Raw genomic sequence first — 71,288 nt, 5'->3', positions numbered from 1 at the left:
GAATAAAACATAGGCAGTAAGCTCCTTAACATCAATCTTGTCAATGATTTTTGTTTTTTCTTTTTGGGATTTGACACCAAAAGCAAAGGCAACTAAAGCAAAAATAAACAAGTGGAAGTACATCAAACTAAATAGCTTCTGCACAGCAAAGGAAACCATCAATAGAGTGAAAAGGCAACCTAGTGAATAGGAGAAAATATTTGCAAATCATCTATCCAATAAGGGGTTAATATCCAAAGCATGTAAAGAATTCATACAGCTCAAAAACAAACAAAAAAATTCCAATTAAAAAATAAGCAGAGGATCTGAAAAGACATTGTCCAGAGACGATATACAATTGGTTAACAGGTACACAAAAAGATGCTCAACATCATTAGTCATCAAGAAATTGCAAATCAAAAGCACAATGAGGTATCACCTTATACCTGTTAGAATGGCTATTATCAAAAGCGAAGAAATAATAAGTATTAGCAAGGATAGGGAGAAAAGGGAAACTTTGTGCACTGCTTGTGGGAATGTAAATTTGTGTAGCCATTATGGAAAACAGCATGGAGTTTCCTCAAAAATTAAAAATAGAACTACCATATAATTCAGCAATTCCACTTCTGGATATTTAGCCAAAGAAAATAAAAACGCTAACTTGAAAAGATATATGCAACCCTATGTTCATTGCAGCATTATTTACAATAGTCAAACTATGGAAACAACCAAAATGTCCAGTGATGAATAAATGGATAAAGAAAATGTGAGATATATATATATGTGTGTGTGTGTGTGTATATATATATATATATATATATGTGTGTGTGTGTGTGTATATATATATATATATATATATATATATATATATAATGGAATATTATTCAGTCATAAAGGAGAATAAAATCTGACACTTGTGACAGCATGGATAGACCTTGAGGGTGTTATGCTAAGCAAAATAAGTCACACACAGAAAAACAAATACTGTATGATCTCACATATATGGAATAATGAAAAACAAACAAAACAGACTCACAGATACAGGGAATAGTTTGGTGGTTGCTGGAAGTGGGGCGTGAGGAAGGTGGGCAAAAAGGCTGAAGGTAGTCAAAACATACAAACTTCCAGTTATAAAATAAATACTATAAATCATGTGGATGTAATGTAAAACACGGCAACTCTAGTTAAAAATACTGTACTGCATATTTGAAAGTTTCTAAGAGAATAGATCTTAAAAGTTCTTATCACAAGAAAAAAATTGTAACAATATATGATGGTGGATGTTAACTAGACTTATTGTGGTCGTAATTTTGCAACATATAGAAATATTGAATCATTATGTTGTCCACTTAAAACTAATATAATGTTGTATGTCAGTTATACCTCAGCTTAAGAAAAATAAAAAGTGCTACAAATAAATATAAATAAATAAATGTATACAATAACTGCCTTCAAAATGAGATGTTTAATATAAATGTTTAAAAAATGTAGATCTGTATAATGAAACCTACAAAACTCTGATGAAAACAATTAAACAAGTGGTAAAAAGAAAAGTACAGAGGCATATTATTTTCATGGATTGGAAGACTCAATATGGTAAAATATTAATTCTTCCCAATTGATCTGTAGGTTTAAATGCAATTCCTATCAACTCCCAACAGGTTTTTTTTTGTCACAATAGACAAGCTTATTCTAAAACTTATATCAAAAGTTAAAGGAAGAAAGATGGCAGCAAAATGATGATCTAGGAAGTTTCAAACTCTCGTTTCCCTACAGAAACATTCAAAACAAAAACCGATCAGAAGCTTCTAAACCAACTCTGTAAGAGCTCTGGAAAATCATCAAAGGTTTCCACAACCAAGCAAATGCCCAATTGGAGAAAATCATCGCCAAAGAGATAGGAAAGTTTTGTGGCCATTTACCTACTCTTGTTCCACTCCTCCCAACATAACAGTGGTCTTAGTCTTGAGCCAGCAGCAGCCTGGTTTCCAGTTCTCCAATTCCAACTGGTTGGAGCAGAGTAGACCTTTTTTACAAATTATTGTGTACCACTATTCCAACCTGTCAGGGGGAAAACTGAAAGCCTGAAAGCCTGAAGCAAAATGCTCTTGTCTGTTTTGCATAACACAGAACACAGAAAAATGGCAGGTGCTACTTGTAAAGCTACAAGGCAACTGTAATTGAACAGATGCCTGGGTCAAGAGATTCTGGGTGGAGAAATATAATAGACCATTTAAAGCCCAAGGTAGAAGCTGGAAGTGAGACTATTTGGGAAATTAGGACTTTCAAAGCAGCCTATATGCAGGGGAATTCAGAAAGCCACACGCAGGGCCAGGCATGACATGCTCAGAAAAGTCCTGAGAAGACCTCAAGCTCTCACCTCAGGCTCATCCCTAGGCTCAGAGCAAGCCTAGCTAAGTGGTGAACAAGGACCCCAGCACAGAGCCAATCTGCCGTAATTGGTGGTGGCTGTTCCCTCTTTTTACATGTTTTTATTTATTATTTCAGCTCCTAGACTTCAAGGAAATCTCCATCAGAAAAAAAGCTGGGGGGCTGGAGTCAAGGTGGCAGAGTAGGAGGATGCAGAGTTGGCGTCTCCTCACAACTAGGACACCTACCAGGTGTTGGTGGGGGACCTCGGACACCTAAGCGGACTGGAGGAACCCCTGAGTGACCCAGTAGGACATGGGGGAGGGAAGGGGAAGGAGAAGTGGAGGCCAGATGGGACTGGAGCCCCTGAGGGGCAGCTGGAGGAGGGGAGGGATTCCCATGCACAGAGGGGCCCATTCACAACGAGGGGAACAACAGGGACAGGGAGAGACCCTCAGGGGATTGGAGGACCAGAAGGAAATGCGGCCTGCATTTCCCCCGACCCAGTGGGCCTCGGGGAGCCTGCAGATCCCAGGCCTGATGCTCCACACGACAAGGCCCCTTCTGGTCGCACTGAGCCTAGGCCCAGCACACCCCCCCCCCCCACCCAGGGCCTTTTCCTTTCCCATGTTAGGGAAGTTTTCAACTATAATCTCTGCAATATTTTCTCAGACCCTTTCCTTTTCTCTTCTTCTGGGACCAGTTTAATTAGAATGTTGGTTCGTTTCGTGTTGTCCCAGATGTCTCTGAGATTGTCTTCAATTCTGTTCATCCTTTTTTCTTTATTCTGCTCCTCAGGAGTTATTTCGACCATTTTGTCTTCCAGATCACTTATTCGTTCTTCCGCCTCAGTTATTCTGTTACTGATTCCTTCTAGTGTATTTTTCATTTCAGTTATTGTGTTGTTCATCTCTGTTTGTTTGTTCTTTAGTTCTTCTAGATCTTTGTTAAACATTTCTTGTATCTTCTCAATCCATACCTCTAGTCTATTTCCACGATTCTGGATCATCTTTACTATCATTACTCTGAATTCTTTTTCAGGTAGATTGCCTATTTCCTCTTCATTTATTTGGTCTTGTAAGCTTTTACCTTGCTCCTTCTTCTGTGACATATTTTGTTGCTGTCACTTTTTTTTTTTTTTTAATGAGTGGGATTTTGTTCCTCTGTTATTGATTGTTTGGCCTGAGGCTTCCAACACTGGAGTTTGTAAGCTGTTGGGTAGAGCTGGGTCTTGGTGCTGAGATGAGGACCTCTGTGAGATCGCACTCTGATGAATATTCCACGGGGTCTGAGCTTCTCTGTTAGTCCACTGGTTTGGACTCAGAGCTCCCACTGCAGGAGCTTTGGCCTGAACCCCGGCTCGTGAACAAAGATCCCACCTTTGTGGTTCTTTTGTGAATAAGGACACTCCAAACCTAAAAGGTCATTATTTTCTGCTGGGTTCTGCCTCCACTGGGTTCCACCTCTGCTGGGTTCTGCTGGAGCAAACTATCTTTTAATAGTTTTGGTGAATTTAGCATATGACTTCAATTTTGGTGAATTTAGCATATGACTTCAATTCCTCTCCATTCCCCAAACACAGACTCACTCCCTCTGCTCATCTCTAGAGAAGTCTGCAGACCTTTTGTGCTGCCTATCAGGTCTGGCCCCACCCCCTGTCCCTTTGGACTCACCACACCACACATGGGCCCATGCTCCAGGAACCTAGGGTGGCCTGCTCTCTGCTCCTTTTGTTTTAATTTGCATCAGATGTCAGAGGATGGTGCTTTTGGTTGCCCTACAACTCTCTTGGGGGGTGCTTCCTTGTCTAATTTCATTTAATCTTTACAATAAGCCCACAAGTTTAGAAATCACTTGATTGCAAGTGACCACAATCTCATGCACACTATCTGAAGCCAAAAGCAGAGGGGTTTCCTAGGAGACAAAGTGACAGAGATAGCCTCCCCATGCTTGGAGTAGCAGAATGATGTCTCAGACCTAAAGGTACCCTCTCTGTACCTTCAGAGCTGCCTGAAGCACCATCTCTACTTCTCAGAGCAGCTGTCACTTCCTCCTGGTTCCACGTGTTCCCTTTACTTGCTCATGACCCCAGCAGGACAGTCCCTAAAATGGAGCCTTCACTCCAGGAGTTCCCTAACCTTCTGGTTCTGACCATCTCGGTCCTGGTATCTCTGGTTCTTGATTTTGGTGTCTCTAATGTGTTCAGCCTAAATAAGGTCACACTTCCTCTGAATACATGTGCCCTGATCAAGTCATCTGTGTCTGGAGTAGAGGGAGAAGTGTTTCATGTTAAGAATAGGGAATGTGTTAGTGACAGCTGAATTTTCTAAGGAATGAGAAGCACCAAGAGGTAAGTGTGTAGGAGGAAAATATAAGTTCTGTTCAGCCAGTGAGGTAGATAGTGCATTTATTCTTAGTTTATAGGTACAGAAACAGACTTAGAAGGTTCAGTAGCCAACCCAAAGCCACTACACAATGGCTTAGCCTTCATAGAGACCAAGAATGTATGTGTATACATGTGATTTAGGGAAATGGAGATTTAGGTGTGTTTAGTGTACAATACGTATATATGATATATATGTATATATGTATTCTAGCTCTAAGGCTTTCTTTGGTCTACCTGGATATGCAGATAGGCAGAAGGGCTCAGGGGCTGCAGAGAACTGAGTGCTGCATGCAAGTACAGGGAGAGAATTTCATGGATATGTTTCTTCTTGAAGGGAAAGTATGTTCAATGCATTTGACATTGGCCGATTGCATGTGGTTCTAGAAAGGAAAACAGGCTGGACAGCATAGTGACTATGAGCCTGGGTTTGAAGCCTGATACTGCCCTGGGCCAGCTCTGTGACTTCAGAAAAAAATACCTAATGTCTGTGTACATCTATTTCCTCAAGTGAGCAAGAGTAACATAATGCCTAGACCACAAAGATTGTTAATGCAGACTAAACAAAGTAATATTTGCAAAGTACTTAGAACCTTGCCCAGCACATAGTAAGCACCATAAGTGTATGCTGAAGAAAACCAGAGCAAAAGATATCTTTCCTTCTCTCTTTGTCTCAGGAGAGATTCATCTTCTCTTTCTGTCTCATTTAATGTTTGAAGTTCATCCTACAATCTTACAAATAACTTTTTAACCTGACTCCCTCTTCCTAGTCACAATAACCCTTTGATTTAACATTCTTACTGGGAACTATAATAGAAAACGTTTTTGCATTGGGATAGGTATATTATTTTTCGTGTACTACCTCTTTATTACATTTTGTTTCTATTATTCAGAAGTCAACATGAGTAGACTGAGAAAGAAAGTTCTTGTCTACTATCCAAAAGTAGCTTAGAACTGAATTGTGTTCCATGTCTAGTTAACATCTCAATAACTCAATAACCTTATTAAGCCAATCTTTTGTTTTTTTTGTTTTGTTTTGTTTTTAAACATCTTTATTGGAGTATAATTGTTTTCATTGTTGTGTTAGTTGCTGTTGTATAACAAAACGAATCAGCTATACTTATACATATATCCCCATATATCCTCCCTCTTGTGTCTCCTTCCCACCCTTCCTATCCCACCCCTCTATGTGGTCACAAAGCACGGAGCTGATCTCCCTGTGCTATGCAGCTGCTTCCCACTAGCTATCTATTTTACGTTTCGTAGTGTATATAAGTCCATGCCACTCTCTCATTTCGTCTCAGCTTACCCTTCCCACTCCCCGTGTCCTCAAGTCCATTCTCTACATCTGCGTCTTTATTCCTGTCCTGCTCCTAGGTTGTTCAGAACCATTTTTTTAAAATTAGATTCCATATATATGTGTTAGCATACGGTATTTGTTTTTCTCCTTCTGACTTACTTCACTCTGTATGACAGACTCTAGGTCCATACACCTCACTATAAATAACTCAATTTCATTTCTTTTTATGGTTGAGTAATATTCCATTGTATATATGTGCCACATCTTCTTTATCCATTCATCTGTCGATGGACACTTAGGATGCTTCCATGTCCTGGCTATTGTACATAGAGCTGCAGTGAACACTGTGGTACATGAATCTTTTTGAATTATGGTTTTCTCAGGGTATATGCCCAGCAGTGGGATTGCTGAGTCGTATGGTAGTTCTATTTTTAGTTTAGTTTTTTTTTTAACATCTTTATCAGCGTATAATTGCTTTACAATGGTGTGTTAGTTTCTGCTTTATAACAAAGTGAATCAGTTATACATAAACATATGTTCCCATATCTCTTCCCTCTTGCATCTCCCTCCCTCCCACCCTCCCTATCCCACCCCTCTAGATGGTCACAAACCACCTAGCTGATCTCCCTGTGCTATGCGGCTACTTCCCACTAGCTATCTATTTTACGTTTGGTAGTGTATATATGTCCATGCCACTCTCTCACTTTGTCACAGCTTACCCTTCCCCCTCCCCATATCCTCATGTCCATGCTCTAGTAGGTCTGTGTCTTTATTCCCGTCTTACCCCTAGGTTCTTCAAGACCTTTTTTTTTTTCTCTTAGAATCCATATATATATGTTAGCATACGGTATTTGTTTTTCTCTTTCTGACTTACTTCACTCTGTATGACAGACTCTCGGTCCATCCACCTCACCACAAATAACTCAATTTCGTTTCTTATTATGGCTGAGTAATATTCCATTGTGTATATGTACCACATCTTCTTTATCCATTCATCTGTTGATGGACACTTAGGTTGCTTCCATGTCCTGGCTATTGTAAATAGAGCTGCAATGAACATTTTGGTACATGACCCTTTTTGAATTGTGGTTTTCTCAGGGTATATGCCCAGTAGTGGGATTGCTGGGTCGTATGGTAGTTCTATTTGTAGTTTTTTAAGGAACCTCCATACTGTTCTCCATAGTGGCTGTATCAATTTATATTCCCACCAACAGTGCAAGAGGGTTCCCTTTTCTCCACACCCCCTCCAGCATTTATTGTTTCTAGATTTTTTGATGATGGCCATTCTGACTGGTGCGAAATGATATCTCATTGTAGTTTTGATATGCATTTCTCTAATGATTAATGATGTTGAGCATTCTTTCATGTGTCTGTTGGCAATCTGTATATCTTCTTTGGAGAAATGTCTATTTAGGTCTTCTGCCCATTTTTGGATTGGGTTGTTTGTTTTTTTGTTATTGAGCTGCATGAGCTGCTTGTAAATTTTGGAGATGAATCCTTTGTCAGTTGCTTCATTTGCAAATATTTTCTCCCATTCTGAGGGTTGTCTTTTGGTCTTGTTTATGGTTTCCTTTGCTGTGCAAAAGCTTTTAACTTTCATTAGGTCCCATTTGTTTATTTGTGTTTTTATTTCCATTTCGCTAGGGGCTGGGTCAAAAAGGATCTTGTTGTGATTTATGTCATAGAGTGTTCTGCCTATGTTTTCCTCTAAGAGTTTGATAGTGTCTGGCCTTACATTTAGGTCTTTAATCCATTTTGAGTTTATTTTTGTGTATGGTGCTAGGGAGTGTTGGAATTTCATAGTTTTACATGTACCTGTCCAGTTTTCCCAGCACCACTTATTGAAGAGGCTGTCTTTTCTCCACTGTATATGCTTGCCTCCTTTATCAAAGATAAGGTGACCATATGTGCGTGGGTTTATCTCTGGGCTTTCTATCCTGTTCCATTGATCTATGTTTCTGTTTTTGTGCCAGTACCATACTGTCTTGATTACTGTAGCTTTGTAGTATAGTCTGAAGTCAGGGAGCCTGATTCCTCCAGCTCCGTTTTTCGTTCTCAAGATTGCTTTGGCTATTCGGGGTCTTTTGTGTTTCCATACAAATTTTGAAATTTTTTGTTCTAGTTCTGTGAAAAATGCCAGTGGTAGTTTGATAGGGATTGCATTGAATCTGTAGATTGCTTTGGGTAGTAGAGTCATTTTCACAATGTTGATTCTTCCAATCCAAGAACATGGTATATCTCTCCATCTATTTGTATCCTCTTTAATTTCTTTCATCAGTGTCTTATAATTTTCTGCATACAGGTCTTTTGTCTCCTTAGGTAGGTTTATTCCTAGATACTTTATTCTTTTTGTTGCAATGGTAAATGGGAGTGATTTCTTAATTTCACTTTCAGATTTTTCATCACTAGTGTATAAGAATGCCAGAGATTTCTGTGCATTAATTTTGTATCCTGCTACTTTACCAAATTCATTGGTTAGCTCTAGTAGTTTTCTGGTAACATCTTTAGGATTCTCTCTGTATATTATCATGTCATCTGCAAACAGTGACATCTTTACTTCTTCTTTTCTGATTTGGATTTCTTTTTCTTCTCGGATTGCTGTGGCTAAAACTTCCAAAGCTATGTTGAATAATAGTGGTGAGAGTGGGCAAACTTGTCTTGTTCCTGATCTTAGTGGAAATGGTTTCAGTTTTTCACCATTGAGGACGATGTTGGCTGTGGGTTTGTCATATATGGCCTTTATTATGTTGAGAAAAGTTCCCTCTATGGCTACTTTCTGCAGGGTTTTTATCATAAATGGGTGTTGAATTTTGTCAAAAGCTTTCTCTGCATCTATTGAGAAGATCATATGGTTTTTCTCCTTCAATTTGTTAGTATGGTGTATCACATCGATTGATTTGTGTATATTGAGGAATCCTTGCATTCCTGAAATAAACCCCACTTGATCATGGTGTATGATCCTTTTACTGTGCTGTTGGATTCTGTTCGCTAGTATTTTGCTGAGGATTTTGCATCTATGTTCATCACTGATATTGGCCTGTAGTTTTCTTTCTTTGTGACATCTTTGTCTGGTTTTGGTATTAGGGTGATGGTGGCCTCGTAGAATGAGTTTGGGAGTGTTCCTCCCTATGCTATATTTTGGAAGAATTTGAGAAGGATAGGTGTGAACTCTTCTCTAAATGTTTGATAGAATTTGCCTGTGAAGCCATCTGGTCCTGGGCTTTTGTTTGTTGGAAGATTTTTAATCACAGTTTCAATTTCAGTGCCTGTGATTGGTCTGTTCATATTTTCTATTTCTTCCTGGTTCAGTCTCGGTAGGTTGTGCATTTCTAAGAATTTGTCCATTTCTTCCAGGTTGTCCATTTTGTTGGCATAGAGTTGCTTGTAGTAATCTCTCATGATCCTTTGTATTTCTGCAGTGTCAGTTGTTACTTCTCCTTTTTCATTTCTAATTCTATTGATTTGAGTCTTCTCCCTTTTTCTCTTGATGCGCCTGGCTAATGGTTTATCAATTTTGTTTATCTTCTCAAAGAACCAGCTTTTTGTTTTATTGATCTTTGCTATCATTTCCTTCATTTCTTTTTCATTTATTTCTGATCTGATCTTTATGATTTCTTTCCTTCTGCTAAATTGGGTTTTTTTTTTTTTTGTTCTTCTTTCTCTAATTGCTTTAGGTGCAAGGTTAGGTTGTTCATTTGAGATGTTTCCTGTTTCTTAAGGTAGGATTGTATTGCTGTAAACTTCCCATTAGAACTGCTTTTGCTGCATCCCATAGATTTTGGGTCGTCGTGTCTCCATTGTCATTTGTTTCTAGGTATTTTTTGATTTCCTCTTTGATTTCTTCAGTGATCACTTCGTTATTAAGTAGTGTATTGTTTATCCTCCATTTGTTTGTATTTTTTACATATCTTTTCCTGTAATTGATATCTCGTCTCATAGCGTTGTGGTCAGAAAAGATACTTGATACGATTTCAATTTTCTTAAATTTACCAAGGCTTGATTTGTGACCCAAGATATGATCTATCCTGGAGAATGTTCCATGAGCACTTGAGAAAAATGTGTATTTTGTTGTTTTTGGATGGAATGTCCTATAAATATCAATGAATTCCATCTTGTTTAATGTATGATTTAAAGCTTGTGTTTCCTTATTTATTTTCATTTTGGATGACCTTTCCATTGGTGAAAGTGGGGTGTTAAAGTCCCCTACTATGATTTTGTTACTGTCGATTTCCCCTTTTATGGCTGTTAGTATTTGCCTATGTATTGAGGTGCTCCTATGTTGGGTGCATAAATATTTACAATTATTATATCTTCTTCTTGGATCAATCCCTTGATCATTATGTAGTGTCCTTCTTTGTCTCTTGTAATAATCTTTATTTTAAAGTCTATTTTGTCTGATATGAGTATTGCTACTCCAGCTTTCTTCTGATTTCTATTTGCATGGAATATCTTTTTGCATCCCCTGACTTTCAGTCCGTATGTGTCCCTAGGTCTGAAGTGGGTCTCTTGTAGACAGCATATATACGGGTTTTGTTTTTGTATCCATTCAGCCAGTCTGTGTCTTTTGGTGGGAGCATTTAATCCATTTACATTTAAGGTAATTATCGATATGTATGTTCCTATTCCCATTTTCTTAATTGTTTTGGGTTTGTTATTGTAGGTGTTTTCCTTCTCTTGTGTTTCTTGCCTAGAGAAGTTCCTTTAGCATTTGTTGTAAAGCTGGTTTGGTGGTGCTGAACTCTCTCAGCTTTTGCTTGTCTGTAAAGGTTTTAATTTCTCCATCAAATCTGAAGGAGATACTTGCTGGGTAATCTTGGTTGTAGGTTTTTCTCCTTCATCACTTTAAATATGTCCTGCCACTCCCTTCTGACTTGCAGAGTTTCTGCTGAAAAATCAGCTGTTAACCTTATGGGGATTCCCTTGTGTGTTATTTGTTGTTTTTCCCTTGCTGCTTTTAATATGTTTTCTTTGTATTTAATTTTTGATAGTTTGATTAATATGTGTCTTGGCGTGTTTCTCCTTGGATTTATCCTGTTTGGGACTCTCTGTGCCTCCTGGATGTGATTAACTATTTCCTTTCCCATATTAGGGAAGTTTTCAAATATAATCTCTTCAAATATTTTCTCAGTGCCTTTCATTTTCTCTTCTTCTTCTGGGACCCCTGTAATTCAAATGTTGGTGCGTTTAATGTTGTCCCAGAGGTCTCTGAGACTGTCCTCAGTTCTTTTCATTCTTTTTTCTTTATTCTGCTCTGCAGTAGTTATTTCCACTATTTTATCTTCCAGGTCACTTATTTCTTCTTCTGCCTCAGCTATTCTGCTATTGATCCCTTCTAGAGTATTTTAAATTTCATTTATTGTGTTGTTCATCATTGCTTGTTTCCTCTTTAGTCCTTCTAGGTCCTTGTTAAATGTTTCTTACATTTTCTGCATTCTATTTCCAAGATTTTGGATCATCTTTACTATCATTATTCTGAATTCTTTTTCAGGTAGCCTGCCTATGTCCTCTTCATTTGTTAGGTCTGGTGTGTTTTTACCTTGCTCCTCCATCTGCTGTGTGTTTTTCTGTCTTTTCATTTTGCTGATCTTACTGTGTTTGGGGTCTCCTTTTCACAGGTTGCAGGTTCCTAGTTCCCATTGTTTTTGGTGTCTGTCCCCAGTGGCTAAGGTTGATTCAGTGGGTTGTGTAGGTTTCCTGGTGGAGGGGAGTAGTGCCTGTGTTCTGGTGGATGAGACTGGATCTTGTCTTTCTGGTGGGCAGGTCCACATCTGGTGGTGTTTTGGGGTGTCTGTGGCCTTATTATGGTTTTAGACAGCCTCTCTGCTAATGGATGGGGCTGTGTTCCTGTCTTGCTAGTATTTTGGCATAGGGTGTCCAGCACTGTAGCTTGCTGGTCGTTGAGTGAAGCTGGGTCTTGGTGTTGAGATGGAGATCTCTGGGAGATTTTCGTCGTTTGTTATTACGTGGAGCTCTAAGGTCTCTTGTGGATCAGTGTCCTGAAGTTGGCTTTCCCACCTCAGTGGCACAGCCCTGACGCCTGGCTGGAGCACCAAGAGCCTGTCCTCCACATGGCTCAGAATAAAAGGGAGAAAAAATAGAAAGAAAGAAAGAAAGACGGGGGTAAAATAAAATAAAGATAAAATAAAATAAAGTTATTAAAATAAAAAAATATTATTAAAAAAATTTTTTTAAAGTAAAAAAAAAAAAAAAAACTAAAACGGATGGACAGAACCCTAGGACAAATGGTTAAAGCAAAGCTATACAGACAAAATCTAACACGGAAGCATACACATACACACTCACAAAAAGAGGAAAAGGGGAGAAAATAATCTATCTTGCTCCCAAAGTCCACCACTTCAATTTGGGATGATTCGTTGTCTATTCAGGTATTCCACAGATGCAGGGTACATCAAGTTGACTGTGGAGATTTCATCCGCTTCTCCTGAGGCTGCTGGGAGAAATTTCCCTTTCTCTTCTTTGTTCGCACAGCTCCTGGGATTCAGCTTTGGATTTGAACCTGCCTCTGTGTGTAGGTCGCCTGAGGATATCTGTTCTTCGCTCAGACCGGACAGGGTTAAAGGGGCAGCTGATTTGGTGGCTCTGGCTCACTCAGGCCCGGGGGGAGGGAGGGGTACAGATGCGGGCGAACCTGCGGCGGCAGAGGCTGGCGTGACGTTGCTCCAGCCTGAGGCGTGCCGTGCGTTCTCCCGGGGAAGTTGTTGCTGGATCACGGGACCCTGGCAGTGGCGGGCTGCACAGGCTCCCGGGAGGAGAGGTGGGGATAGTGACCTGTGCTCACACACAGGCTTCTTGGTGGCGGCAGCAGCAGCCTTGGCGTCTCATGCCCGTCTCTGGGGTCTGCGCTGATAGCCGCAGCTCGCGCCCGTCTCTGGAGCTCCTTTAAGCAGCGCTCTTAATCCCCGCTCCTCGCGCACCACGAAACAAAGGGGCAAGTAAAAGTCTCTTGTCTCTTCGGCAGCTCCAGACTTCTCCCGGACTCCCTCCCGGCTAGCTGTGGTGCGCTAACCCCTTCAGGCTGTGTTCATGCTGCCAACCCCAGTCCTCTCCCTGGGATCCGACTGAAGCCCGAGCCTCAGCTCCCAGCCCCCCGCCCGCCCCGGCGGGTGAGCAGACAAGCCTCTCGGGCTGGTGAGTGCTGGTCGGCACCGATCCTCTGTGCGGGAATCTCTCCACTTTGCCCTCCGCACCCCTGTTGCTGTGCTCTCCTCCGTGGCTCTGAAGCTTCCCCCCTCTGCCACCCGCAGTCTCCGCCCACGAAGGGGCTTCTAGTGTGTGGAAACCTTTCCTCCTTCACAGCTCCTTCCCACTGGTGCAGGTCCCATCCCTATTCTTTTGTCTCTGTTTTTTCTTTTTTTCTTTGGCCCTACCCAGGTACGTGGGGAGTTTCTTGCCTTTGGGGAGGTCTGAGGTCTTCTGCCAGTGTTCAGTGGGTGTTCTATAGGAGCAGTTCCACGTGTGGATGTATTTCTGATGTATCTGTGGGGAGGAAGGTGATCTCCGCATCTTACTCTTCCGCCATCTTCTCAAAAATCTCCAATCTTTTGTTGGTGGGCACTTGAGTTGCTTCTATGTCTTGGTTATTGTAAATAGTGCTGCTATGAACATTGGGGTGCATGTGTCTTTTTGAATTAGAATTTTCATTTTTTCTGGATATATACCTAGGAGTTGAATTGCTGGATCGTTTGTAGTTCTATTTTTAGTTTTTAAGGAAACTCCATACTCTTTTCTATAGTGGCTGCACCAATTTTACATTCCCATCTACAGTGTACAATTCCCTTTTCTCCCCATCCTCTCTAGCATTTATTATTTATAGACTTTTTGATGATATCCATTATCTTTGGCCACTTCTTAAAAAGGCATCAGGTGATATATCCTTATGCTTCTTGGAGTAATGAGATTTCTCAGCCAGTTTCCTGCACATAGGTGGTTGGGGCACAAGGATTGTTTTATGTCTCAAAATAAATGCTTTTTTATTTTTTTAGCACAGGTTGATGACCTCTTTTAATAATATGACTCTGACAAAAATCTTACTCAATTTAACTTTCTTTCCAACTTGATTCCAGTCAGCTCCATGTGTCAACAGACATGCCCGTGGTAACTAGAAATAAATTTCCTCCCATACACTTAGCTTTCTCTCATCTTATGTCATTCAGAATATAATCAGGAGACAAAACCACACCATTAATTTAAACATATATATATATGTTGTTATGTAAGAAAAAGAGAGTTAAATACTGAAAGGGTAAAAGAGTGCTAGAACAAGGAGTGTGGTGCACAAAAATAGGACTGTGCTGTAGTGATCAGATGGTGTCCTCCCCAGAGCATCTTACTTTCAATGAACTTATTCAGACAAATAATTGGTTATGGTTGCAGTGCTTTCTTTTTGTGTTGGCTGAGGTAAACTGGCCAGATCATGCCCACACAAGTTATATTTAAAGGATGGAAATTAATTGGAATTGCATACAGAAGACTTTAATTATTCCAGGAAGTAAAAAGCACTGTATTTGGGTATTTAAACATATTCACTCTTGATAGTTTTTTGTTCTGTTTATTGGAAAGAAATATTGGTGATATTTCTAGAATAATGGCATGAGGAGCTTATCAAATCCTCTTCCTGAAAAGCAATGATAAAACTGGACAAAATTATCAAAAGCAACAATTCCAGGACTCTAAAAACTGACTATGGTATCAGTAAATTGAGAAGTGCTTATTGAAGTAAAAACAAAAATAACAAAAAACCCCTACTAAACCTTGAGCAATAACAGTGGGAGTCTGTGGCATTATTGCCTGTGTCAGTTCTTACCACCACCCCCTTCCCTGGTTCCATGAGCAACAGTAGTTCTGCCAGGGTGGGGCAAGCTGTGAAAATCAGAAGTTTACTGCTGAAGAGGTCTGACTTGATTTGGAACAGAACTCTAGATACCCAATACCTTTGGTCATTGTCAGAAAGCAATTTTGGTGGAAACCAATGAGGAATGGCAACATTGCAGGTAGTATGAAGTCATGATGTTAGTTGAGGTTAACAGCAGACTGGCAGACTAACCAAAAATTTAACAGAAAAATCCCCACAATGAGACCACTAGAATGGGCCATAATAAACTCCCACATGTCCTTGGTGGTCTGGATGTGTGAACACATGTGTAAGGCTGCATACATGTTGGGAAAAAATTGGAGACAACCTTAGCTATCTACACATTCCTGGCTGAATGTAAGCTTATGTGCAGGCATGGGGGAGACAGGGTGGTGTCCAATAGAAAATAAAAGCTAGAAAGACTAGCAAAAGCTAGCAAACTTGAATTCTGAATACATTCTGCAACCCACATACAGATACATTGGGAAAGGATGGAAACCTTACTGATGGAAAGTGTTTTAGTGTAAACATTTTCAATTGACTACTAAGCTATGCTGACACAGGGTTAACCCCTAAAAAGATAGGGTTACCTAAAAATAAGAATTTTAAAAATTAAAAATCTGAACAGAGACATCAGCAGGGAGACAGATATCATATAATTAATTTAGGTATATTTTTGAAAAGAAGAAACAGCCACAAATCTGAGAGGTAGGAGGAGGCATATCAGAATACAGAATTGCTGTAATATTTTTTCTAAAATGCTTAATTTTCAACAAAATCATTAGGAGACAAGAAATTGAAACCCATAAAATAGAAACTGCATGGGCTCTAGATATTGGACTTAGCAGACGAAAACTTGAAAACATCTATTATAAATAGGTCTAAAAAAAAAGAGAAGGGAACCATGTTTAAAGAATTTAAGAAAAGTATAATGGTAATGACCCACTGAATAGAAAATATTAATAAAAGGATAGCAATTATTTTAAAAAAGAACCAAGTAGAAAGTCTGTAGTTGAAGGTTTCAAAAATGAAAATTTTTAAATTCACTAATTTCAACAGAAGATTCAAGATGACAGAAGGAAGAATAAATGAACTTGAAGATAGATTAATAGGAATTATCCAATCTGAAAAATAGAAAGAGAAATAAATGAAGAAAAATGAACAGACTCTCAGAGAGTCATCAGACATATTAATATATGCATAATGGGAATCCCAGAAGGAAAGCAGAGGAAGAAATGGGTAAAAAAAATTTTAAGAAACAATAGCCAAATTTTTTCAAATTTGATGAAAAATAATAATATAATAAAACCACAATGAGGCATCACCTCACACTGGTCAGAATGGCCATCATCAAAAAATCTACAAACAATAAATGCTGGAGAGGGTGTGGAGAAAAGGGAACCCTCTTGCACTGTTGGTGGGAATGTAAATTGATACAGCCACTATGGAGAACAGTATGGAGATTCCTTAAAAAACTAAAAATAGAAACTACCACATGACCCAGCAATCCCACTACTGGGCACATACCCTAAGAAAACTGTAATTCAAAAAGAGACATGTACCACAATGTTCACTGTAGCACTATTTACAATAGCCAGGACATGGAAGCAACCTAATTGTCCATCGACAGGTGAATGCATAAAGAAGATGTGGCACATATACACAATGGAATATTACTCAGCTATAAAAAAGAAATGAAATTGAGTTATTTCTGAGAGGTGAATGGACCTAGAGTCTGTCATACAGAGTGAAGTAAGTCAGAAAGAGAAAAACAAACATTGTATGCTAACACATATATATGGAATCCAAAAAAAAAAAAAATGGTTCTGATGAACTTACGAGCAGGACAGGAATAATGACACAGACATAGGGAATGGACTTGAGGACATGGGGTGGGAAGAGTACGCTGGGATGAAGTGAGAGAATAGCACGGACATATATACACTACCAAATGTAAAATGGATAGCTAGTGGGAAGCAGCTGCATAGCACAGGGAGATCAGCTAGGTGCTTTGTGACCACCTAGAGGGGTGAGATAGGGAGAGTGAGAAGGAGGCACAAGAGGGAGGGGATATGGGGATATATGTATACATATAGCTGATTCAATTTTTTATATAGCAGAAACTAACAAAACATTGTAAAGCAATTATACTCCAATAAAGATGTTAAAAAAATTAATCTAAAATTCAAGAGACCCAACATACACCAAGTAGGATCAAAGAAATCTGTATCTGGACATATCAAATCAAAGATAAAGACCAAGAGAGAATCTTGAAAGCAGCAGGAGAAAAAAGACTTATCTTACATAAAGGAACAACATTCCAATTAATAGCTGGCTTCTCATTAGAAAAAAAAAAAATGGAGGACAGTGAGATAAAATACTCAAAGTGCTAAAAGGAAAAATCTGTCAACCAAGAATTCCATACCCAGTCAAACTATCCTTCAAAATGAAGTTGAAATAAGGGTATTTTCAGATTAACAAAGACTGAGATAATTCATTGCTGGCAATCTTGCCTTATAAGAAATACTAAAGAAAGTCTTTCCATATGAAAGAAAAGGATATAGGATGTTAAATCAAATTTACAGGGGGAAATAAAGAGCAAGGAAATGGTAAATATAAGGGTAACTGTAAAAGACTGCATAAATATATTTCCCTATCCTTTACTAACTGAATTAAAAAGGTTAAAGAATGTATAAAGTTTAAATTAAAATATTGTATTGATGATATATCATAGAGATGTAATAAAAATGACAATAACAGCACAAAGGAGGGAAAGTTAATGGAACTATATTGGATGAGTTTCTCTATTACCAAACTTAATAATCTAAAGTAGATTCGGGTAAATTAAGATGCACAGTGTAATGATTATAGCAACTATGATGGTTAATCTTTGTGTCAATTTTACTGCACTACAGGGTGCCCAGATTAAACATTATTTCTGGGTGTGTCTGTGAGGGTGTTTCTGGATGAAATCAGCATTTGAATCGGTGGACTCAGTAGACTGCCCTCCCCAGGGTGGGTGAGCATCATCCAACCTGTTGAGGGCCTGAATGGAACAAAAGGCAGAAGAAGGAAGAATTTGCCTTTTTTTCTTTCTTATTTGCCTGGTTGAGTTGGGACATTGGTCTTCTTCTGCCCCTAGACTGGGATTTACACCATTGCCTCCCCTGGTTCTTAGACCTTCAGACTCAGGCTGAAATTATACCACCGGTTTTCCTGGGTCTCCAGCTTGCAGATGGCAGATCATGGGACTTCTCCGTCTCCATAATCATGTGAGTCAACCCCTCATAATAAAAATCAATCTCTCTCTCTCCCTCTTCTCTCCCTCTCTCCTGATTCCTATTGGTTCGGTTTCTCTGGAGAACCCCAACTAATACAGCAACCACTATGTAAGTAACTGAAAATACAGCTACAAAATCAACAAAGGAATTAGTAGGGCACAATAAAAAAATGTATATAGTGGAAAAGAAAGAAGTAGAGAAGTGAAAGTGTTACCGACCAGGGTTCTTGCCCTCCTTAATCAATAGAAAATGATAAGAGGCCAGACAAGAAATTCAAGCAAGGCTTTATTGGAGCCCCTGCTGCAGCAAGGCGGGCGCCAGAACAAACAACAGTTTCCCTTGTTAACCTGCTCCCTGAGGGGGGGGCGAGCTGGTTCCTTATACGGGGGTGAGGGTAAGGGTGTGTCCAGGGGTTGGGCCAGAGGGGTGGCTTAGGTGGTTTGCCCACCCCTTTGTGATGTTGTGTGCAGGGGGCATGCACAGTACCCTGTTTTTGCTCCCAACCCCCTGTTTTTTCTCCTGGCTCTTCAGAAGTGGCATTTGGGCTTTTTTGGTCTTTTTGTATTTTTTGTCCATAATTTGTCCCAACTGAGCATGCACGCAGTTATTTTTAGTCCCTTATCGTTTCTTTGTATTTTTTGGCTTGAGGAAATGTTTGTCCAGATGCAAACACTGCAGCACTGCTGCAAAGGGTCCCAGGTCCCAGCCTGTCTCATTTCCCTCTGAGAGACTCTATACCCTTATTCTTAAGGGGTGAGGGGCCAAAGGTCTCTTCTTTTGAAACTTCTTCCTGCTGGACAGGGTCTGCAGACCCTAGCCTACCCTAGAGGTATAGAAATCCCTTGCTGACTGTTCCAAGGACCTGTAGGGAGCTGGGCCACTCTCCACTGGAATGGGCTGAATTCCTTGAGCCCTCATGAGTCTTCCTTCAAACTGTTAGAGCCTAGAAGACACAAACTTAACCAAAAAGTTAAACAGACAAGGGCTAGAAAGAACAACAATAGCCACTAAAGGGTCTGGAAAGGGAAGGAACCAGGTTAACTTTGGGAGGGCTTCTTTCTTTCTTCTTCTTCTTTTTTAACTGTTGACCAGACAGTGGAGGCAATATCGCCCCTGTTGAAATTGTGAAGCCACTCTGCCTGGGTGTATATTTCCTTAATATTAACTGTTATCTGTCCTGTCACATTGATCCATGTGTAACAGGAAGTATTAGTTAACCAAGTGCAGCAGGAAGTATTAGTTATCACACAAGCTCCATCTTGTTCTGCAAGACAAAAGCCAGACAATTGTCAAGAACTGCATCAGCCAAGGAAAAAACAGAGGTTCCAAGTCTTGTTAAGGCTTCAAATAGGAGTCCAACCCACTACATCATTTTACTTACCTGTTGATGGTGCCTATCTTTTGAATAGGTATCTCAGATTTTCCACTGACTCAGAGGTGTATTGTTCTTCGGTTGTGACCTGTGGGGTTTCTGGAGGTAAAACTTTAGTCTGGACAAATATACGCAACTAGATATATATCCCTTGAAGTTTGACAGCAGTAGGGGTGGCTAAAATTACTTTATAAGGACCCTTTCATCTTGGCAATTGTTGGTCTTTGGGGCACCCCCCTTTCCATGTTTTAAGAAGAACTTAGTCCCCAGGGTTTATTTGTGAAGGAACTGCTCCTTCCTCTGTATCTTTAGTGGGAGCTGACAGTGCCTTGTGAGCATAATCCTGGATTGCCTTCTGAACTTGTTCTAGATTAATAATATATCTCAGGGTCAGGTTCACTTCCTCGTCTGATAGAACATCAGTAGTAAGAAAAGGCCTCCCGTAGGTCATTTCAAATGGGCTAAGCTTCAGACCACTCCTGGGGGCTACACAGACCCTGAAGAGTACAATAGGAAGCAAGTTTGTCCAGGGTTCATGAGTTTCTTGGCAGACCTTTGCTAAGGTTTTCTTTATTTTTTAAAAAATATTTATTTATTTACTTATTTGTTTATTTATTTATTTGGCTGTGCTGGGTCTTAGTTGCTGCCTATGGGATCTTTGCTGTGGCATGCAGGATCTTTAGTTTTGCGGCATGTGGGAATCTCTTAGATGTGGCATGCGGGATCTAGTTCCCCAACCAGGGATTGAACCCAGGCCTGCTGCATTGGGAGCAAGGAGTCTCAACCACTGGACCACCAGGGAAATGCCACTAAAGTTTTCTTTAAAGTATTGTTCATTTTCTCTACCTTCCCTGAAGACTGAGGGTGCCGAGAAGTGGCTTGTAGTCTATCCCTAGGGCCGTTGTGAGCCCCTGTGTGATTTTGGCTATAAAAGAGGGCCCGTTATCACTCTGGAGGGACTTTGGAAATCCAAACTGAGGAATTATTTCTTTTAAAAGGGACTTACACACTTCCATGGCCTTTTCAGATCGGGTGGGAAAGGCTTCAACCCATCCTGTGAACGTATCAACAGACACCAGAAGGTATTTATATCCTGATCGTGAGGGCATTTGCGTGAAATCTAACTGCCAGTCTTCCCTCAGGCATGTCCCCCGGCATTGAATTGGCCTGAGTAACGAAGTGGGGAGTAGATAGGTCTGTGGGTTATTAGGGGCATATAAATTCCAGGCAAGCATTACTTGTTTTATTGTTCTTTTAAGCTCCTTCCCTGAAAAAGCCTTTTGCATCAAGTCCCATAGTGCACCCCTCCCATAGTGGGTGGCATCATGTAAGCTCTTAGTGAGTTTCCATTGTTGGGCCTCAGGGATTAGCACCCTATCCTTCTTTCTATACCAGCCTGTGCTTCCTTGCTCATAGCTCCATTTCTCAGAATTTTCTTGTTCCTGTGGGGAATAGTGGGGGAGCTAGGGAGTTCAGGGAGCCAATCACTAGGGCCATAACTTGTTCAGGTTCCTGCAATCGAGCTGTCTGTTTTGCAATTTGATCAGCTTTGCTGTTCCCTTGGCTAACAAAAGGCCCCTCCCTGTGGTGGCCCCTACAGTGGACTACTGCTACCTAGGTCGGGAGCTGCACTGTTTCTAAAAGAGTCAAAATCAAATCTTTATGTTTTAGGGGGGAACTTCTAGCGATTACCATTCCTCTTTCTTTCCAAATGGCAGCATAAGCATGGAACACATGGAACCCATACTTAAAGTCAGTAAAAATATTTAATTTCTTATCCTTCCCTAATTGCAAACTCTCGTTAAGGCAATTAGTTCAGCCTTTTGGGCTGATGTCTGGGGTGGCAGGGCCTTGGCTTCTATGACTTCATCTAGGCTAACTATGGCATACACCACCTTTCAGTTTACCATTTCTACAAAACTGCTCCCATCAGTAAACCATTCGACCTCAGGGCTGTCTAGAGGCTCATCTAGAAGATCAGACCTACTGGAGTAAGTTTGTTCTATGGTCTCTATACACTGATGCAATAAGTCTCCACTCTTGACCACTGGAAGCAGAGTTTATGGGTTTGGGGTTTGACACACCTTTAAGGTAATGTTGGGGGTGTCCATTAGGAGGGCCTGTTATTTTGTTAACCTTCCTCCAGTCAATCAATGTCCTTTGACTTCCAGCACAGATTGTACCTGATGAGAGGTTAACACATCTAAATGTTGTCCCAGGGTGAGCTTGGAAGACCCATTAACTAACAGGGCTGTGGCTGCTACTGCCCGCAGGCAGCTTGGCCATCCCAGGGCCACTGAGTCCAGTTGTTTGGAAAAGTAAGCCCCCTGTTCTCTGATCTGGTCCCAGCTTTTGGGTCAGGACTCCTAGTGCTATCCCTGACTTCTCGTGAATGTATAGGGTAAAGGGTTGGTCCAAAGTTGGAAGCTCCAGTGCTGGTGCTCTACTTAATTCAGTCCTTAGAGTCTCAAAGGCCCACTAGTGGTCCTTATTCCATTGAAGGGGTTCTCTTTCTTCTCCCTTTAGAGCCTCATATAGGGGTTTTGCTATAAGGCCATAATTTGGAATCCAGACACAACAGAACACAGCCATCCTGAGGAAGCCTCGAAGTTGCCTCTTTGCGGCTGGAGATGGTAATGCACTAATTGCTGTTTTTTGATCTATGGCCAGGGCTTGTGCCCCTGGGGTCAAAACAAATCCTAAATATTGAACCCACTGTTGTGAGATCTGAGCCTTTGTTGGAGAGACTTTATATCCCCTTTCTTCCAGAAAATTTAGGACCCTAATGGTATTTTGATCTGAATCTTGTTCGGTCTCACTACTTATCAATAAATCATCAACATATTGCAGCAGAGTTCCTTCTCAAGGCTCAGTTCCCTCAGTTCCCTTGCTAACGTGTTTCCAAAAGATGGGGGCTGTCCCAAATCGCTGAGGAAGCACTGTTCACGTATACTGGGTAGCTTCCAGGGTGTCAGGGTCCCTCCATTCAAAGGCAAAAAGGTATTGAGACTCAGGATGTAGAGGAATACAGAAAAGTGCATCTTTGAGGTCCAAAACAGAGAAATACTGGGTGCTCCCTGGCACTTGGGTGAGGAAGGTGTATGTGTTTGGCACCAATGGGTGAATAGGGATGAGTGCCTCATTCACTGCTTGTAAGTCTTGCACAAACCAAAACTCCCCATTAGGCTTCTGAATGGGGAGGATCGGGGTGTTGCAAGGGGATTGGCAGGGCCTAATGAGTCTGTGTTTTAGGAACTTGCTGAGCAGCAGTTGGATTCCCCTCAGGGCCTCAGGCTTTAAAAGATCTTTTCCAGGGGTATTTTTCCCCAGGCTTTAACTTTATGTTTATTGGGGGAACAGGTTTTGCCCTTCCTGGCACTGAGGTATCCCAAACTGCAGGATCTACTTGTTCCCTAATTTCTTGGGGAATGTCTTGGGGAATATTTTGATGACCAGCAGGTGGGTCATCTGGGGCTACTAACAGATGCATTCTCTGCTTGAATTCTCTACCTCCTAAGAATATACTAGCTCTTAACTTATTTAGCAAATCTCTTCTGAGGAGGAGGACAGGGCATTCTGGCATATACAAAAAGGAGTGAATAATAATAATGGGCCTGACTCTGTGGGCAAGGGGAGATGTAAATCACCTTACCTTTGGCTGTCTATCAACTGCTGTCACAGTACAGTCTCTGTTGGAGAGGGGGGCAGCTGGCCAAGTCAGAACAGAGCAGGTGGCTCCAGTGTCTACAAGAAATTCAGTTCTCCTACCTGCCACATCGAGGTTGACCCGAGGCTCTGCTGGAGTGATGAGGATGGATCGAGTGGGATCTGGAGCTGGGAAGGCACTCAGGCCCCATCAGTTGGTGTGCAGGAATCTCTCATTGGAGAGAATTGTAAGGACCTGGGGCCAGTCAAGGTTGCCCCTTGGGTGTCTCACAGGAAAGCGCTCAGGACATTCCCCCTTCCAGTGCCCCGCCTTCCAACAAAAGGCATACTTGTTCGAGCCCAGGCAGCTTCTTGGCAGTCTGTCCAGGCTTCTTGGCCCTCCAGCGTCCCTTCGAGATGGTGGGTGGATCAGAGCAGCCAAAAGTTGTGTTTTCTTTTTTAGCCTCTTATCCTTATTGGACTCCTCCATTAAGTCGCGGTTGTTATAGACCTTGAAAGCCTCCTCTACCAAGGTTGACAGTGGGGTTTGGGGCCCAGACTCAAGCTTTTGTAATTTTCTCCTGATAATCAGGAGTAGCCTGGGTGATAAAATTCATGGCCAATAGTGTCCTCCCTTCTGCGGACTCAGGGTCTATACTGGTGTACTTCCTGAATGCCTCTGTCACTCGGCTCAGGAAGACTGTTGGGTTTTCATCTTTTTCCTTTGCAACTTCTCAGACCTTATCATAATTTACAGGCTTCACCATACACCTTTTCAGTCCTTCTGATAGACAAGTCATATAATGTCTCATCCTAGCCTGACCTACCTGATCTTCATAGTCCCAGTGTGGGTCATGTTCTGGGACTGGATCCCCACCCACCTGAAAAATTTGGCGGTGTGGCTTGGTGGCCAATAGGCCATCTGAGTGTTACCTGGCCTTTCTCAGTATACGCTCCCTTTCATCTGGGGTGCAACAGTAGGCCAGCATAACCATGATGTCCTGCCAGGTGAGAGAGAATGTCAACCCCAGCCTGATAAATTCGTCCCTAAACTTGTCAGGGTCCTCTGAGAACCTGTCAAAATTCTCCTTACAAATTCCTAAGTCTCTCATTGAGAAGGGGACATGCACTCCAGTAGTGCTTCAGTTTCCATCAGCTGATTCCTGAAGGGGTAAAGGCCTTGTGGGGCAGAGGTGGGGGCTAACTTTGAACCTGATCCTGGGCGACAGGAAGTTCCACTACGAGTTACCCTGGAGGGACTAGTCTCTCCCTCCTGGGGCGACGGAGGATATAAAGGGACATAAGGAGGCAGAGATTGGGATTGGTCAGAGGGACCCGGAGAAGTAGGTGGCTCCGGAGGAGTAGGTGGCTCCGGGGAAGCAGGTGAAGCTTGGTTTCCCCCCTGAGAGTCGGAGAAAGCTAGAAGGGGATCATTTAAAATGTCGGGAGTGTTTCTGATTCCCCAGGCTTTTGATTACAGGAGACCCATAGAGCGGGGTTTTGGTAAAGGACCATGAAGGTTTATTTTGGGGGGTGGGGGCAGCCCCATGTGGTTTGTGGGATTTTAGTTCCCCGACCAGGGATCGAACACATGCCCTCAGCAGTGACAGCTCAGAATTCTAACCACTGGACCGCCAGGGAATTCTCAGGACCATGAAGGCTTGAACATAGGGAGCCTCAGTCCATTTTCCTGTCCTGCAACAGCAGAGATCCAATTGCAACACGGTATTATAGAGACCCATTTTCAGACCATTTTTCTCCATTCCCCGACTTATACAAGGGCCAGGCAATGTTACAATAGAGTTTAAACGTTTCCCTTTTCAGCCCGTCTATTTTGAAAGTTTCCAATTTTTAAGGATACTCTCCAGAGGTGTTTCTTCTGGCTTAGAAGAGGATCATCCCATGTTGAATAACATGCAACCGAGAAAAAGTGCTCCTAGAAATGAAGTCCAGTGTCCCAGAGACATTTACCAGGAGGCTTTTGTCCTATAATGTTTCCCTATGCTGGGGGTATTCCTCGAGTTTAAGCATCTATAAAACCTAGGATGTGGGCAGCTTGGAAGTGGCCACCCAATAGGTGATCTGTAACAAGGTATGGGCTGCCAAGGCCTTGAGTGAAAGGGGTCCTAGAGGTGCAAAAAAGGAACTCCTGGAGGAATTGGAGTTGGGTGCAATGGAAAATGCCATTGGGGTCAGGACCTAAGGGCCTACGTTGGGAGTATTCCCACAGGGGATTTTTTTTGGACATAGAATAAGGTGAGAGACTAGACAGCAGAAAAACCTAAAACCCTTTCCCCTCTCTGTTTGACAGCTATGATAAAACTGGGGAGAGCCTGATGATTCCATCTGACACAGGCAACAATGAGTTTAGACAATGTTTCCCATGTAATTTAACACACCAAATGAACCCAATTAGTTTAGGATCTCTCTTTGGGAGGCTCCAGGGGCCCCATGAAGCATCCCAAAGTTAACTGGAAGTCAAAAGAATTTCAATTAGAATTTGATATTTGGGAAATCTGTCAAAAATTTCCAAAAGTTTTAAACCATCCAGTCAAATAGAATCATAGGCTGCTGTGAAACAATTATTCCTTGAGCTAAGGTGAAAAAAAAAGGATTCCAAAAGTAAATGCAGATCACTTAAAGGCACAGAAACTCACACAATCTGTTATCAAAAGGAGCATTCGAGGAAATCTTTGTTCTCTTATGAGAGAAAGAAACCAAATCCAGTCTTATATCAGCCTACTCTTGATAAAATCCGGTTACCTAATTAAATTTAATCCAACCTTAGAAAATTCCAACCACATAAAAAATTCTCTTCTCAGTGTTCCTTTTCTGCAAATCTTCTGTAACTTTGTGTAGCCATATTTTGTCCCTTCTTTTTTCCATTCAAAAATAACCAGCTGTAGGACAAAATCACATTTTTCCGTTTAACGAAATACATTTCCATTCCACATATCTTCTTTTCTGAAAGCACACATCCTACCTTCCTTATGTCACAATGAAATGTCTTTTACATTAGCATTCCCTGATTGGAATATCCCATAAACTCTTGGGAAGATCCCATGTATCTTCCCAAAGCACAATTTCTTTCCTTAATGTGATGTAAGATATGTGTCTAATAAACCCAAACATCCTTACTTTCGCTCTCACAAGAAAACAAAAGTAGGTAAATTTAGACCTGTTTAGCAATTGATGTTCCAATATTTCATCTTATTTGAAACGGCCTGGATACTCAATGGATTCCCATCCTTTAACTTAATTTAGTTTCAAGTTACCAAAATTTGGAGGGACTGTTCTAGATGGACATTTTGAAAACATGATTATTCCCATTGAGTTTACTAAAAAGCTCTTATCCAGTTATATTTACTTAAAAGTTTAATCATATCAGGTTATTTTCCTTGCTAACAGATTTTATCACAGAAACAATATGCACTTATTGACTTCCAGTAACCCTAGGTACGATAGAAGTATTATACTTAATGTTGATAACACAGACAGGTCTCTATTAATTAAACCCACAAGCTTAAGCCACACAAGTTAATTTTTACAAAATCAGAGATCTCTTAGCTTTCCTGCTTGAATTTAAAAAGGTCTCTTTTTTTCCCTCAGTCTGGGGACTACAGATGGATCAGGGAGTCCCTGAGAGTCCAGGCAGAATAGTTACATTGCAAAGGCAGAGGAGAGAGGTGCAAGCCCTTCTCTTCTTTTTTTGTTCTTTAAAATCCCACTAAGTAACCCAAGGCTGGAGTCGAGTCTCAGACAATGTGGGATCCATTTGTATTTCAGGGTTTAAGAGCTTCACCATGCCCACAATGTTAGCAGAGACTTGTAGGAGCAGTTGGACAGACAAAACTCATAAAACAAAGATACCAATGACAATAACTTAGACACAAACAAGAAGTTTTCAGGATAAAGGGGATGGGAGTGCAGGTATAAGGACCAAGGGAGAGGTAAAGGGAGGAGGGACAGAAAAGACTGTAAAAGAGAAAGAGAAAGAGAGAGATTGCCATTTCAACCTGACCCTGCAGTTGTCTCTTCAGGCACCAACCTGCAAGCTTTCAGAAAGGGCCATTGAAGGAGGGTGCACCCCGTCCACTGCCCACCGGGGTGATCGAGCCTGGAAACCAGACAGTTGTATTTCATCTGTAGGAACCTAACCCACAGGTGGGACTCTCACCCATGCATACACCAGTTTATAGAAATCTGCTGTAGCACTGCAGCAAAGGGTCCCAGGTCCCAGCCTGTCTCAAAAGTGGGGGGAAAGATAAGAGACATACAGAAAACAAATACCAAAGTGGAAAATGTAATTCCAACCATATCAATAATCACATTGAATGTGAATAGATGAAACAAAGTTAAAGACAAAGATTGATAGACCATATTTGAAAAGCAAGGTCCTTAAAATATAGTCTCTAAGAAGTGGAGGAAAGAAAGGTGGGAAGGAAAGAAGGGAAAAGAAATAAAAGAAGGTAGGAGAGAAAGAAGAAATTAAAGGCACCCAACTTTAAATGGCAGAATTAGAACTTTTATTACACAGGACATGATCCTATGTGTTAGAAAACACCAATGATCCCACCAAAACAAAATACAACAAAACAAAACAGACTAGAATGAATAAACAAGTTTAAGAAGGTCACAGGAAACATTTCTTATAAAAATAAATTTCATTTCTATATACTGAGTATAAAAATATGAAAAGGAAATTAACAAAATGATTTCATTCACAGTAGCATGGAAAAGAATAAAATACTTAGAAATAAATTTAATAAAGAGCTGCAAGATCTGTACACTGAAAACTACAAAACATTGCTGAGAGAAATTAAAGATCGATATAAACAGAAACATTTCTTGTTCATAGATCAGGAGACTTCATATTATCAAGAAAGCAATTCTCGGACTTCCCTGGTGGTGCAGTGGTTAAGAATCCTCCTGCCAATGCAGGGGACACAGGTTCGAGCTCTGGTCCAGGAACATCCCACATGTCCCGGAGCAACTAAGCCCATGAGGCACAACTACAAGCCAGCGCTCTAAAGACGGTGAGCCACAGCTACTGAGCCGTGTGCCACAACTACTAAAGCCCACGTGCCTAGAGCCCATGCTCCACAACAAGAGAAGCCACCACAATGAGAAGCCTGTACGTTGCAACCAAGAGTAGCCCCCACTCACCACAACTAGAGAAAGCCCACACGCAGCAACGAAGACACAAAGCAACCAAAATTAGATAAATAAATAAATAAATAAATAAATAAATAAATAAATAAATAAATAAATTTTTAAGTAAAAAAAAGAAAGCAATTCTCCTCAAATTGATCTATAAATTCAATGCAGTCCCTGTGAATATTCTAGCAGGCTCTTTTTGTGTAGAATTTGACAGCTGATCCTAAAATTCATATGGAAAGGCAAAAGATGCAGAATAGCCTAAACAGTTTGGCAAAAGAATAAAGCTGGAGAACTTTCACCACCTGACGTCAAATTTTACTATAATACGTATTAATCTAGACAGTGGGTTTCAGGCACAAGGAAAGGAATACAGTTCAATGGCACAGAATTAAGAGTCCAGAAATAAAACAATTTTTATTATGAATTGATTTTCAACAGAGGTCCCAAGACAATTCAATACAAGAAAGACTAACCTTTCTTTTTTTAACCAAGGAAAGGTGCAGGGATAAATGGATATCCACAGGAAAAACCCAAAGCAAAGAAACAGAAACTTACATCACACTAGACAAAAATGAACTAAAACTTGATCACAGATCCACATGTAAGAAACAACCCCTAACATTTCTCAAAGAAAACATAGAAGAAACTCTTCATGATCTATTAGATATAACATCAAAAACATGATCCATACAAGAAAAGATTAGTAAATTAGACTTCATCAAAATTAAAAACTTTTGCTCTTTGAGCACCACTGTTGAAAGAATGAATAAACAAGCTACAGACTTGGAGAAAATCTTGCAAATCACATATCTGATAAAGAACGGGATCTTGCCGTTTGCAACAACATGGATGGACCATGAGGGTATTATGTTAAGTGAAGTACGTCAGACAAAGGCAAGTACTGTATGATTACACTTATATATGCAATCTAAAAAATAAAACAAATGAAGAAACCTAACAAAACAGAGACAGAGTTATAGATACAGAGAACAAACAGGTGCTTGCCAGACGGGAGAGTGTTGGGGGAAAGAAAGCAACAGGTGAGGGAGATGAAGAGGTACAAAATTTCAGTTGCAAAATAAATGAGTATGAAATGTACACTGTGGGGAATATAGTCAATAATTATGTGATACATTTGTATGGTGACATATCATAACTATACTTATCATTTTGAAATGTACAGAAATAACCAATCACTATGTTGTGTAACAGGAACTAACATAGCATTTCATTGTACATCAATTCTACTTCAAAAACAAACAAATTCATAGGAAAGGAGATCGGATTTGTGGTTACCAGAGGCCGGAGATTGGGGGAGGGAGAACTGGTTAGCTGCAGTCAAAGGTACAAACTCCCAGTTATGCGATAAATAAGTACTAGGGATGTAATGGACAACATGATAAATATAATTAACACTGCCGTATGTTATACATGACAGTTGATAGAGTAAATCCTAAGAGTTCTCATCACAAGGAAAAATTTTTTTTTCCATTTCTTTAATTTTGTATCTATGTGGGATGATGGATGTTCACTAACTTTATTCTGATGATCATTTCATGATGCATGGAAGTCAAATCATTATGCTATACACCTTAAGCTTAAAAAAATTTAAAAAAAGAAAGAATGGACCTCAGTTAATATAATGTCTCAATATTGGCTCACTAGTTGTGATAAATGTGCCATAGTAATATAAGATCTTAATATTAGGGGAAAGTGGGTGAGGGGGACCTTGGAACTCCTTGTACTGTCTTTGCAACTTTTTCATAAATCTAAAACAAAAAGTTTATTTAAATATAAATAAATAAATAAATTTTTAAAAATGTACAGAAAATCATTGAATTGTCCCTTGTATAGTAATAAGTGAACTTCATGGTATATAAATTATATCTTAGTAGAGTTGTTTAAAAGGTTATGAAGAAGGTCAGGGTGGGCTGAGGGCTGGGCTGAGGCGGGGTCAGGGCAAGGTCAGGCAGGGCCAGGCTGGGGTCAGGCGGGAGTCAGCAACCCTGGCAATGGGCACGGAGGCGTGGATCGCCCAAGGCCGAGGCCAGCCTGTGGCCCTTCTCTGGCTGCTGCTGCTGCCCGTGGCCACCCTGGAGCTGCGAGGGTCCCCGGCCACGGCCACGGCCGCCCCCGGCTGGGCTCCAGGCGCGGGCGGAGCGGTGGAGGGCAGCGCTCCGACTCCGGAAGCGCAGCGGTTGGCCCCGGGAGCCACAGGTGCGTTGGGGCCTCTGTTGAGGGCGGAAACGGCCTAAACTGCAGGGCCTGAGGGGGCCGGCTGTGACCAGGGCCTGGGTGCCCTGAGTCACTGAATTTCATCTTTTCTCTGCCCTGGCCAGCAACCGGGCAGCCCAGAGACCCCCTCAACACAGGTGGGTCACCGACTCCCCACTGTGGAGCCTCTGGGTGGGAAGTGCCTCTGTGGGACTGTGGGACCTCTGTGGGACTGTGGAAGTGGGGACATAGCAGGGTCTGACCCTGAGGCTGGGTGGCTGGGTGGAGGAAAGCACCAGGACTGATGAACGACTGGCCCTGAGTCCAGGGCCGCGGGTCTCATTCCCCTCCGTGAGGCCCTGGGAGCGCAGGCCCTAGACCAAGATGCCCGCTCTCAGGGGGCCTGGGCACACCCCCTGCCCTCCCAGGTGTGAGTCCTAGAGCCAGGGCTGTCTTCATTAGCCCACTCCCTCTTCTTTTAGAAATGTAGGATCCTGAGTCAGAGAGGGGGAATGACTTTCCCCAGCTCACACAGCACCACAGACTGCAAATCTCCCTCCCTAAGACACCGGGGTGACATGGAGGAGGCACAGGCCCTTAGAAGCCATGATCTTGAGCAAGTAATGTGGGCAACTTCTGAGACCTTTAGCTCTTTGATCTACAAGAGTAGGCATTGAGGTGTGCTAGTTGAGGGAAATAAGGTCTGTGACGTGCCCAGCCCTTGGCAGCCTCACTCGGGGATGTCCTTCTCCCTGGAGATGCTGCTGTGAGCTGCTGTGGCTACCTTAGGTCCCCCCTTGCCCCATCCCACCAGACCTCTGGGTCCTCATCCCCACAGGGCTTGCTCTGTCCAGTTCTCAGGGGCAGCCAGTGAAAGTAGAGTCCAGGTAGCGCTGTCATTTTGGCTAGGCCACTGGACGCTTGGCCTTGGTTTTCCCATCTATGAAGTGGACGGGGCCTTCCTGGTAGTGGCATTTGGGGTACTACTAGTGTCTCTATCGTAGGTGGCAGGGGAGTCTCCACAGTGTGCGGGAAACCCAAGGTGATGGGGAAGATCTACGGTGGCCAGGACGTGGCGGCTGGCCAGTGGCCATGGCAGGCCAGCTTGCAGTACCAGGGCTCGCACGTCTGTGGAGCTGTCCTCATTAACTCTCACTGGGTCGTTTCCACTGCCCACTGCTTTCTGAAGTAAGTCCTCCTTCCAGGGTGCCAGCACAGGCACTGGCAGGCGAGGGGGACATGGGGGAAGAGGAGAAGAGGGGTGATGGGCACCCCACGTCAGCTCCTCTGGGCTTTTCTCTGGGGCAGTCTGTGGCCTTCTGATGCATGTCATTCCTGCCTTTGGCCTGTGTACCCTCCACCTGGACTGGCCTCCTTGCTCACCTGCTCAGACCCGCCTCATGCTCTGCCATCCGCCCCTGTGCCTGTCCTTCAACACAGATGTGCCTCAGGAGAGTGGCAGCGTCCGTCCTGGCTGCCGTGCGGTGTGGACCCATCTCAGATCACAGCTTCCTCTGAACGTCCCCACATTTCCAGGTGTCAGATTTCTAGGCGGGGACCTGGGACCGCGTGTCTGGCCAGCAGCTGGGCAATTCTTCTTATTCCTCCTGCACAACTGTGTGCCCAGGAGGAGTCATGGCCGCCGGTGTGCGTTGTGGGGAGCCACGGTGCCAGGCTGCACAGGAGGGAATTGGGGCTCCCTGGGAGAGTGACATTGCTGCTCAGGGGTCTAATTCCCCTGGCCGTCCTGGGCCTGGCTCAGTGCCTGGGTCTGAACAGATGCGGAGGGGTCCCCAGGGAGTTGGGGCATCACAGCCCAGGTCTGGGAGCTGGAACTTTCGGAGCTTAGAGTCCTATTGGCGCCTACTCCATACGACGATCCATGCAAGCCCCTTTGTGACATCAGGGGTGGCAAGTCCCCACCTCACCCTGTCTCCATCCTGTCACAAGAGAAGGCCCAACATGGGTGAGAAGGGCAGATGCATGGGCTGGGGGTTCCGGACAAGGGCTATGCAGAGCGAGGGGCTTGCTGGAGGGGAAGGGTTTGGGCAAGGGGAGCATGAGGGGGTCTCCAGGTGGATGAGCCGTGCAAACAGTCAGGGAGGTGGGGAGTTTCAGCACCTGTGTTCAGGGAACAAGGCAAGGCTCTGTTTCCTGCACTCATTTGCTCATTTATTTAACAAATCTTTTGTGAGTCCTTATAACTAAGTGGAGAAGCAGCCCTTGGGCAGGAAGGTGTTTAAAGAAAGGAGAGGTCAGGAAGAGTGTGGGGCCAGAAGGTGGACTGTAGGGAGTCTTGGGAAGGGTAAAGTTAGAGCTGGGATTGAGCCAGAACTCCTCCGGTGTACAATCAAAGACCTTCATTTGATATGCCACCAAGGATCTTTCCAGCACAAGGATTCAATGCTCCTCTGATTCTAGTGTGTGATGGAGAAGCCGTGTGTCTGAGGTTGTAAGTAGAATAGCAATTAGCCCCAAGAAAGAAGGACTCCTGAACGCTAGAAATGGGGAGATAAAAGCTGTCTAGCATCATGTGGGGTAGAGGCCTGTGGGCAGTTAGATGAGGATGCAGGGAAAGAGCTAGCCCACATGCAGAGATGACGGTGACAATGTGCCCTTCTTCCTCCAGAAAATCTCACGCCCCGGAGAACTACCGGGTTCTGTTAGGAAGCACCCAGCTGCACCAGCACACCCAGCACACCCGAGAGATGTCACTGAGCCGGATTATCATGCACCCAGACTTTGAGAAGTTACATCCCTTCGGGAGTGACATAGCCATGTTGCAGCTGCTCTTTCTTGTGAATTTCACCTCCTACATCATCCCCGCCTGCCTCCCAGTCCCTGGCATGCAGCTACCCAGTAACTCATCCTGCTGGATAACTGGCTGGGGGATGCTCAACGAGGAAAGTGAGAGGGTGTAGGAGAGTCGGGTTGGGGGCAGATGAGGGTGGGGAGGAGGAAGGGGAGAAGGACAAAGGAGGGAAGAAGGGAGGTGTGGCTCCTCCTGAGGGGTCCCCAAGCAAAGAGGCACTGGACCCTGGCCCACTAAGCGTCATTTCTAGAGGAGTGGACCATTCTAGTTCTAGTTCTGCAAGTGTGTGACTGTAAAGCTTCAGTGTTCCCTAAGTGCAAAGTTTTACACTGGAAGTCTGGGAATCTTTGACTTTTGGAATCAAGATTCTGGGTTCTTGAAGTCTTTCTGATTCTGGATTCCAAGGTTTTAATCAACCATGGATCTGAGATGACTTGATTCAACTCAAAGGTCATGCTTGGGGCCTGGTCCATTGCAGGCCACTGACAAAAACACCCTGATTTCCCATTGCCGTAAGAGGAGCTTAGGAAAAGTGGAAGGAAAACACACGTACGACTTCTGACCTCTGAGCCTGCCTGATGAAGTTAGAATGATTATGACTTGAGAGTGTTTCACTCTCTGAACCTCACTTTGCTCTTCTCCCAACGCAGCTCAGCTATCTACTTCGGAAGCTTGTTAGGTGCACTGCATAACGCAGGAAAAAAATTATGTTTTTTAAGATTGAAAGAGGAGAAATGTAGGCAAAGACTTATGAGCCAGAGTCTTTATTAAAGAAAGGAGTATTTATGGTTGGGGGAAATGCTTATGGTGCAACATTAAGGGGAAAAAGAATATATATTTTAATTATTTGTAGGGTCATAATTTGGTACCGTGTTTCTCAACAGAGGTGCTACAGGCATTTTGAACAGACCCTGTCTTCATTGCGTGGGATGTGCCAGCATCCCTGGCCCTTGCCTACTAGTATGTCATGAACACTCCCTAATCATAGGACAAACAACCAGGTTCCCAGCATCCTCACACCACATACACAACACATACACACCACACATACACCACATTTCTCACACACACACACACACACACACACACACACACACACACACACACACACACAGACGGTTCCTCCTTGAGGACAGAAACCCTGTCTTTCTTGTTTTAATATCCCAGCCTGTGGCCCGGGCAGGGCCAGGCACCTTGTAGGTACCCCACTGCTGCCACCCTGGTCCTATAGACCATAATTGCTTGCCTGTACCTCCAGACTGGTCTCTGAGATCCCACCCTGTGTGCTATACTTTAGTCTCCACATAGCTGTCTGAGTGTTTTCTTTTCTTTTTTTTTTTTTTAATGGCAATTTTTTTTTTTCTACTTTATTTATTTATTTATTTATTTATTTTTCGCTGTGTTGGGTCTTCGGTTCGTGCGAGGGCTTTCTCTAGTTACGGCAAGTGGGGGCCACTCTTCATCGCGGTGCGGGGACCGCTCTTCATCGCGGTGCGCGGGCCTTTCACTATCGCGGCCCCTCCCGTTGCGGGGCACAGGCTCCAGACGCGCAGGCTCAGTAGTTGTGGCTCACGGGCCCAGCTGCTCCGTGGCATGTGGGATCTTCCCAGACCAGGGCTCGAACCCGTGTCCCCTGCATTAGCAGGCAGATTCTCAACCACTGCGCCACCAGGGAAGCCCTGAGTGTTTTCTTTAAAGCAGGAGTCATGCCAGTTCCCTGCTCATTACCCTCAGTGCCTTCTCATTTATACCTAGAAAAAAGTCGTAACTCCCTGCCTTGGCTCTCAGGCCCTGTGTAATGTTGGCCCCAATTCCTCTCTGCTCATCTCCTACTACATCCCTCACCCACACCATCCCAGCCAGCAGGCCTCCTTCCTGCTTGAAAACGCCAAGGCCATCGCCACCTCAGGGCCTTCACCTTGGCTGCCTCCCTGGCCTCACTCGCTCTCCCTGCTAACCTTGGCATGACTCACTTCTTTACATGTACAACTCAGCTGCTCCTCTGAGGAGTTTTACTTGATCATATGAGCTAAAACAGGCAACTTCTGATAGCATATGTCCCTGTTTTATTTCCTTTACACCACTTATTAGATCTAAAACAATTCTACTTATTTACTTCATTTACCCTGTTGATACAAAAAGCTCAGCTTCCCTGTACACCAGTGCTAAATAGAATCTTGGAGACAGAGTTTTGGGTGAAGTAGAAAAGGATAGCTTTATTACTTTGCCAGGCAAACAGGGACACAGTGGGCTCCTGCCTCGAAAAACTGTGTCTCTACTTGGAGAGGATAGTGAGAAGTTTCATAGTAATGGTTCAAAGAGGGCATGATCAGCTCTTGGACGTTCTGCTGATGAGGTGGGGGTGAGGTAAGTAAGAGTCAGCATCATCAACCTTCAGGTTCCAACTGGTCTGGGGTCTACATGCTTGTGGGCAGCACACCATTGTTAATCATTAACTTCTCCCACCTGGAGGGGGTTTCAGTATCTGCAAAACAGCTCAAAGATATTGTTTTGTATATCCATTGTTGGGGAGCCAGGACCTTGCCCCAAGGCTGCACTGTGTTTCTCTTGACTGCTTCTCACTGGTCTCGCATCCCCTCCCTTCCCTGATTAACAACTGCTTGAATCTGCCCGTTGGAACTCAGAGAAGGTCACGGAGGCTGAATGAAGTCTATTTCCTGTAATCAAAGAAATGGGGGACACAGAAAGCCTTTGTGCCCAGGAGCCCCTCAGGGCCCTGCTCGGTATCCCTGTCTCCCCCAACTAAGAATGTTCCTGTGTATCATTAGTGTCTAAAAGGTACTGAACACAAGGACAGAGGAATAAATGAGTGATTGGATGAGAGGGTGGATGGGTGAAGGGTAGGTGGGAGGATGAGTGGGTGGAAGGAAAGATGGATGGGTGGGTGAAAGGATGGTAGGCAGAGATAGTTGGAGTGAGTGGAGATGGATCAAAAGATGGGTAAATGGGCAAATGGATGGAAGCGTGAGTGGATGAATGGGACATGAGGAAAGAGGAAAGATAGGTAGATGGATAGAGGAATTGGTGGATGGATGGAAAGGTTAATGATAGACAAATGGAGAGCGGATGGGATGGTCTGTGAAAGGGTAGGTAGGTTGGTGAATGGTTGCTAAGCACCACTGAGTGGCATGTGTTGGTGGGATTTGCCTTTTTCCTTTGTAGAATAGGAGAGGTGTGGTCTATTGCTATGAGGGAGGTGGAGGGAATAGGATGAGTTTGGAAAAGTTTGAGAAAAGGGGGAGGGCTTACTAGGCATAGGTAGAAGACTGAAACAGTGCTGAAGGCTCAACTGTGCTGAGAAAAGTCCATGTTGAAGTGGTGAACAGTAAGGCAGAGTAGCCTGTAGCTAAGCCACAGCACCCTTCACTGATTTCCTCCTTATCCTCGCAGCGCCTCTGCTCGAACCCTTCCATCTCCAGGAGGGTAAGGTGGGCTTCACTGAGAACAAGTTTTGTAATATATTTTACAGACTTAGAAAAGGCAAGAACTTCTCCGTGCATGAGGACATGCTGTGTGCTGGGGACTTCTCGACAGGAAAGGCCATCTGCCAAGTGAGTAAGGTCATTTCTGTTCTTCCCTTGCCTGTTCTCAGGGCCTCAGTTTCCCTAGGGGAGGGGCTGTGTTGCCTCTACTGTCTTTGTGGAGACCCCTGGGACTTCCCATTTCCTCCCTCCACATGTCTTCCTGGGCTCAATTCCTTGGCAGTGTCCCCCAGGATAGCCCCTTCCTAAGCCCCTTGCACATAAGGGCATCTACTGGCAGCACCCTCAAACAGCATCTTTTAATGAGGCATACCTTAAAGTTTTTATTTAAGTATAACATACATACAAAAGAATCTATTCATGCTGTTTTCATAAGTTGGATGAACTTTCACATAGTTACGCAACAGATGACCAATACCCCAGAGGTCCCACTCACACCTCCTTCCTATCACCAACACCCAACAGAAACCGCCGTCTTCACTTTTGACAACTTAGATTAGATTCTGAATATTCCATAAATAGAATTTATTTCCAGTTGTCAATCTTTCGTGTCTTTATATTTGTGAGATTCATCCAAACTGTTAAATGTAGTTATAGTTTGTTGAGTCTCATTGCTGTACAGGACTCTATTGTGTGAATTGAATTCTATGATCAGTTCTACTCTTGATGGGTATTTTAGAGGTTTCCAAGTTTTTCATTTCATTTCACTTTCAAATATTTTATCTTCTATTTCACAGAAACCCTTGAGTAGAATTGTTGAATTAAAAGGTATGTGTATATTCAGCTTTGGCAGATATTTCCTAACAACATCTCCAAAGTGGTTGCACTTCATTCCAGCAGTGGATGCGAGTTTAATATTTATTTATTTTATTTATTTATTTTCCTTATTTTTTTTTTTGCTGTGTCGTGTCTTAGTTGCACCACAAGGGATCTTTGCTGAGGCATGCGAGATCTTTCGTTATGGTGCGCGGTCTCCTCCGGTTTCTCTCTGGTTGTGGTTCTCAGGCTTCTCTCTAGTTGTCGTGTGTGGGTTTTCTCTCTCTAGCTGTTGTGCGTGGGGCTCCAGAGTGCATGGGCTCTGTAGTTGTGGCATGCAGGTTCTCTTGAGGCGCACGAGCTCATTAGTTGCGGCACGCTGGCTTAGTTGCCCCCGCGGCATTTGGGATCTTAGTTCCTCAACCAGGGATTGAACCTGCGTCCCCTGCATTGGAAGACAGATTTTTTACCACTGGATCACTAGGGAAGTCCTGGATGAGAGTTTATATCCTCGCCAACACTTTGCACTTTCCATCTTTTCTCATTTTGATAGCTTATGGTGGTTTGCATGTCCCTGATGACAAGGTAAATGTACTTTCATATGTTTATTGTCATTGGATATCTTCTCTAAAGTTTCCCTTCAAGATTTTCCCCCCTCTCACTTTTCTGTTGGGTTGTCTTCTTTTCCTTTAGGGGCTCTTTGTGTATTTTTACATATTACAGGTATGAGTCCACTGTTGGATATTTGAATTGTAAACATTTCTTTCCTCTCTCTGTAATGCCCAATTTTAGAGGTGGGCAAACAGGTCCGGAGAGGGAAAGTAGCTACCCTAAAATAAGGCAGCACAACCTGGTCCCCCGTATTCTGACCCCAAGCCTAACCTGACCTCCACCATATCCGCCTCAGGGCCCAGCCTCCCAAGCTGGCATCATGTGCGGAGCTCTTGCATAGATGGCATTGTGGAGTGGAGGGGAGAGCATTAGGGTTCTGGAGTTAGAGACACTGCTCTGCCCTGAAGGTCTTTTCACTTTCTGAGCCCATGTCCTCATTTATACTGTAGGATTCTGAGGCCTCCTTCATGGGATTGTCGAAAGGATGGTGTAGTGGGTTGGATAGTGTCCCCTACATTTGTAACCATCTGGAGTCTCAGAAAGTGACCTGATTTGGAAATAGGTCTTTGCAGATGTGATTAGCTAAGAATCTCGAGATGAAACCATTTTGAGTTTAGAGTGGGCTGAGGGATAGACAGAGAGGTACTTGATTTCAGACTTCTGGTTTCCAGAACTGTGAGAAGAGAAATTTCTGTTGTTTTTATAGTGACCCAGTTTGTGGTAATATGCTTTGGCACCCCAGGAAATGCACACAGGAGGGATGGGATGCGCCTGGTCCTTGAGAAGGCCTCACGGACAGCTGTTTTCACGGCAGCCCAGTGGAGCTGCTGAGCCAGAGGGAAGAAGCTCGGCCACCTGCCCTCCTGGTAGGAGGTAGACCCAGCTTTCTTGGTTCCCAGTGCACAACCCATGGCTGTCTGGCTTGGGCCGTTGTTCTCACAGAGTCAGCTGCACCTGCAGGTGAAATAAAAGGGCTGAGTCCCCCGAGTCCCCATCTGGCTGTCACCGTAGACCTCCCTTCCAGACTGCAGAGGTCATGGCCATGGAGTTCAGGGCCGGAGCCCTTTGCCTGCTTGCCTGCTGGACATCCATTCTGCCTCTTGACCCCACCCCCTCTCGTTTCTCCCCAGGCTGAGGACACCATTGAGCTGGACACCCAGGAGCCCCAGCACATGGCCCCTCCTGCCCCCCTTAGCCTTTCAGTCACCACAGCCTGTCTGAGAGGTTCCATCTAGATTCATCTTCTGTCACATGCCTGCTCTGGTCCCCAACCTCCAACCGGGGCTCTCTTCTCTCACTGAAGTGCCCTCCCCCAGCACAGGACACCCAGAAACAAGTCTGAGGAGAGACAGACCCCAGGAGCACTCAGTGCTCAGACTGTGGGGCAGGACAGACCTGGGTCCAGTCTTCAGTCTGTAATGTAGTGATTACGACCTTCGATAACCCATGAAATGGGGCTGCTAACGGCCTCCACTTAATAAGGTCCTTATAGAAGATTCAGTACTGTGCCTGGCATTCAGTAGGTGCTTAACACCTGCTGGCTTTCAATCTCCTGGCCTGGTCTGCCTCCCTCTATCTGGATTGTACCTGTTCTTCTGGGCCTGTCTTAGACCTGTCCTCTCACCCAAGGTAGAATTCATTGCTCTGGCCCTGCTCAACACACACACACACACACACACACACACACACACACTGTTTGCTGCGTGTCTTCAGTAGTGCAAAGTGCAGCTCACTTTGCGTGGGATACATTAGTGTTGGGCCTTCCTCTGCCTTCTGAGAACTCCCCAGGGGCTAGGAGGCTATTGGAGCCCTTCCCATCTCCCTCGAACTGGCCCAGAATCCATCATAATATAGACAACCACATGGCTCATCTGCACGAATCCCTGAGGCCTGGAGTGGACAGGGACCAGGCCTTCCCCTGGCCTTGAACAGCTTGGGGTGGGTACACTGTGGGGAGGGCCAAGGGCACCCCAGCTAGGGAGCACAGAGGGGAAGAGCCGAGGTGATGATGGCACATTCCCAATCTCCAAGAAGACCCCGTGTATGACTTTCTTGGGTCTGCGGTGACAAATCACCTCAAAGTGGGTGGCTAAAACAACAGAACTTTATTCTCTTACATTTCTGGAGGTCAAAAGTCTAAAGTCAAGGTGTTGGCCGGGCTGGTTCCTTCTGGAGACTCTAGGGGAGAATGTTTTCTTGCTTTTGCTAGCTTTTTCGAGGCCGCCAGCATTCCTTGGCTCATGGCCCCTTCCTCTGACCCCAAAGCACATTGCTCCTACCTCTGCTTCTGTCATCACATCTCCTCCTCTGACTCTGACCTCCTGCCTCCCTCTTTCCTCATGAGAATCTTTCTGATTACATTGGGTCCACCCAGATAATCCAGGATAGTCTTCCTATTTCAAGATGCTCAACTCCATCACAGCTGCAGAGTCCCTTTTGCCACGTAAGGTAACATAGCCAAAGGGTCCAGTGATGAGGATGGGCATCTTTGAGGGTTACTTTTGGCCAGCTACACCATGTACCCTTCTCTCTCCTTCAAGCCGCCACTTCCCGCACCCCCTCCTCAGCTGGAGATCTTCTCATTTCACTGAGAACGCCAAAGCAATCAATCAGCCTAGAGCCCATTCATCTTGCCAGCCCCACCCTAGCATCTTCCATCTCTCCTGAGCCTCATGGCCCATCCCAGCCAGTCTGTCCTGGAGCTCTGGGTGCCCAAAGGCTCTCCTGCTCCACGTCTTCTGTCTCCCTCTTTCCTGGCTCCTGTGTAAACGTGCAACAGCACTCTCCCGCCTGCAATTGCCCAGTTTCTCTGCCTTCCTTCCCCAAAAGACTCACAGCAGCACTGAATCTAACCCACTCCACACAGGAGTGTCGCCAATGTGCCACCAGAGCCACATGACCAACATCCCCAAGAGCCTGTTCTTGCCAGAGCCACCTGTGGACCTGAGTCCTCCTCTCACTCAGCACTTCAGCAAGTCTCACTCCCATTTCCTGGGCACCAGGACTAGCCAGCTACTCTGCTGTGCACCTGGTCCCCTCCCCTCCCACCTCTAAATGCTGGAGACCCCAGGGCTCCGTGCTCAGCCTGCTGCTTCCCCTCTGCAGTTCCTCCCTGGTTGGTGAGAAAGGCTCAGATTTGAAAGGTCCTGTTGCCTCCTTCAACATATTGCCCCAAATCTGACTGTTTCTTACTGCCCTGGCCCCTCCCCATCAGTAATCTCTCACCTTCCCTCCTGTAGCTACCTCGCAACTGGTTCATTCTCCACACAGCACCAGAGTGATCCAGGTGCTAGACATAACCTAGACAGTTCTCCATGGGGGTCAATTCTAACACCCCACCATAAGGCCCTGTGACCCCATGTCCCATCTATCCCGCTTGCTCTGCACACATCACTGCTCTTCCTCCCCCCCACCTGGCTCAACCCTCCTCTCCTTGTCTGCACTTACTGCTCCCCCTTCTCCTGCATCAGAAAGTTAGGTTGTTTCTTGCCTGGAGTCTCAGCACAGGAAAGCTTTGTGCCTCCACCCTATGAAGTGCCCTTCCCTTCCTGTCCTGTCCCTTCCATGGCTTGTTTCCACATGTCACATCTGACAATGGCAGGCTAATTGGCTTATTTACAAAAGCACCGCAGAAGAGGAGCCTTGTCATTTCACCGCTGTGCCCAAAGGCGGAGGCTGCCCTGGATGCTGGATGTGCGTGTTGGACCGGTGAGTGGAGGAGCAGCAGGCACGGCTACGGCCCCCGCTCCCCCACCCCCACCCCCAAGGATGGGACCTTCGCTTTGGCTGATGAGTGAGGGGAATTCCAAGCAGATTGTCCTGCCCTGACAGCATTTTAGGACTCCAGCAGCTTTCTGGGGACCCCCATCTTCTCCCCGAGCAAAACAGGCTGCCTCCACCACGCCTGGGTATGGGCATTTTCTGAAAATGTTCAACCAAGAAGTTGAGAGAAAAATTAAAGGCCTAACTAAATGAATGAAAAAGGAGGAGGACCCACGTGGGCACATGCTGCTGCAGTTCAGGGTATTGCAAGAGCTGGGGACTGACGCAGCTTTAGCTGGCCAGGCTTTCCTCACAGAGCAGCTCTCTTGGGCCCTATGGTGCAGCTGCCCCTTCTCGGCCTTGGATAGTGCCCGTCCCGGACCACCAGGACCTCGCTGGGCACAGAGGCCCACATGTTGATAGGTTTAGATCAGTGATGGTCCCGAGGGTCAATCAGGAACGTCCTGTAGCGCGATTCCTCTGCCTGCCCGCATGGCCTAACAGGGCTGCTCGGCAGTGGGACGCTGGTGTTGGGACTTTCACAGAGGTGCACCTGAGTGAGCCTGGATGGCAGAGACTCATAAGCCCACCTTGCTACCTGGTCTTCTCAGACCTGGCTCAGTCACCCACATGAACTCCCATCTCTTTCCTAGGGCGATTCCGGGGGGCCCCTCGTCTGTGACTTCGCCAGTGCCTGGGTTCTGATGGGGCTGTCCAGCTGGGGCTTTGACTGCCGTCATCCCATTTACCCCAGCATCTTCACCAACGTCACCTACTTCACCGACTGGATCGTCGAGATCCAGAGACTCACACCTCTCCCTGAGCCCACATCCGCTCCCCCTCAGGCCCTGTTTCCATACCAGACTCTGCAGGCTGCGGGCTCGCCTGGGCCTGGCACAGCCTTTGTGCCTCCACAGAGCTGGCCCCTGCTGTTGTTCATGCTTGGGGCCGTATGGAAAGCCCTGCAGTGATCCCCCAAGCCCCTCTGCTCTTGCTCTCTGCCTCAGGGCCCAGTCTCCTCGCTGAAACCTTCTGCCTCTCCCCTCCCACAGCCCCATCACCTTTCAGTGGTCCCTTCTTCGCTTTCCTGTCCAACTGCTGCCACCCCACAAACCAAGCATGAAAAAAACAAATACAAACTAATGAAAGAGTCATCTTGCTCCTGTCTTGGGGCCCTATTGCCCGCCGTGATCCTCAGCACTCACCCTTTCGCTTGAGGTCTGTTGTCTGACTCCGTGGACAAGGAAACAGGACCGGGCAGGGAGACTATCCCAGGAGGAAAGCAGGAGTGAGGACACTGAAGGAGTCCAGCTGGGGAGAGAGAAAGGTGTCTTCACTTGCAGACACCACTCCTGCCATGGGGGTGCACAGGCCTTCAGAGGAAAGATATGTCAGCTCCAGCTGCAATGTGGCTTAAACAACAGGAATTTATCACCTCACAGTTCTGGAGCCCAGAAGTCTAAAGTCTCTCTCCTTGGCTGATAGATGGCCATCTTCTCCCTGTGTCCTCACATTGTCTTCACTCTGTGTGTTTCTGTGTCCAAATTCTCCCTTCCTATAACGGCACCAATCATATTGGATTAGGGGCTACCCTAACGACCTCATGTTAACTCAATTATCTCTTTAAAAGCTCTACTCCAAATAAAGTCACATTCTGGGGACTTCTCTGGAGATCCGGGGTTTAAGACTCCACGTTTCTATTGCGTTGGGCACGGGTTCCATCCCTGGTAGGGGAACTAAGATCCCACATGCCGCATGGTGCAACCAAAAAAAAAAATGTCACATTCTGAGGTACTGGGGTTAGGACTTCAACATATGTATTTTGAGGGGGGGCATAATTCAGCCTTTAATAGGAAGTAAGACATTTTGCCAGGTGTCTGTAGTACAAGGGAGTAAGGATCTTTCCCAAAGTAAAGAACCGTCACTCGTGGGATATGGAGGAACAAGGACCAGCTCCCCACGGAGGTAGAGGGAAGTTCCCAGAGTGCGGGACAATTGACTTGGACTGGAGTACATGACCCAGGCCTTGAGGATGGGGCTTCCAGCCTGCAGCATAGAGGGCTGTTGAATGTGGCGGGTCTAGCAGAGTGAGTGGGAAAGAGAGAGAGGAGGCCCGAAGCCAGGCTGTGAGCTGAGGTGCAGGCTGGCAGTCCTCAGACCTCTGCTCCGAGAGTCGACTTCCAGCACCCTCCTCACCCACCCCCATGCTCCCGCTCTCCACAGTCTGAAGGGGCCCAACTCACTGCCCCCCAAGCCCACAAGACACTGCTCTCTTCTGTGTAGGAGCCCAGGCCAGCCTGGCCCAAGATGTCCACAGACCTCCAGCAGTTGGAGCCTGGTGTCTCCTTTCTGCTTAGCTGACTCAGGACTTAGTGGCCTGGCAATAAGCCTTGAAGCAATGCTCTAGTCATCCTTCCTACCAATATGCCTGACACAGAGTCCTTGTGCAGCCATCGGGATCCCAGGAGGCCTCGCAATGCACCCGCCCCAGCCTTCCTAACCCATGGTAATGTGGTAAATTTCCCATTTAGCACATATCCAATATGGACTAGATGCCATTCAAAGGGTTCAGTGGAAGTTCTTTCCAATCCTGGCATTGCCCAAATATCCTGAACCCTCACTGGCAGGTGAGCACAGATGGACTCGTATGCACATGAACACTGGGATGCCACTGGCTGGAGCCAGGACCCTGCACAGGAACTCCCTTCCCAAGATGATCTTGGGAGGCCTCAAGAAAGTGTCTTCCCAGCGTCCACACCTGTCTAGGCATTGCCGCACTCCCTGCCTCTGGCCATCCCTCTGGCTGGAGCTCTACCACTGAGGTACCCCCACACCTAGCAGGAGAGCCTTTGGACACCCAGAGCTCCAGGACAGACTGGCTGGGATGGGCCATGAGGCTCAGGAGAGATGGAAGATGCTAGGGTGGGGCTGGCAAGATGAATGGGCTCTAGGCTGATTGATTGCTTTGGCGTTCTCAGTGAAATGAGAAGATCTCCAGCTGAGGAGGGGGTGCGGGAAGTGGCGGCTTGAAGGAGAGAGAAGGGTACATGGTGTAGCTGGCCAAAAGTAACCCTCAAAGATGCCCATCCTCATCACTGGACCCTTTGGCTATGTTACCTTACGTGGCAAAAGGGACTCTGCAGCTGTGATGGAGTTGAGCATCTTGAAATAGGAAGACTATCCTGGATTATCTGGGTGGACCCAATGTAATCAGAAAGATTCTCATGAGGAAAGAGGGAGGCAGGAGGTCAGAGTCAGAGGAGGAGATGTGATGACAGAAGCAGAGGTAGGAGCAATGTGCTTTGGGGTCAGAGGAAGGGGCCATGAGCCAAGGAATGCTGGCGGCCTCGAAAAAGCTAGCAAAAGCAAGAAAACATTCTCCCCTAGAGTCTCCAGAAGGAACCAGCCCGGCCAACACCTTGACTTTAGACTTTTGACCTCCAGAAATGTAAGAGAATAAAGTTCTGTTGTTTTAGCCACCCACTTTGAGGTGATTTGTCACCGCAGACCCAAGAAAGTCATACACGGGGTCTTCTTGGAGATTGGGAATGTGCCATCATCACCTCGGCTCTTCCCCTCTGTGCTCCCTAGCTGGGGTGCCCTTGGCCCTCCCCACAGTGTACCCACCCCAAGCTGTTCAAGGCCAGGGGAAGGCCTGGTCCCTGTCCACTCCAGGCCTCAGGGATTCGTGCAGATGAGCCATGTGGTTGTCTATATTATGATGGATTCTGGGCCAGTTCGAGGGAGATGGGAAGGGCTCCAATAGCCTCCTAGCCCCTGGGGAGTTCTCAGAAGGCAGAGGAAGGCCCAACACTAATGTATCCCACGCAAAGTGAGCTGCACTTTGCACTACTGAAGACACGCAGCAAACAGTGTGTGTGTGTGTGTGTGTGTGTGTGTGTGTGTTGAGCAGGGCCAGAGCAATGAATTCTACCTTGGGTGAGAGGACAGGTCTAAGACAGGCCCAGAAGAACAGGTACAATCCAGATAGAGGGAGGCAGACCAGGCCAGGAGATTGAAAGCCAGCAGGTGTTAAGCACCTACTGAATGCCAGGCACAGTACTGAATCTTCTATAAGGACCTTATTAAGTGGAGGCCGTTAGCAGCCCCATTTCATGGGTTATCGAAGGTCGTAATCACTACATTACAGACTGAAGACTGGACCCAGGTCTGTCCTGCCCCACAGTCTGAGCACTGAGTGCTCCTGGGGTCTGTCTCTCCTCAGACTTGTTTCTGGGTGTCCTGTGCTGGGGGAGGGCACTTCAGTGAGAGAAGAGAGCCCCGGTTGGAGGTTGGGGACCAGAGCAGGCATGTGACAGAAGATGAATCTAGATGGAACCTCTCAGACAGGCTGTGGTGACTGAAAGGCTAAGGGGGGCAGGAGGGGCCATGTGCTGGGGCTCCTGGGTGTCCAGCTCAATGGTGTCCTCAGCCTGGGGAGAAACGAGAGGGGGTGGGGTCAAGAGGCAGAATGGATGTCCAGCAGGCAAGCAGGCAAAGGGCTCCGGCCCTGAACTCCATGGCCATGACCTCTGCAGTCTGGAAGGGAGGTCTACGGTGACAGCCAGATGGGGACTCGGGGGACTCAGCCCTTTTATTTCACCTGCAGGTGCAGCTGACTCTGTGAGAACAACGGCCCAAGCCAGACAGCCATGGGTTGTGCACTGGGAACCAAGAAAGCTGGGTCTACCTCCTACCAGGAGGGCAGGTGGCCGAGCTTCTTCCCTCTGGCTCAGCAGCTCCACTGGGCTGCCGTGAAAACAGCTGTCCGTGAGGCCTTCTCAAGGACCAGGCGCATCCCATCCCTCCTGTGTGCATTTCCTGGGGTGCCAAAGCATATTACCACAAACTGGGTCACTATAAAAACAACAGAAATTTCTCTTCTCACAGTTCTGGAAACCAGAAGTCTGAAATCAAGTACCTCTCTGTCTATCCCTCAGCCCACTCTAAACTCAAAATGGTTTCATCTCGAGATTCTTAGCTAATCACATCTGCAAAGACCTATTTCCAAATCAGGTCACTTTCTGAGACTCCAGATGGTTACAAATGTAGGGGACACTATCCAACCCACTACACCATCCTTTCGACAATCCCATGAAGGAGGCCTCAGAATCCTACAGTATAAATGAGGACATGGGCTCAGAAAGTGAAAAGACCTTCAGGGCAGAGCAGTGTCTCTAACTCCAGAACCCTAATGCTCTCCCCTCCACTCCACAATGCCATCTATGCAAGAGCTCCGCACATGATGCCAGCTTGGGAGGCTGGGCCCTGAGGCGGATATGGTGGAGGTCAGGTTAGGCTTGGGGTCAGAATACGGGGGACCAGGTTGTGCTGCCTTATTTTAGGGTAGCTACTTTCCCTCTCCGGACCTGTTTGCCCACCTCTAAAATTGGGCATTACAGAGAGAGGAAAGAAATGTTTACAATTCAAATATCCAACAGTGGACTCATACCTGTAATATGTAAAAATACACAAAGAGCCCCTAAAGGAAAAGAAGACAACCCAACAGAAAAGTGAGAGGGGGGAAAATCTTGAAGGGAAACTTTAGAGAAGATATCCAATGACAATAAACATATGAAAGTACATTTACCTTGTCATCAGGGACATGCAAACCACCATAAGCTATCAAAATGAGAAAAGATGGAAAGTGCAAAGTGTTGGCGAGGATATAAACTCTCATCCAGGACTTCCCTAGTGATCCAGTGGTAAAAAATCTGTCTTCCAATGCAGGGGACGCAGGTTCAATCCCTGGTTGAGGAACTAAGATCCCAAATGCCGCGGGGGCAACTAAGCCAGCGTGCCGCAACTAATGAGCTCGTGCGCCTCAAGAGAACCTGCATGCCACAACTACAGAGCCCATGCACTCTGGAGCCCCACGCACAACAGCTAGAGAGAGAAAACCCACACACGACAACTAGAGAGAAGCCTGAGAACCACAACCAGAGAGAAACCGGAGGAGACCGCGCACCATAACGAAAGATCTCGCATGCCTCAGCAAAGATCCCTTGTGGTGCAACTAAGACACGACACAGCAAAAAAAAAAATAAGGAAAATAAATAAATAAAATAAATAAATATTAAACTCGCATCCACTGCTGGAATGAAGTGCAACCACTTTGGAGATGTTGTTAGGAAATATCTGCCAAAGCTGAATATACACATACCTTTTAATTCAACAATTCTACTCAAGGGTTTCTGTGAAATAGAAGATAAAATATTTGAAAGTGAAATGAAATGAAAAACTTGGAAACCTCTAAAATACCCATCAAGAGTAGAACTGATCATAGAATTCAATTCACACAATAGAGTCCTGTACAGCAATGAGACTCAACAAACTATAACTACATTTAACAGTTTGGATGAATCTCACAAATATAAAGACACGAAAGATTGACAACTGGAAATAAATTCTATTTATGGAATATTCAGAATCTAATCTAAGTTGTCAAAAGTGAAGACGGCGGTTTCTGTTGGGTGTTGGTGATAGGAAGGAGGTGTGAGTGGGACCTCTGGGGTATTGGTCATCTGTTGCGTAACTATGTGAAAGTTCATCCAACTTATGAAAACAGCATGAATAGATTCTTTTGTATGTATGTTATACTTAAATAAAAACTTTAAGGTATGCCTCATTAAAAGATGCTGTTTGAGGGTGCTGCCAGTAGATGCCCTTATGTGCAAGGGGCTTAGGAAGGGGCTATCCTGGGGGACACTGCCAAGGAATTGAGCCCAGGAAGACATGTGGAGGGAGGAAATGGGAAGTCCCAGGGGTCTCCACAAAGACAGTAGAGGCAACACAGCCCCTCCCCTAGGGAAACTGAGGCCCTGAGAACAGGCAAGGGAAGAACAGAAATGACCTTACTCACTTGGCAGATGGCCTTTCCTGTCGAGAAGTCCCCAGCACACAGCATGTCCTCATGCACGGAGAAGTTCTTGCCTTTTCTAAGTCTGTAAAATATATTACAAAACTTGTTCTCAGTGAAGCCCACCTTACCCTCCTGGAGATGGAAGGGTTCGAGCAGAGGCGCTGCGAGGATAAGGAGGAAATCAGTGAAGGGTGCTGTGGCTTAGCTACAGGCTACTCTGCCTTACTGTTCACCACTTCAACATGGACTTTTCTCAGCACAGTTGAGCCTTCAGCACTGTTTCAGTCTTCTACCTATGCCTAGTAAGCCCTCCCCCTTTTCTCAAACTTTTCCAAACTCATCCTATTCCCTCCACCTCCCTCATAGCAATAGACCACACCTCTCCTATTCTACAAAGGAAAAAGGCAAATCCCACCAACACATGCCACTCAGTGGTGCTTAGCAACCATTCACCAACCTACCTACCCTTTCACAGACCATCCCATCCGCTCTCCATTTGTCTATCATTAACCTTTCCATCCATCCACCAATTCCTCTATCCATCTACCTATCTTTCCTCTTTCCTCATGTCCCATTCATCCACTCACGCTTCCATCCATTTGCCCATTTACCCATCTTTTGATCCATCTCCACTCACTCCAACTATCTCTGCCTACCATCCTTTCACCCACCCATCCATCTTTCCTTCCACCCACTCATCCTCCCACCTACCCTTCACCCATCCACCCTCTCATCCAATCACTCATTTATTCCTCTGTCCTTGTGTTCAGTACCTTTTAGACACTAATGATACACAGGAACATTCTTAGTTGGGGGAGACAGGGATACCGAGCAGGGCCCTGAGGGGCTCCTGGGCACAAAGGCTTTCTGTGTCCCCCATTTCTTTGATTACAGGAAATAGACTTCATTCAGCCTCCGTGACCTTCTCTGAGTTCCAACGGGCAGATTCAAGCAGTTGTTAATCAGGGAAGGGAGGGGATGCGAGACCAGTGAGAAGCAGTCAAGAGAAACACAGTGCAGCCTTGGGGCAAGGTCCTGGCTCCCCAACAATGGATATACAAAACAATATCTTTGAGCTGTTTTGCAGATACTGAAACCCCCTCCAGGTGGGAGAAGTTAATGATTAACAATGGTGTGCTGCCCACAAGCATGTAGACCCCAGACCAGTTGGAACCTGAAGGTTGATGATGCTGACTCTTACTTACCTCACCCCCACCTCATCAGCAGAACGTCCAAGAGCTGATCATGCCCTCTTTGAACCATTACTATGAAACTTCTCACTATCCTCTCCAAGTAGAGACACAGTTTTTCGAGGCAGGAGCCCACTGTGTCCCTGTTTGCCTGGCAAAGTAATAAAGCTATCCTTTTCTACTTCACCCAAAACTCTGTCTCCAAGATTCTATTTAGCACTGGTGTACAGGGAAGCTGAGCTTTTTGTATCAACAGGGTAAATGAAGTAAATAAGTAGAATTGTTTTAGATCTAATAAGTGGTGTAAAGGAAATAAAACAGGGACATATGCTATCAGAAGTTGCCTGTTTTAGCTCATATGATCAAGTAAAACTCCTCAGAGGAGCAGCTGAGTTGTACATGTAAAGAAGTGAGTCATGCCAAGGTTAGCAGGGAGAGCGAGTGAGGCCAGGGAGGCAGCCAAGGTGAAGGCCCTGAGGTGGCGATGGCCTTGGCGTTTTCAAGCAGGAAGGAGGCCTGCTGGCTGGGATGGTGTGGGTGAGGGATGTAGTAGGAGATGAGCAGAGAGGAATTGGGGCCAACATTACACAGGGCCTGAGAGCCAAGGCAGGGAGTTACGACTTTTTTCTAGGTATAAATGAGAAGGCACTGAGGGTAATGAGCAGGGAACTGGCATGACTCCTGCTTTAAAGAAAACACTCAGGGCTTCCCTGGTGGCGCAGTGGTTGAGAATCTGCCTGCTAAGGCAGGGGACACGGGTTCGAGCCCTGGTCTGGGAAGATCCCACATGCCACGGAGCAGCTGGGCCCGTGAGCCACAACTACTGAGCCTGCGCGTCTGGAGCCTGTGCCCCGCAACGGGAGGGGCCGCGATAGTGAAAGGCCCGCGCACCGCGATGAAGAGCGGTCCCCGCACCGCGATGAAGAGTGGCCCCCACTTGCCGTAACTAGAGAAAGCCCTCGCACGAACCGAAGACCCAACACAGCGAAAAATAAATAAATAAATAAATAAATAAAGTAGAAAAAAAAAAATTGCCATTAAAAAAAAAAAAAAGAAAAGAAAACACTCAGACAGCTATGTGGAGACTAAAGTATAGCACACAGGGTGGGATCTCAGAGACCAGTCTGGAGGTACAGGCAAGCAATTATGGTCTATAGGACCAGGGTGGCAGCAGTGGGGTACCTACAAGGTGCCTGGCCCTGCCCGGGCCACAGGCTGGGATATTAAAACAAGAAAGACAGGGTTTCTGTCCTCAAGGAGGAACCGTCTGTGTGTGTGTGTGTGTGTGTGTGTGTGTGTGTGTGTGTGTGTGAGAAATGTGGTGTATGTGTGGTGTGTATGTGTTGTGTATGTGGTGTGAGGATGCTGGGAACCTGGTTGTTTGTCCTATGATTAGGGAGTGTTCATGACATACTAGTAGGCAAGGGCCAGGGATGCTGGCACATCCCACGCAATGAAGACAGGGTCTGTTCAAAATGCCTGTAGCACCTCTGTTGAGAAACACGGTACCAAATTATGACCCTACAAATAATTAAAATATATATTCTTTTTCCCCTTAATGTTGCACCATAAGCATTTCCCCCAACCATAAATACTCCTTTCTTTAATAAAGACTCTGGCTCATAAGTCTTTGCCTACATTTCTCCTCTTTCAATCTTAAAAAACATAATTTTTTTCCTGCGTTATGCAGTGCACCTAACAAGCTTCCGAAGTAGATAGCTGAGCTGCGTTGGGAGAAGAGCAAAGTGAGGTTCAGAGAGTGAAACACTCTCAAGTCATAATCATTCTAACTTCATCAGGCAGGCTCAGAGGTCAGAAGTCGTACGTGTGTTTTCCTTCCACTTTTCCTAAGCTCCTCTTACGGCAATGGGAAATCAGGGTGTTTTTGTCAGTGGCCTGCAATGGACCAGGCCCCAAGCATGACCTTTGAGTTGAATCAAGTCATCTCAGATCCATGGTTGATTAAAACCTTGGAATCCAGAATCAGAAAGACTTCAAGAACCCAGAATCTTGATTCCAAAAGTCAAAGATTCCCAGACTTCCAGTGTAAAACTTTGCACTTAGGGAACACTGAAGCTTTACAGTCACACACTTGCAGAACTAGAACTAGAATGGTCCACTCCTCTAGAAATGACGCTTAGTGGGCCAGGGTCCAGTGCCTCTTTGCTTGGGGACCCCTCAGGAGGAGCCACACCTCCCTTCTTCCCTCCTTTGTCCTTCTCCCCTTCCTCCTCCCCACCCTCATCTGCCCCCAACCCGACTCTCCTACACCCTCTCACTTTCCTCGTTGAGCATCCCCCAGCCAGTTATCCAGCAGGATGAGTTACTGGGTAGCTGCATGCCAGGGACTGGGAGGCAGGCGGGGATGATGTAGGAGGTGAAATTCACAAGAAAGAGCAGCTGCAACATGGCTATGTCACTCCCGAAGGGATGTAACTTCTCAAAGTCTGGGTGCATGATAATCCGGCTCAGTGACATCTCTCGGGTGTGCTGGGTGTGCTGGTGCAGCTGGGTGCTTCCTAACAGAACCCGGTAGTTCTCCGGGGCGTGAGATTTTCTGGAGGAAGAAGGGCACATTGTCACCGTCATCTCTGCATGTGGGCTAGCTCTTTCCCTGCATCCTCATCTAACTGCCCACAGGCCTCTACCCCACATGATGCTAGACAGCTTTTATCTCCCCATTTCTAGCGTTCAGGAGTCCTTCTTTCTTGGGGCTAATTGCTATTCTACTTACAACCTCAGACACACGGCTTCTCCATCACACACTAGAATCAGAGGAGCATTGAATCCTTGTGCTGGAAAGATCGTTGGTGGCGTATCAAATGAAGGTCTTTGATTGTACACAGGAGGAGTTCTGGCTCAATCCCAGCTCTAACTTTACCCTTCCCAAGACTCCCTACAGTCTACCTTCTGGCCCCACACTCTTCCTGACCTCTCCTTTCTTTAAACACCTTCCTGCCCAAGGGCTGCTTCTCCACTTAGTTATAAGGACTCACAAAAGATTTGTTAAATAAATGAGCAAATGAGTGCAGGAAACAGAGCCTTGCCTTGTTCCCTGAACACAGGTGCTGAAACTCCCCACCTCCCTGACTGTTTGCACGGCTCATCCACCTGGAGACCCCCTCATGCTCCCCTTGCCCAAACCCTTCCCCTCCAGCAAGCCCCTCGCTCTGCATAGCCCTTCTCCGGAACCCCCAGCCCATGCATCTGCCCTTCTCACCCATGTTGGGCCTTCTCTTGTGACAGGATGGAGACAGGGTGAGGTGGGGACTTGCCACCCCTGATGTCACAAAGGGGCTTGCATGGATCGTCGTATGGAGTAGGCGCCAATAGGACTCTAAGCTCCGAAAGTTCCAGCTCCCAGACCTGGGCTGTGATGCCCCAACTCCCTGGGGACCCCTCCGCATCTGTTCAGACCCAGGCACTGAGCCAGGCCCAGGACGGCCAGGGGAATTAGACCCCTGAGCAGCAATGTCACTCTCCCAGGGAGCCCCAATTCCCTCCTGTGCAGCCTGGCACCGTGGCTCCCCACAACGCACACCGGCGGCCATGACTCCTCCTGGGCACACAGCTGTGCAGGAGGAATAAGAAGAATTGCCCAGCTGCTGGCCAGACACGCGGCCCCAGGTCCCCGCCTAGAATCTGACACCTGGAAATGTGGGGACGTTCAGAGGAAGCTGTGATCGGAGATGGGTCCACACCGCACGGCAGCCAGGACGGACACTGCCACTCTCCTGAGGCACATCTGTGTTGAAGGACAGGCACAGGGGCTGATGGCAGAGCATGAGGCGGGTCTGAGCAGGTGAGCAAGGAGGCCAGTCCAGGTGGAGGGTACACAGGCCAAAGGCAGGAATGACATGCATCAGAAGGCCACAGACTGCCCCAGAGAAAAGCCCAGAGGAGCTGATGTGGGGTGCCCATCACCCCTCTTCTCCTCTTCCCCCATGTCCCCCTCGCCTGCCAGTGCCTGTGCTGGCACCCTGGAAGGAGGACTTACTTCAGAAAGCAGTGGGCAGTGGAAACGACCCAGTGAGAGTTAATGAGGACAGCTCCACAGACGTGCGAGCCCTGGTACTGCAAGCTGGCCTGCCATGGCCACTGGCCAGCCGCCACGTCCTGGCCACCGTAGATCTTCCCCATCACCTTGGGTTTCCCGCACACTGTGGAGACTCCCCTGCCACCTACGATAGAGACACTAGTAGTACCCCAAATGCCACTACCAGGAAGGCCCCGTCCACTTCATAGATGGGAAAACCAAGGCCAAGCGTCCAGTGGCCTAGCCAAAATGACAGCGCTACCTGGACTCTACTTTCACTGGCTGCCCCTGAGAACTGGACAGAGCAAGCCCTGTGGGGATGAGGACCCAGAGGTCTGGTGGGATGGGGCAAGGGGGGACCTAAGGTAGCCACAGCAGCTCACAGCAGCATCTCCAGGGAGAAGGACATCCCCGAGTGAGGCTGCCAAGGGCTGGGCACGTCACAGACCTTATTTCCCTCAACTAGCACACCTCAATGCCTACTCTTGTAGATCAAAGAGCTAAAGGTCTCAGAAGTTGCCCACATTACTTGCTCAAGATCATGGCTTCTAAGGGCCTGTGCCTCCTCCATGTCACCCCGGTGTCTTAGGGAGGGAGATTTGCAGTCTGTGGTGCTGTGTGAGCTGGGGAAAGTCATTCCCCCTCTCTGACTCAGGATCCTACATTTCTAAAAGAAGAGGGAGTGGGCTAATGAAGACAGCCCTGGCTCTAGGACTCACACCTGGGAGGGCAGGGGGTGTGCCCAGGCCCCCTGAGAGCGGGCATCTTGGTCTAGGGCCTGCGCTCCCAGGGCCTCACGGAGGGGAATGAGACCCGCGGCCCTGGACTCAGGGCCAGTCGTTCATCAGTCCTGGTGCTTTCCTCCACCCAGCCACCCAGCCTCAGGGTCAGACCCTGCTATGTCCCCACTTCCACAGTCCCACAGAGGTCCCACAGTCCCACAGAGGCACTTCCCACCCAGAGGCTCCACAGTGGGGAGTCGGTGACCCACCTGTGTTGAGGGGGTCTCTGGGCTGCCCGGTTGCTGGCCAGGGCAGAGAAAAGATGAAATTCAGTGACTCAGGGCACCCAGGCCCTGGTCACAGCCGGCCCCCTCAGGCCCTGCAGTTTAGGCCGTTTCCGCCCTCAACAGAGGCCCCAACGCACCTGTGGCTCCCGGGGCCAACCGCTGCGCTTCCGGAGTCGGAGCGCTGCCCTCCACCGCTCCGCCCGCGCCTGGAGCCCAGCCGGGGGCGGCCGTGGCCGTGGCCGGGGACCCTCGCAGCTCCAGGGTGGCCACGGGCAGCAGCAGCAGCCAGAGAAGGGCCACAGGCTGGCCTCGGCCTTGGGCGATCCACGCCTCCGTGCCCATTGCCAGGGTTGCTGACTCCCGCCTGACCCCAGCCTGGCCCTGCCTGACCTTGCCCTGACCCCGCCTCAGCCCAGCCCTCAGCCCACCCTGACCTTCTTCATAACCTTTTAAACAACTCTACTAAGATATAATTTATATACCATGAAGTTCACTTATTACTATACAAGGGACAATTCAATGATTTTCTGTACATTTTTAAAAATTTATTTATTTATTTATATTTAAATAAACTTTTTGTTTTAGATTTATGAAAAAGTTGCAAAGACAGTACAAGGAGTTCCAAGGTCCCCCTCACCCACTTTCCCCTAATATTAAGATCTTATATTACTATGGCACATTTATCACAACTAGTGAGCCAATATTGAGACATTATATTAACTGAGGTCCATTCTTTCTTTTTTTAAATTTTTTTAAGCTTAAGGTGTATAGCATAATGATTTGACTTCCATGCATCATGAAATGATCATCAGAATAAAGTTAGTGAACATCCATCATCCCACATAGATACAAAATTAAAGAAATGGAAAAAAAAATTTTTCCTTGTGATGAGAACTCTTAGGATTTACTCTATCAACTGTCATGTATAACATACGGCAGTGTTAATTATATTTATCATGTTGTCCATTACATCCCTAGTACTTATTTATCGCATAACTGGGAGTTTGTACCTTTGACTGCAGCTAACCAGTTCTCCCTCCCCCAATCTCCGGCCTCTGGTAACCACAAATCCGATCTCCTTTCCTATGAATTTGTTTGTTTTTGAAGTAGAATTGATGTACAATGAAATGCTATGTTAGTTCCTGTTACACAACATAGTGATTGGTTATTTCTGTACATTTCAAAATGATAAGTATAGTTATGATATGTCACCATACAAATGTATCACATAATTATTGACTATATTCCCCACAGTGTACATTTCATACTCATTTATTTTGCAACTGAAATTTTGTACCTCTTCATCTCCCTCACCTGTTGCTTTCTTTCCCCCAACACTCTCCCGTCTGGCAAGCACCTGTTTGTTCTCTGTATCTATAACTCTGTCTCTGTTTTGTTAGGTTTCTTCATTTGTTTTATTTTTTAGATTGCATATATAAGTGTAATCATACAGTACTTGCCTTTGTCTGACGTACTTCACTTAACATAATACCCTCATGGTCCATCCATGTTGTTGCAAACGGCAAGATCCCGTTCTTTATCAGATATGTGATTTGCAAGATTTTCTCCAAGTCTGTAGCTTGTTTATTCATTCTTTCAACAGTGGTGCTCAAAGAGCAAAAGTTTTTAATTTTGATGAAGTCTAATTTACTAATCTTTTCTTGTATGGATCATGTTTTTGATGTTATATCTAATAGATCATGAAGAGTTTCTTCTATGTTTTCTTTGAGAAATGTTAGGGGTTGTTTCTTACATGTGGATCTGTGATCAAGTTTTAGTTCATTTTTGTCTAGTGTGATGTAAGTTTCTGTTTCTTTGCTTTGGGTTTTTCCTGTGGATATCCATTTATCCCTGCACCTTTCCTTGGTTAAAAAAAGAAAGGTTAGTCTTTCTTGTATTGAATTGTCTTGGGACCTCTGTTGAAAATCAATTCATAATAAAAATTGTTTTATTTCTGGACTCTTAATTCTGTGCCATTGAACTGTATTCCTTTCCTTGTGCCTGAAACCCACTGTCTAGATTAATACGTATTATAGTAAAATTTGACGTCAGGTGGTGAAAGTTCTCCAGCTTTATTCTTTTGCCAAACTGTTTAGGCTATTCTGCATCTTTTGCCTTTCCATATGAATTTTAGGATCAGCTGTCAAATTCTACACAAAAAGAGCCTGCTAGAATATTCACAGGGACTGCATTGAATTTATAGATCAATTTGAGGAGAATTGCTTTCTTTTTTTTACTTAAAAATTTATTTATTTATTTATTTATTTATTTATTTATTTATTTATTTATTTATCTAATTTTGGTTGCTTTGTGTCTTCGTTGCTGCGTGTGGGCTTTCTCTAGTTGTGGTGAGTGGGGGCTACTCTTGGTTGCAACGTACAGGCTTCTCATTGTGGTGGCTTCTCTTGTTGTGGAGCATGGGCTCTAGGCACGTGGGCTTTAGTAGTTGTGGCACACGGCTCAGTAGCTGTGGCTCACCGTCTTTAGAGCGCTGGCTTGTAGTTGTGCCTCATGGGCTTAGTTGCTCCGGGACATGTGGGATGTTCCTGGACCAGAGCTCGAACCTGTGTCCCCTGCATTGGCAGGAGGATTCTTAACCACTGCACCACCAGGGAAGTCCGAGAATTGCTTTCTTGATAATATGAAGTCTCCTGATCTATGAACAAGAAATGTTTCTGTTTATATCGATCTTTAATTTCTCTCAGCAATGTTTTGTAGTTTTCAGTGTACAGATCTTGCAGCTCTTTATTAAATTTATTTCTAAGTATTTTATTCTTTTCCATGCTACTGTGAATGAAATCATTTTGTTAATTTCCTTTTCATATTTTTATACTCAGTATATAGAAATGAAATTTATTTTTATAAGAAATGTTTCCTGTGACCTTCTTAAACTTGTTTATTCATTCTAGTCTGTTTTGTTTTGTTGTATTTTGTTTTGGTGGGATCATTGGTGTTTTCTAACACATAGGATCATGTCCTGTGTAATAAAAGTTCTAATTCTGCCATTTAAAGTTGGGTGCCTTTAATTTCTTCTTTCTCTCCTACCTTCTTTTATTTCTTTTCCCTTCTTTCCTTCCCACCTTTCTTTCCTCCACTTCTTAGAGACTATATTTTAAGGACCTTGCTTTTCAAATATGGTCTATCAATCTTTGTCTTTAACTTTGTTTCATCTATTCACATTCAATGTGATTATTGATATGGTTGGAATTACATTTTCCACTTTGGTATTTGTTTTCTGTATGTCTCTTATCTTTCCCCCCACTTTTGAGACAGGCTGGGACCTGGGACCCTTTGCTGCAGTGCTACAGCAGATTTCTATAAACTGGTGTATGCATGGGTGAGAGTCCCACCTGTGGGTTAGGTTCCTACAGATGAAATACAACTGTCTGGTTTCCAGGCTCGATCACCCCGGTGGGCAGTGGACGGGGTGCACCCTCCTTCAATGGCCCTTTCTGAAAGCTTGCAGGTTGGTGCCTGAAGAGACAACTGCAGGGTCAGGTTGAAATGGCAATCTCTCTCTTTCTCTTTCTCTTTTACAGTCTTTTCTGTCCCTCCTCCCTTTACCTCTCCCTTGGTCCTTATACCTGCACTCCCATCCCCTTTATCCTGAAAACTTCTTGTTTGTGTCTAAGTTATTGTCATTGGTATCTTTGTTTTATGAGTTTTGTCTGTCCAACTGCTCCTACAAGTCTCTGCTAACATTGTGGGCATGGTGAAGCTCTTAAACCCTGAAATACAAATGGATCCCACATTGTCTGAGACTCGACTCCAGCCTTGGGTTACTTAGTGGGATTTTAAAGAACAAAAAAAGAAGAGAAGGGCTTGCACCTCTCTCCTCTGCCTTTGCAATGTAACTATTCTGCCTGGACTCTCAGGGACTCCCTGATCCATCTGTAGTCCCCAGACTGAGGGAAAAAAAGAGACCTTTTTAAATTCAAGCAGGAAAGCTAAGAGATCTCTGATTTTGTAAAAATTAACTTGTGTGGCTTAAGCTTGTGGGTTTAATTAATAGAGACCTGTCTGTGTTATCAACATTAAGTATAATACTTCTATCGTACCTAGGGTTACTGGAAGTCAATAAGTGCATATTGTTTCTGTGATAAAATCTGTTAGCAAGGAAAATAACCTGATATGATTAAACTTTTAAGTAAATATAACTGGATAAGAGCTTTTTAGTAAACTCAATGGGAATAATCATGTTTTCAAAATGTCCATCTAGAACAGTCCCTCCAAATTTTGGTAACTTGAAACTAAATTAAGTTAAAGGATGGGAATCCATTGAGTATCCAGGCCGTTTCAAATAAGATGAAATATTGGAACATCAATTGCTAAACAGGTCTAAATTTACCTACTTTTGTTTTCTTGTGAGAGCGAAAGTAAGGATGTTTGGGTTTATTAGACACATATCTTACATCACATTAAGGAAAGAAATTGTGCTTTGGGAAGATACATGGGATCTTCCCAAGAGTTTATGGGATATTCCAATCAGGGAATGCTAATGTAAAAGACATTTCATTGTGACATAAGGAAGGTAGGATGTGTGCTTTCAGAAAAGAAGATATGTGGAATGGAAATGTATTTCGTTAAACGGAAAAATGTGATTTTGTCCTACAGCTGGTTATTTTTGAATGGAAAAAAGAAGGGACAAAATATGGCTACACAAAGTTACAGAAGATTTGCAGAAAAGGAACACTGAGAAGAGAATTTTTTATGTGGTTGGAATTTTCTAAGGTTGGATTAAATTTAATTAGGTAACCGGATTTTATCAAGAGTAGGCTGATATAAGACTGGATTTGGTTTCTTTCTCTCATAAGAGAACAAAGATTTCCTCGAATGCTCCTTTTGATAACAGATTGTGTGAGTTTCTGTGCCTTTAAGTGATCTGCATTTACTTTTGGAATCCTTTTTTTTTCACCTTAGCTCAAGGAATAATTGTTTCACAGCAGCCTATGATTCTATTTGACTGGATGGTTTAAAACTTTTGGAAATTTTTGACAGATTTCCCAAATATCAAATTCTAATTGAAATTCTTTTGACTTCCAGTTAACTTTGGGATGCTTCATGGGGCCCCTGGAGCCTCCCAAAGAGAGATCCTAAACTAATTGGGTTCATTTGGTGTGTTAAATTACATGGGAAACATTGTCTAAACTCATTGTTGCCTGTGTCAGATGGAATCATCAGGCTCTCCCCAGTTTTATCATAGCTGTCAAACAGAGAGGGGAAAGGGTTTTAGGTTTTTCTGCTGTCTAGTCTCTCACCTTATTCTATGTCCAAAAAAAATCCCCTGTGGGAATACTCCCAACGTAGGCCCTTAGGTCCTGACCCCAATGGCATTTTCCATTGCACCCAACTCCAATTCCTCCAGGAGTTCCTTTTTTGCACCTCTAGGACCCCTTTCACTCAAGGCCTTGGCAGCCCATACCTTGTTACAGATCACCTATTGGGTGGCCACTTCCAAGCTGCCCACATCCTAGGTTTTATAGATGCTTAAACTCGAGGAATACCCCCAGCATAGGGAAACATTATAGGACAAAAGCCTCCTGGTAAATGTCTCTGGGACACTGGACTTCATTTCTAGGAGCACTTTTTCTCGGTTGCATGTTATTCAACATGGGATGATCCTCTTCTAAGCCAGAAGAAACACCTCTGGAGAGTATCCTTAAAAATTGGAAACTTTCAAAATAGACGGGCTGAAAAGGGAAACGTTTAAACTCTATTGTAACATTGCCTGGCCCTTGTATAAGTCGGGGAATGGAGAAAAATGGTCTGAAAATGGGTCTCTATAATACCGTGTTGCAATTGGATCTCTGCTGTTGCAGGACAGGAAAATGGACTGAGGCTCCCTATGTTCAAGCCTTCATGGTCCTGAGAATTCCCTGGCGGTCCAGTGGTTAGAATTCTGAGCTGTCACTGCTGAGGGCATGTGTTCGATCCCTGGTCGGGGAACTAAAATCCCACAAACCACATGGGGCTGCCCCCACCCCCCAAAATAAACCTTCATGGTCCTTTACCAAAACCCCGCTCTATGGGTCTCCTGTAATCAAAAGCCTGGGGAATCAGAAACACTCCCGACATTTTAAATGATCCCCTTCTAGCTTTCTCCGACTCTCAGGGGGGAAACCAAGCTTCACCTGCTTCCCCGGAGCCACCTACTCCTCCGGAGCCACCTACTTCTCCGGGTCCCTCTGACCAATCCCAATCTCTGCCTCCTTATGTCCCTTTATATCCTCCGTCGCCCCAGGAGGGAGAGACTAGTCCCTCCAGGGTAACTCGTAGTGGAACTTCCTGTCGCCCAGGATCAGGTTCAAAGTTAGCCCCCACCTCTGCCCCACAAGGCCTTTACCCCTTCAGGAATCAGCTGATGGAAACTGAAGCACTACTGGAGTGCATGTCCCCTTCTCAATGAGAGACTTAGGAATTTGTAAGGAGAATTTTGACAGGTTCTCAGAGGACCCTGACAAGTTTAGGGACGAATTTATCAGGCTGGGGTTGACATTCTCTCTCACCTGGCAGGACATCATGGTTATGCTGGCCTACTGTTGCACCCCAGATGAAAGGGAGCGTATACTGAGAAAGGCCAGGTAACACTCAGATGGCCTATTGGCCACCAAGCCACACCGCCAAATTTTTCAGGTGGGTGGGGATCCAGTCCCAGAACATGACCCACACTGGGACTATGAAGATCAGGTAGGTCAGGCTAGGATGAGACATTATATGACTTGTCTATCAGAAGGACTGAAAAGGTGTATGGTGAAGCCTGTAAATTATGATAAGGTCTGAGAAGTTGCAAAGGAAAAAGATGAAAACCCAACAGTCTTCCTGAGCCGAGTGACAGAGGCATTCAGGAAGTACACCAGTATAGACCCTGAGTCCGCAGAAGGGAGGACACTATTGGCCATGAATTTTATCACCCAGGCTACTCCTGATTATCAGGAGAAAATTACAAAAGCTTGAGTCTGGGCCCCAAACCCCACTGTCAACCTTGGTAGAGGAGGCTTTCAAGGTCTATAACAACCGCGACTTAATGGAGGAGTCCAATAAGGATAAGAGGCTAAAAAAGAAAACACAACTTTTGGCTGCTCTGATCCACCCACCATCTCGAAGGGACGCTGGAGGGCCAAGAAGCCTGGACAGACTGCCAAGAAGCTGCCTGGGCTCGAACAAGTATGCCTTTTGTTGGAAGGCGGGGCACTGGAAGGGGGAATGTCCTGAGCGCTTTCCTGTGAGACACCCAAGGGGCAACCTTGACTGGCCCCAGGTCCTTACAATTCTCTCCAATGAGAGATTCCTGCACACCAACTGATGGGGCCTGAGTGCCTTCCCAGCTCCAGATCCCACTCGATCCATCCTCATCACTCCAGCAGAGCCTCGGGTCAACCTCGATGTGGCAGGTAGGAGAACTGAATTTCTTGTAGACACTGGAGCCACCTGCTCTGTTCTGACTTGGCCAGCTGCCCCCCTCTCCAACAGAGACTGTACTGTGACAGCAGTTGATAGACAGCCAAAGGTAAGGTGATTTACATCTCCCCTTGCCCACAGAGTCAGGCCCATTATTATTATTCACTCCTTTTTGTATATGCCAGAATGCCCTGTCCTCCTCCTCAGAAGAGATTTGCTAAATAAGTTAAGAGCTAGTATATTCTTAGGAGGTAGAGAATTCAAGCAGAGAATGCATCTGTTAGTAGCCCCAGATGACCCACCTGCTGGTCATCAAAATATTCCCCAAGACATTCCCCAAGAAATTAGGGAACAAGTAGATCCTGCAGTTTGGGATACCTCAGTGCCAGGAAGGGCAAAACCTGTTCCCCCAATAAACATAAAGTTAAAGCCTGGGGAAAAATACCCCTGGAAAAGATCTTTTAAAGCCTGAGGCCCTGAGGGGAATCCAACTGCTGCTCAGCAAGTTCCTAAAACACAGACTCATTAGGCCCTGCCAATCCCCTTGCAACACCCCGATCCTCCCCATTCAGAAGCCTAATGGGGAGTTTTGGTTTGTGCAAGACTTACAAGCAGTGAATGAGGCACTCATCCCTATTCACCCATTGGTGCCAAACACATACACCTTCCTCACCCAAGTGCCAGGGAGCACCCAGTATTTCTCTGTTTTGGACCTCAAAGATGCACTTTTCTGTATTCCTCTACATCCTGAGTCTCAATACCTTTTTGCCTTTGAATGGAGGGACCCTGACACCCTGGAGGCCACCCAGTATACGTGAACAGTGCTTCCTCAGCGATTTGGGACAGCCCCCATCTTTTGGAAACACGTTAGCAAGGGAACTGAGGGAACTGAGCCTTGAGAAGGGAACTCTGCTGCAATATGTTGATGATTTATTGATAAGTAGTGAGACCGAACAAGATTCAGATCAAAATACCATTAGGGTCCTAAATTTTCTGGAAGAAAGGGGATATAAAGTCTCTCCAACAAAGGCTCAGATCTCACAACAGTGGGTTCAATATTTAGGATTTGTTTTGACCCCAGGGGCACAAGCCCTGGCCATAGATCAAAAAACAGCAATTAGTGCATTACCATCTCCAACCGCAAAGAGGCAACTTCGAGGCTTTCTCAGGATGGCTGTGTTCTGTTGTGTCTGGATTCCAAATTATGGCCTTATAGCAAAACCCCTCTATGAGGCTCTAAAGGGAGAAGAAAGAGAACCCCTTCAATGGAATAAGGACCACTAGTGGGCCTTTGAGACTCTAAGGACTGAATTAAGTAGAGCACCAGCACTGGAGCTTCCAAATTTGGACCAACCCTTTACCCTATACATTCACGAGAAGTCAGGGATAGCACTAGGAGTCCTGACCCAAAAGCTGGGACCAGATCAGAGGACAGGGGCTTACTTTTCAAAACAACTGGACTCAGTGGCCCTGGGATGGCCAAGCTGCCTGCGGGCAGTAGCAGCCACAGCCCTGTTAGTTAGTGGGTCTTCCAAGCTCACCCTGGGACAACATTTAGATGTGTTAACCTCTCATCAGGTACAATCTGTGCTGGAAGTCAAAGGACATTGGTTGACTGGAGGAAGGTTAACAAAATAACAGGCCCTCCTAATGGACACCCCCAACATTACCTTAAAGGTGTGCCAAACCCCAAACCCATAAACTCTGCTTCCAGTGGTCAAGAGTGGAGACTTATTGCATCAGTGTATAGAGACCATAGAACAAACTTACTCCAGTAGGTCTGATCTTCTAGATGAGCCTCTAGACAGCCCTGAGGTCGAATGGTTTACTGATGGGAGCAGTTTTGCAGAAATGGTAAACTGAAAGGTGGTGTATGCCATAGTTAGCCTAGATGAAGTCATAGAAGCCAAGGCCCTGCCACCCCAGACATCAGCCCAAAAGGCTGAACTAATTGCCTTAACGAGAGTTTGCAATTAGGGAAGGATAAGAAATTAAATATTTTTACTGACTTTAAGTATGGGTTCCATGTGTTCCATGCTTATGCTGCCATTTGGAAAGAAAGAGGAATGGTAATCGCTAGAAGTTCCCCCCTAAAACATAAAGATTTGATTTTGACTCTTTTAGAAACAGTGCAGCTCCCGACCTAGGTAGCAGTAGTCCACTGTAGGGGCCATCACAGGGAGGGGCCTTTTGTTAGCCAAGGGAACAGCAAAGCTGATCAAATTGCAAAACAGACAGCTCGATTGCAGGAACCTGAACAAGTTATGGCCCTAGTGATTGGCTCCCTGAACTCCCTAGCTCCCCCACTATTCCCCACAGGAACAAGAAAATTCTGAGAAATGGAGCTATGAGCAAGGAAGCACAGGCTGGTATAGAAAGGAGGATAGGGTGCTAATCCCTGAGGCCCAACAATGGAAACTCACTAAGAGCTTACATGATGCCACCCACTATGGGAGGGGTGCACTATGGGACTTGATGCAAAAGGCTTTTTCAGGGAAGGAGCTTAAAAGAACAATAAAACAAGTAATGCTTGCCTGGAATTTATGTGCCCCTAATAACCCACAGACCTATCTACTCCCCACTTCGTTACTCAGGCCAATTCAATGCCGGGGGACATGCCTGAGGGAAGACTGGCAGTTAGATTTCACGCAAATGCCCTCACGATCAGGATATAAATACCTTCTGGTGTCTGTTGATACGTTCACAGGATGGGTTGAAGCCTTCCCCACCCGATCTGAAAAGGCCATGGAAGTGTGTAAGTCCCTTTTAGAAGAAATAATTCCTCAGTTTGGATTTCCAAAGTCCCTCCAGAGTGATAACGGGCCCTCTTTTATAGCCAAAATCACACAGGGGCTCACAACGGCCCTAGGGATAGACTACAAGCCACTTCTCGGCACCCTCAGTCTTCAGGGAAGGTAGAGAAAATGAACAATACTTTAAAGAAAACTTTAGTGGCATTTCCCTGGTGGTCCAGTGGTTGAGACTCCTTGCTCCCAATGCAGCAGGCCTGGGTTCAATCCCTGGTTGGGGAACTAGATCCCGCATGCCACATCTAAGAGATTCCCGCATGCCGCAAAACTAAAGATCCTGCATGCCACAGCAAAGATCCCATAGGCAGCAACTAAGACCCAGCACAGCCAAATAAATAAATAAACAAATAAGTAAATAAATAAATATTTTTTAAAAAATAAAGAAAACCTTAGCAAAGGTCTGCCAAGAAACTCATGAACCCTGGACAAACTTGCTTCCTATTGTACTCTTCAGGGTCTGTGTAGCCCCCAGGAGTGGTCTGAGGCTTAGCCCATTTGAAATGACCTACGGGAGGCCTTTTCTTACTACTGATGTTCTATCAGACGAGGAAGTGAACCTGACCCTGAGATATATTATTAATCTAGAACAAGTTCAGAAGGCAATCCAGGATTATGCTCACAAGGCACTGTCAGCTCCCACTAAAGATACAGAGGAAGGAGCAGTTCCTTCACAAATAAACCCTGGGGACTAAGTTCTTCTTAAAACATGGAAAGGGGGGTGCCCCAAAGACCAACAATTGCCAAGATGAAAGGGTCCTTATAAAGTAATTTTAGCCACCCCTACTGCTGTCAAACTTCAAGGGATATATATCTAGTTGCGTATATTTGTCCAGACTAAAGTTTTACCTCCAGAAACCCCACAGGTCACAACCGAAGAACAATACACCTCTGAGTCAGTGGAAAATCTGAGATACCTATTCAAAAGATAGGCACCATCAACAGGTAAGTAAAATGATGTAGTGGGTTGGACTCCTATTTGAAGCCTTAACAAGACTTGGAACCTCTCTTTTTTCCTTGGCTGATGCAGTTCTTGACAATTGTCTGGCTTTTGTCTTGCAGAACAAGATGGAGCTTGTGTGATAACTAATACTTCCTGCTGCACTTGGTTAACTAATACTTCCTGTTACACATGGACCAATGTGACAGGACAGGTAACAGTTAATATTAAGGAAATATACACCCAGGCAGAGTGGCTTCACAATTTCAACAGGGGCGATATTGCCTCCACTGTCTGGTCAACAGTTAAAAAAGAAGAAGAAGAAAGAAAGAAGCCCTCCCAAAGTTAACCTGGTTCCTTCCCTTTCCAGACCCTTTAGTGGCTATTGTTGTTCTTTCTAGCCCTTGTCTGTTTAACTTTTTGGTTAAGTTTGTGTCTTCTAGGCTCTAACAGTTTGAAGGAAGACTCATGAGGGCTCAAGGAATTCAGCCCATTCCAGTGGAGAGTGGCCCAGCTCCCTACAGGTCCTTGGAACAGTCAGCAAGGGATTTCTATACCTCTAGGGTAGGCTAGGGTCTGCAGACCCTGTCCAGCAGGAAGAAGTTTCAAAAGAAGAGACCTTTGGCCCCTCACCCCTTAAGAATAAGGGTGTAGAGTCTCTCAGAGGGAAATGAGACAGGCTGGGACCTGGGACCCTTTGCAGCAGTGCTGCAGTGTTTGCATCTGGACAAACATTTCCTCAAGCCAAAAAATACAAAGAAACGATAAGGGACTAAAAATAACTGCGTGCATGCTCAGTTGGGACAAATTATGGACAAAAAATACAAAAAGACCAAAAAAGCCCAAATGCCACTTCTGAAGAGCCAGGAGAAAAAACAGGGGGTTGGGAGCAAAAACAGGGTACTGTGCATGCCCCCTGCACACAACATCACAAAGGGGTGGGCAAACCACCTAAGCCACCCCTCTGGCCCAACCCCTGGACACACCCTTACCCTCACCCCCGTATAAGGAACCAGCTTGCCCCCCCCTCAGGGAGCAGGTTAACAAGGAAAACTGTTGTTTGTTCTGGCGCTCCCCTTGCTGCAGCAGGGGCTCCAATAAAGCCTTGCTTGAATTTCTTGTCTGGCCTCTTATCATTTTCTATTGATTAAGGAGGGCAAGAACCCTGGTCGGTAACACTTTCACTTCTCTACTTCTTTCTTTTCCACTATATACATTTTTTTATTGTGCCCTACTAATTCCTTTGTTGATTTTGTAGCTGTATTTTCAGTTACTTACATAGTGGTTGCTGTATTAGTTGGGGTTCTCCAGAGAAACCGAACCAATAGGAATCAGGAGAGAGGGAGAGAAGAGGGAGAGAGAGAGATTGATTTTTATTATGAGGGGTTGACTCACATGATTATGGAGACGGAGAAGTCCCATGATCTGCCATCTGCAAGCTGGAGACCCAGGAAAACCGGTGGTATAATTTCAGCCTGAGTCTGAAGGTCTAAGAACCAGGGGAGGCAATGGTGTAAATCCCAGTCTAGGGGCAGAAGAAGACCAATGTCCCAACTCAACCAGGCAAATAAGAAAGAAAAAAAGGCAAATTCTTCCTTCTTCTGCCTTTTGTTCCATTCAGGCCCTCAACAGGTTGGATGATGCTCACCCACCCTGGGGAGGGCAGTCTACTGAGTCCACCGATTCAAATGCTGATTTCATCCAGAAACACCCTCACAGACACACCCAGAAATAATGTTTAATCTGGGCACCCTGTAGTGCAGTAAAATTGACACAAAGATTAACCATCATAGTTGCTATAATCATTACACTGTGCATCTTAATTTACCCGAATCTACTTTAGATTATTAAGTTTGGTAATAGAGAAACTCATCCAATATAGTTCCATTAACTTTCCCTCCTTTGTGCTGTTATTGTCATTTTTATTACATCTCTATGATATATCATCAATACAATATTTTAATTTAAACTTTATACATTCTTTAATCTTTTTAATTCAGTTAGTAAAGGATAGGGAAATATATTTATGCAGTCTTTTACAGTTACCCTTATATTTACCATTTCCTTGCTCTTTATTTCCCCCTATAAATTTGATTTAACATCCTATATCCTTTTCTTTCATATGGAAAGACTTTCTTTAGTATTTCTTATAAGGCAAGATTGCCAGCAATGAATTATCTCAGTCTTTGTTAATCTGAAAATACCCTTATTTCAACTTCATTTTGAAGGATAGTTTGACTGGGTATGGAATTCTTGGTTGACAGATTTTTCCTTTTAGCACTTTGAGTATTTTATCTCACTGTCCTCCATTTTTTTTTTTTTTCTAATGAGAAGCCAGCTATTAATTGGAATGTTGTTCCTTTATGTAAGATAAGTCTTTTTTCTCCTGCTGCTTTCAAGATTCTCTCTTGGTCTTTATCTTTGATTTGATATGTCCAGATACAGATTTCTTTGATCCTACTTGGTGTATGTTGGGTCTCTTGAATTTTAGATTAATTTTTTTAACATCCTTATTGGAGTATAATTGCTTTACAATGTTTTGTTAGTTTCTGCTATATAAAAAATTGAATCAGCTATATGTATACATATATCCCCATATCCCCTCCCTCTTGTGCCTCCTTCTCACTCTCCCTATCTCACCCCTCTAGGTGGTCACAGAGCACCTAGCTGATCTCCCTGTGCTATGCAGCTGCTTCCCACTAGCTATCTATTTTACATTTGGTAGTGTATATTTGTCCGTGCTACTCTCTCACTTCATCCCAGCGTACCCTTCCCACCCCATGTCCTCAAGTCCATTCTCTATGTCTGTGTCATTATTCCTGTCCTGCTCGTAAGTTCATCAGAACCATTTTTTTTTTTTTGGATTCCATATATATGTGTTAGCATACAATGTTTGTTTTTCTCTTTCTGACTTACTTCACTCTGTATGACAGACTCTAGGTCCATTCACCTCTCAGAAATAACTCAATTTCATTTCTTTTTTATAGCTGAGTAATATTCCATTGTGTATATGTGCCACATCTTCTTTATGCATTCACCTGTCGATGGACAATTAGGTTGCTTCCATGTCCTGGCTATTGTAAATAGTGCTACAATGAACATTGTGGTACATGTCTCTTTTTGAATTACAGTTTTCTTAGGGTATGTGCCCAGTAGTGGGATTGCTGGGTCATGTGGTAGTTTCTATTTTTAGTTTTTTAAGGAATCTCCATACTGTTCTCCATAGTGGCTGTATCAATTTACATTCCCACCAACAGTGCAAGAGGGTTCCCTTTTCTCCACACCCTCTCCAGCATTTATTGTTTGTAGATTTTTTGATGATGGCCATTCTGACCAGTGTGAGGTGATGCCTCATTGTGGTTTTATTATATTATTATTTTCCATCAAATTTGAAAAAATTTGGCTATTGTTTCTTAAAATTTTTTTACCCATTTCTTCCTCTGCTTTCCTTCTGGGATTGCCATTATGCATATATTAATATGTCTGATGACTCTCTGAGAGTCTGTTCATTTTTCTTCATTTATTTCTCTTTCTATTTTTCAGATTGGATAATTCCTATTAATCTATCTTCAAGTTCATTTATTCTTCCTTCTGTCATCTTGAATCTTCTGTTGAAATTAGTGAATTTAAAAATTTTCATTTTTGAAACCTTCAACTACAGACTTTCTACTTGGTTCTTTTTTAAAATAATTGCTATCCTTTTATTAATATTTTCTATTCAGTGGGTCATTACCATCACACTTTTCTTAAATTCTTTAAACATGGTTCCCTTCTCTTTTTTTTTAGACATATTTATAATAGATGTTTTCAAGTTTTCGTCTGCTAAGTCCAATATCTAGAGCCCATGCAGTTTCTATTTTATGGGTTTCAATTTCTTGTCTCCTAATGTTTTTTGTTGAAAATTAAGCATTTTAGAAAAAATATTACAGCAATTCTGTGTTCTGATATGCCTCCTCCTACCTCTCAGATTTGTGGCTGTTTCTTCTTTTCAAAAATATACCTAAATTAATTATATGATATCTGTCTCCCTGCTGATGTCTCTGTTCAGATTTTTAATTTTTAAAATTCTTATTTTTAGGTAACCCTGTCTTTTTAGGGGTTAACCCTGTGTCAGCATAGCTTAGCAGTCAATTGAAAACGTTTACACTAAAAAACTTTCCATCAGTAAGGTTTCCATCCTTTCCCAATGTATCTGTATGTGGGTTGCAGAATGTATTCAGAATTCAAGTTTGCTAGCTTTTGCTAGTCTTTCTAGCTTTTATTTTCTACTGGACACCACCCTGTCTCCCCCATGCCTGCACATAAGCTTACATTCAGCCAGGAATGTGTAGATAGCTAAGGTTGTCTCCAATTTTTTCCCAGCATGTATGCAGCCTTACACATGTGTTCACACATCCAGACCACCAAGGACATGTGGGAGTTTATTATGGCCCACTCTAGTGGTCTCATTGTGGGGATTTTTCTGTTAAATTTTTGGTTAGTCTGCCAGTCTGCTGTTAACCTCAACTAACATCATGACTTCATACTACCTGCAATGTTGCCATTCCTCATTGGTTTCCACCAAAATTGCTTTCTGACAATGACCAAAGGTATTGGGTATCTAGAGTTCTGTTCCAAATCAAGTCAGACCTCTTCAGCAGTAAACTTCTGATTTTCACAGCTTGCCCCACCCTGGCAGAACTACTGTTGCTCATGGAACCAGGGAAGGGGGTGGTGGTAAGAACTGACACAGGCAATAATGCCACAGACTCCCACTGTTATTGCTCAAGGTTTAGTAGGGGTTTTTTTTGTTATTTTTGTTTTTACTTCAATAAGCACTTCTCAATTTACTGACACCATAGTCAGTTTTTAGAGTCCTGGAATTGTTGCTTTTGATAATTTTGTCCAGTTTTATCATTGCTTTTCAGGAAGAGGATTTGATAAGCTCCTCATGCCATTATTCTAGAAATATCACCAATATTTCTTTCCAATAAACAGAACAAAAAACTATCAAGAGTGAATATGTTTAAATACCCAAATACAGTG

The 71,288-nt window shown here is 44.8% G+C and overlaps 2 protein-coding genes and 1 long non-coding RNA gene across 5 annotated transcripts; 1 reads left to right on the top strand and 2 right to left on the bottom strand.

The window, feature by feature from the left end:
• Window positions 1–30,903: 30,903 nt before the first annotated feature.
• LOC309634349 (putative serine protease 47) lies at window positions 30,904–43,154 on the top strand (the record flags this gene model as incomplete). Of its 2 annotated transcripts, none has more annotated exons than XM_082404297.1 (3): window positions 30,904–31,764; window positions 33,206–33,483; window positions 42,675–43,154. In XM_082404297.1, exons 1-3 carry the CDS (start codon window positions 31,622–31,624, stop codon window positions 42,701–42,703), a joined length of 450 nt encoding a protein of 149 aa, XP_082260423.1. In that variant the 5' UTR covers window positions 30,904–31,621. The 2 variants fall into 2 exon arrangements, with proteins under 2 accessions (XP_082260423.1, XP_082260422.1); XM_082404296.1 differs by lacking the exon at window positions 42,675–43,154 and adding an exon at window positions 36,800–37,140.
• Window positions 37,025–46,602, bottom strand: LOC309634360. Its single transcript, XR_014248023.1, has 2 exons — window positions 43,457–46,602; window positions 37,025–39,213 (listed from the first exon to the last, which is right to left on the bottom strand). It is a non-coding gene; the product is annotated as an uncharacterized lncRNA (long non-coding RNA).
• A 5,534-nt stretch (window positions 46,603–52,136) lies between these two features.
• Window positions 52,137–65,813, bottom strand: LOC309634351 (putative serine protease 47). 2 transcript variants are annotated; one of them, XR_014248008.1, is made up of 2 exons: window positions 65,196–65,813; window positions 52,137–52,630 (listed from the first exon to the last, which is right to left on the bottom strand). XR_014248008.1 is itself a non-coding variant. In XM_082404304.1 (2 exons), exons 1-2 carry the CDS (start codon window positions 54,211–54,213, stop codon window positions 52,339–52,341), a joined length of 435 nt encoding a protein of 144 aa, XP_082260430.1. In that variant the 5' UTR covers window positions 54,214–54,931; the 3' UTR covers window positions 52,137–52,338. The 2 variants fall into 2 exon arrangements, 1 of the variants encoding a protein (XP_082260430.1); XM_082404304.1 differs by lacking the exon at window positions 65,196–65,813 and adding an exon at window positions 54,071–54,931.
• Window positions 65,814–71,288: the final 5,475 nt, after the last annotated feature.

The sequence above is a fragment of the Balaenoptera borealis genome (assembly GCF_965194805.1).
Source record: "Balaenoptera borealis genome assembly, chromosome: 8".
NCBI lineage: Eukaryota > Metazoa > Chordata > Mammalia > Artiodactyla > Balaenopteridae > Balaenoptera > Balaenoptera borealis.
Note: the sequence above shows the minus strand (reverse complement) of the source record. Positions and strands in the feature narration are given on the sequence as shown.

Excerpts from the sequence above, each read along its gene's own strand:
- LOC309634351 (XM_082404304.1), bottom strand. The coding sequence starts at position 54,213 with ATGGGGAAGATCTACGGTGGCCAGGACGTGGCGGCTGGCCAGTGGCCA. Across the intron at positions 52,631-54,070 it reads ACTGCCCACTGCTTTCTGAA|AAAATCTCACGCCCCGGAGA; the intron begins GTAAGTCCTCCT and ends TTCTTCCTCCAG.